This window comes from Arachis hypogaea, chromosome 13 (assembly GCF_003086295.3).
Source record: "Arachis hypogaea cultivar Tifrunner chromosome 13, arahy.Tifrunner.gnm2.J5K5, whole genome shotgun sequence".
NCBI lineage: Eukaryota > Viridiplantae > Streptophyta > Magnoliopsida > Fabales > Fabaceae > Arachis > Arachis hypogaea.
Window position 1 is genome coordinate 22,868,321 of NC_092048.1, and position 72,089 is coordinate 22,940,409.

At 33.9% G+C, this 72,089-nt stretch overlaps 5 protein-coding genes across 7 annotated transcripts in view; 3 read left to right on the top strand and 2 right to left on the bottom strand.

The window, feature by feature from the left end:
• The first annotated feature begins 15,445 nt into the window (after window positions 1-15,445).
• On the top strand, window positions 15,446-18,026 carry LOC112737687 (bifunctional protein FolD 4, chloroplastic). Its single transcript, XM_025787704.2, has 5 exons — window positions 15,446-15,768; window positions 16,313-16,638; window positions 16,865-17,101; window positions 17,233-17,400; window positions 17,531-18,026. The coding sequence occupies exons 1-5, from the start codon at window positions 15,546-15,548 to the stop codon at window positions 17,699-17,701; spliced, it is 1,125 nt and encodes a 374-aa protein (XP_025643489.1). The 5' UTR covers window positions 15,446-15,545; the 3' UTR covers window positions 17,702-18,026.
• Window positions 18,027-18,364: 338 nt separating this feature from the next.
• On the bottom strand, window positions 18,365-22,902 carry LOC112737688 (phosphomannomutase). 3 transcript variants are annotated; one of them, XM_025787705.3, is made up of 12 exons: window positions 22,520-22,902; window positions 22,066-22,159; window positions 20,865-20,909; window positions 20,680-20,746; window positions 20,298-20,374; window positions 20,038-20,073; window positions 19,887-19,942; window positions 19,702-19,801; window positions 19,511-19,606; window positions 19,334-19,423; window positions 18,863-18,914; window positions 18,365-18,747 (listed from the first exon to the last, which is right to left on the bottom strand). In XM_025787705.3, exons 2-12 carry the CDS (start codon window positions 22,132-22,134, stop codon window positions 18,692-18,694), a joined length of 744 nt encoding a protein of 247 aa, XP_025643490.1. In that variant the 5' UTR covers window positions 22,135-22,159; window positions 22,520-22,902; the 3' UTR covers window positions 18,365-18,691. The 3 variants fall into 3 exon arrangements, with proteins under 3 accessions (XP_025643490.1, XP_025643491.1, XP_072067554.1); XM_025787706.3 differs by having other exon boundaries at window positions 22,066-22,177; window positions 22,520-22,759; XM_072211453.1 differs by having other exon boundaries at window positions 22,066-22,399; window positions 22,520-22,759.
• An 18,145-nt stretch (window positions 22,903-41,047) lies between these two features.
• On the top strand, window positions 41,048-47,469 carry LOC112737690 (switch 2). The gene is made up of 8 exons (XM_025787707.3): window positions 41,048-41,636; window positions 42,329-42,435; window positions 43,352-44,267; window positions 44,527-44,774; window positions 45,471-45,597; window positions 45,670-45,945; window positions 46,044-46,287; window positions 46,856-47,469. The coding sequence occupies exons 1-8, from the start codon at window positions 41,178-41,180 to the stop codon at window positions 47,182-47,184; spliced, it is 2,706 nt and encodes a 901-aa protein (XP_025643492.1). The 5' UTR covers window positions 41,048-41,177; the 3' UTR covers window positions 47,185-47,469.
• A 228-nt stretch (window positions 47,470-47,697) lies between these two features.
• Window positions 47,698-51,444, bottom strand: LOC112737691 (uncharacterized). Its single transcript, XM_025787708.2, has 11 exons — window positions 51,104-51,444; window positions 50,959-51,018; window positions 50,695-50,862; window positions 50,298-50,361; window positions 49,648-49,853; window positions 49,314-49,418; window positions 49,163-49,196; window positions 48,919-49,025; window positions 48,574-48,615; window positions 48,177-48,251; window positions 47,698-48,055 (listed from the first exon to the last, which is right to left on the bottom strand). Exons 1-11 carry the CDS (start codon window positions 51,305-51,307, stop codon window positions 47,999-48,001), a joined length of 1,122 nt encoding a protein of 373 aa, XP_025643493.1. The 5' UTR covers window positions 51,308-51,444; the 3' UTR covers window positions 47,698-47,998.
• Window positions 51,445-70,400: 18,956 nt separating this feature from the next.
• The window catches only part of LOC112737692 (protein TPX2), a 4,830-nt gene continuing 3,141 nt past the window's right edge, over window positions 70,401-72,089 (top strand). Inside the window, exons 1-4 of the mRNA XM_025787709.3 lie at window positions 70,401-70,825; window positions 71,511-71,593; window positions 71,679-71,810; window positions 71,908-72,089. The exon at window positions 71,908-72,089 is cut by the window's right edge and continues 106 nt beyond it. Coding sequence (XP_025643494.1) covers window positions 70,633-70,825; window positions 71,511-71,593; window positions 71,679-71,810; window positions 71,908-72,089 — 590 coding nt within the window. The 5' untranslated portion in view covers window positions 70,401-70,632. The remainder of the gene's footprint in view (window positions 70,826-71,510; window positions 71,594-71,678; window positions 71,811-71,907) is intronic.

The following is a 72,089-nucleotide window of genomic DNA, read 5'->3' on the forward strand; positions in this document are numbered from 1 at the left end:
GCCTTGTCGGAACTCCATTAGCTCCTCCTCGCCCATCTGGTTTGGGGATTCCATTAAGTCGGAAACAACCCAAGCATATGGATCGTAGCTCGCGGCGGAGGTGGAAGTTCGTGAGACGACGCGAGGCATACCTACAGTGGGGTACCACTCCGTTAGTCTATGAGGTCGGGAGTCCGGAAAAAACCCAGAAACTGTATTCGTCCTATTCAACATCTAAGATCAAGCATGGCTAAAAGCTAAATCCAAACAAAGCCTACCCTGGAATGGTAACTGAAAGAGCTTGAAGATTGATGGTTTAGAAGTTATAATAAATACTCGTTGTAAGTATAGTTACTAAACCAAGCAATCAACCTTTCTTACAAACGTTTTGGTTGTCACAAGTAACAAACCCCTAAATAAATTGATAACCGAAGTATTCAAACCTCGGGTCGTCTTCTCAAGGAACTGCAGGGAAGTATGTTCTTATTATTGGTTATGGAGGTTGTAAATTGGGGTTTTGAGAATGAGGAGCGAGTGGTTTAATTAGCAATTAAAGTAAATGAAGAACAAGTAATTTAAATGGCAAGTAAAATAAAGAGATGACTGTAAATAAACTTTTGGCAAGGTATGAGAAATTAGAGGTCCTATCCTAGCTATCCTTATCAATGATGATGAAAATTGAATCTTAATTCCACTTTGTTAACCATTACTAAAGCAAAAGAAGGTCAAGGGATTAATTGATTTGATCTTCGGATCCTATTTATTTCCTAAGAAAAGATTGGCATTGTTGAAGTTCAATTTAATTAACAAAGATAACAATTATCAATCATGTTTGAGTTTGATAACTCTTGAGTTACTGAATTCTTAACCAAGACCAAAAAGGGAGAAAAGTAAATCTACTGGAATAAAAATGTCTTTAGATGGGAATAACAATAATGTAAATAAAAGAAAGCAATAATAAACTGAAATACCTCAAATAACATTAATTCAAAGAGTAATCTGTAACATAGAAGAATTCATAAATAAAATTGAGAAAATAATAAAAAAGAATATTGAACCTGATAAAGAGATAACCCTGAAAGCGCATAAAATCCTAATTCTAAATCCTAATCCTAAAGAGAGAGGAGAGAATCTCCCTCTCAAAACTAAATCTAAATAATGAAAACTAACTAAGTGGAGACTCTCTTTTGAATGGATGCATTCTCCCACTTCATAACCTCTGGTCTATGCCTTCTGGACTTAGATTTGGGCCAAAAAGGGCTTCAGAATTCGCTATGAGCGTTTTCTGTAATTTCTGGTGCGTGGCCTCTGTCACGCGGCCGCGTGGGTCACGCGGTCGCGTCATTCGGAGTTTTTTCTTGTCACGCAGTTGCGTCAGTCATGCGGCCGCGTCATATGTGTTCTGCTTAAGGCGCGCGGTCGCGTCAATCATGCGGCCGCGTCAATCCCTTTTCGCGCTGGCATGCGGCCGCGTCGCCCATGCGATCGCGTGGCTGCCAGTTTCTTCAAAAACTCTGTTTTGTGCTTTCCTTCCATTTTTGTATGTTTCCTTTCCATCCTTTAAGTCATTCATGCCTTAGAAGATCTGAAACTACTCAACACATGAATCACAACATCGAATGGAAATAAAGGGTAATCAAAATAATTATTTTTAAGCATAGGAAACATGTTTTTCACATACATCACATAATAAGGAAGGGAAAGTAAAATCATGCAATTAATATGAATATGTGGGTGAATGATTGAATAAATCACTCATATTAAGCACAAAATATATCATAAAATACGGGTTTATCAACCTCCCCACACTTAAACAATCGCATGTCCTCATGCTAAGTCTAAGAGTAATGTTAGGTTAAAGTGGTGGAATGCCATGCAATGCAATCTAATCTAAATGCAACTACCTAGATGCATCATGCAATTCTAATTTTTATTCACTTGTACATAAAGCTTACATGTAGTTGAATTAATTCACATTCTCAAGGAGTCATATATATATAGCCAAACCTTAGATAGTTGATAAAGTGCCTTTACAATTGAAATGGGAGAGAAAAACATTTTATAAACTTGCAAAACAATTAATAATTCGAGCAGAGATATATGTTAATGAGCTATTGAACCCTCACTGGATTTTGTGTTTACTCTCTATTCACTCAGTGTTTATTGGGTTAATCACTCTATTCTTCTTTTTATTCTTACTTTCTATAACTTTGTTCTTCATCTAACCAATCAACAATTATAGAATATAGACATACCAAAAATCATGAGGTCTTTAGTTAAGGTTGTAATGGGGCTAAGGTGAAGGTAAAGGTATATGTATAAGGCTAAGTGAGCTAATAAGTGAATCCTTAATTAGTCTAAGATCTCACCTAACATACATACTTTGTAAAGCAAAGTTTCTTTACCTATTTTCCCGTATTTTCCCACTTTTGATGTTACATGCTCATGTTTCAATGTTTATTATTTTTTTTTATCCCATGTGCATTACTTTATCTCACATTTGGGGAATTCTTTTGTGTCCCCTTTATTCAACCACTGAAAAATAACACTTTTTTTAATGCACATAGTAATTCAAATATTTTGATTTCACATGAGCATGCTTTCCAAAACTTTTATTTTGAATTATTTTATTCTTTTCAACTTTTCTACCTTTTTGTTTTTATCATCCATGTTCCCAATAGGTTCTCCCACATTTAAACCATACATACTTCCTATCTTAAGCTAACCAAGGATTCAACTTGGGATTTTTATTTTATTTTTCTGCTTAAGGCTAGTAATGTGGTTTATAGAATAAGAGGAGATGTAAAGGCTCAAGGGGGCTATTTTGGGATAAGTGAGCTAAAATCAAATAATGGCCTCAATCACTCTCTTGGTATGTATTTCTATTCTATAATTGGACATATAGATTAAAACAAAATAAAGAACACCAGAATAAATAAGAAGGGTAGAACACACATGAATAAAAATTATGGTTTGAATGTAACCATACAATTAAGCTCAAAACTCACAGGCTGTGTGTTCTCTAACTCAAAAATCATATATCAGTTATGTATGTCATGCAAGTAAAATTAAAAGTTCCCATTATTCTCAATGTAAAACTTAAGGTGGCTTTAAAGTTCTAGTGTTCCTTCTTAATGAAATGTTGTTAACTAACTAACATGTAATGCTATATACACAAGGTGTGTGGATTGTTTCTATTATGTTCAAGTTTCTAGTTTACTTCCTTTTTATATTTTCAATATAAACTAAGCTATCTTATGCTAAAAAGGGTAAACTATACTAATTAATCCACAATTTCTATACTAATAAGTTAGAATTGCAACTAAACTAAATGGCTAAAATATGAACAGAAAATACAAAATGCAGAAATAGAGTATAAATACATGAAATAGCAATGTATAAGTACTGGGAGAATAAAAATAAAAATAAAGAGAAAAATACAGAAAAATAGCAAAATAAAATGAAGGAGTCTGTAGTGGTTCACCAAAAAAATACGCTAGAGATGGCGACCTCCCCACACTTAAAATGAAGCATCGTCCCTGATGCTCACTCAAGCAGGGTGTGAAGGGGTGTCATCACTGGAAGGACGGGTAGCTGGAGTCTCTGTGGCGGTGGTATGAGGATCTGCCTGCTGCAGAGGAGGTGCTGACTGGATAGAGATCTCGGGGTCTACAGCCTGAATCTGAGGCGGAGCCTCCTGATGTGATGCGGCCTGCTCTATGCATGCCTGCACAGCCTCGCTCTGTGGATGGGTCTCTGCCTCGTGATCGTCCGCCTCCTCCTCAGATGCCTCGGATGGTGTGTCAGGCTCGGAGGAGATGTCGCCAGATCGTATCATCAGCTTCAGGTGCTCATAGCGTCGCTTGTTGCGACGCTCCATCTGGTCAAGCCGTCGAAACAGGCGGTGCACTAGATGATAGACGGGCTCTGGGGCAGGTGGAGGTGCAGTGGTGGTGGCAGGGGTAGCTGTAGAGGAAGAGGGGCCGGCAGATAGTGTGACTGTCTCAGCAGTAGCAGTGAGGAATGGAAGTCTGTAACCTAAAGCCAGAAAGTTCCTGCTGTGAGGGATAATCTTCTTGCATTCTGCATCAGGTGGCTTCTCATCAGCATCCTCCCAGAGCACGTCAGCTCGACGGCCTAACTGTGTAATCAGATAAGGAAAGGGAAGAGTGCCTCGGACGTGGACCCTGGCCATATAGTACCGGATAAAGCGTGGCAGGTACAGGTCCTTACCCTCCATCACACACCATAGGAGGGTGATCATAGCGGCTGGTATCTCAGTCTCGTGAGTACTCGGCATAATGAAGTTGCTAAGTATCTGATGTCATAGCCGAGCCTCATCATTCAAGTAAATCTGCTTGATTCCCTTTGGCATGGTAGTGTTCTGACCCATAATCCAAGGAACGGTCGGGTCAAGGGCTATCCTGGCCTTGACTGCATCCCAATCAAATTTCATGAAGCGCATATCTTCCTCAGCTTTTTGATAACCATCCAACTGATCAGATTTAGGCAGAAGCTTCAGAACATCTTCAATGGCCTCTTCAGTGACCAGAATCTCCTTCCCTCTTAGGTTCACTGCATCTAGGAAAGTCTTGAAGTAATTGCAGTAGAATTCCCTTACCCAAGATGCATTGACCTCAGTCAGGTTTCTTTCCAGGAAGAACCAGCCTCTTTGTTTGATATGATCAGACGTGTATTGCTGGAGTTCTTCTGGGATCTTCAAAGTCCTCTCCAGGTACAGGTTCCTGGAGGTTGCAAACACTGGATACTTCAGCTCATAGTATCGGTTTGCAAACTTTACTGGATCAGTAGCAGGGAGTAGCTGGTCGGTCTTCTCCTGCGGGGTAAAGTTTTTCTCCCGCCAGGAGTCATCGTGCATGATATCCATGATGGACATAGCGGATTCTCCTATTTTACGTTTGCCAGTAGTAGCCTTTGCTTTTCCTTTCTTTGGCTGGTAGACATCCTGAAAGACAGAAAATCAGGATATAATAAAAAAAACAGGGAAAACAAATAGGCAAATAATCAAAAGAAACACAAAGTGGCAAAGGAGCAATAGGATAAGGAAAATGAGTTAAGTAAATATGCATTAAGGATTGTATAGGAGTTAAAAGTCTGAAAAGAAGAATTCACAATCCAAAATGTAATAGAAGGCATGTTAATTAGGAAAAATTATCAGTATGCCATGGTTAGAAAGTTAAAGAGAAAGTGAAAAACCAAGAAGAGAGAGTATGAAAGGCTAGGTTGGTTAGAATTGAAAAAGAGTGTAAGAAGTTAAAATTAGTGAGTTAGTAAAAAGTGGGTTAATGTAAGTGGTATAATGATAAGTTTTTAAGTAACAAGCATTCACAATTAAAGGCTACAGGTAACTCATAACCAAACAAGGAAATTAGGTTGATGATGATTCAGATAGGTATAAAAATAGCAAAAATTAGAATCTAAAAATAAAAAATGCAGGTTATGAACCAGGAAATCAAAGAGAATGAGAAAGCTTGCCCTGACATTCATGAATTGGTTTGGTTAAATCTAAGGAAAGCGCAGTTAAAAATGTCAAAACCAAGACATGAATGGAAATATTTTACAAAAATTTGGGCAGCATTTCGGCTGAAATTGGAGTGTCCCGGAAAATAAACAGCACAGAATAGTTCATATGAATGAAACCAGATTGCAATTAAAGAGTATGAACAAGAAAGAACAATTGCAATAGCAGCATGAACTTGAAGAACAGCATATGAACATTACTAACATATAGCAACAGCAGAATTGCGAAAATTATAAAACAAGAAACACGAACAGCAAAATTAAACAGGCCTAAATCTACTAAACACATCCTAGGCTACCTAACAACCTAAAATCCACTACAACATGCATATCTAACTAGCCTAAATATGAACATAAACAGAAAAATATGAATTAACTACGAATTGATAGAAGGGTGGCGTTCGTCGGAACCTGGTAGGCGAATTAAGGAGAGTGGGGCAGAAAGGTGGCTGGGGGATGGTGGCGGTGGCGTCGGGCGCGGCGGAGGAGGGTGGCGGATGCGGCTGTGGCTGCTGTTCGGGGGCAGGGAGGGAAAGGTAGGGGTAATGGGGGTAGGGGGAATAAGGGAAGGAAGGGGGCGTGGGTGGCGCTGGGCGGTGACGGCGGCGCGGTGGTGGTGATCGCGGAGGAGGGCAGGGGCGGTAGAGGGAGGAAGAAGAAGGAAGAAGAAGGAAGAAGAAGAAAGAATGGGGGAAAGGAAGGGAGGTGGGTGGCGGCGGGGTCTGGGTGGTGGTGGTGTGATCGGAGAAGAAGAGAGGGAGGAGAGGGGTTGAGGGGCGCGAATGGTAGGGTTCGCGTGACTGGGGGGTTATAAATTTGAATCCACGCGATCGCGTGGGGCACGCGGTCGCGTGGCTGGAGTGAAATGGGGGTCGACGCGATCGCGTGAGTGGCGCGATTGCATAGGATAGCTAAAAGAGTGAATGACGCGATCGCCTGGGGCATGCGATCGCGTCGCTGGAAATTGTGCTAAACGCACGATTCCAGCGTCGTTTCAGCGCAACTCTCTGTCTCCTTTTTGTGGTGTTGTGTAATCGATGCGACGCGATCGCGTCAGGGACGCGATCGCGTGGGTGTTTTGTGCAAAACGCACAATGGCTGCACGATTTCAGCCTAACTTTCTGGACGTTTGATGTTTACGCCGATCTCCAGATCACGCGGCCGCGTGAATGACGCGGACGCGTGGGTAGTGTTTTTCGCAACTTGACGCGATCGCATGAATGATGAGGTCGCGTCGCACACCCTTTTTTTGTGCAAAATGCAATTATGCAGTATGCAGAATGCAATGATTAATATGAATGCGATGCAAAACTCCAGGTTCAATATAATAAAATGAAATAAAACTTGAAAACAAATAAAACTAAATAAAGAAAAAATTGAAAAAGGAATGATCATACCATGGTGGGTTGTCTCCCACCTAGCACTTTTAGTTAAAGTCCTTAAGTTGGACATTGGATGAGCTTCCTGTTATGGTGGCTTGTGCTTAAATTCATCCAGAAATCTCCACCAACGCTTGGAATGCCAATAGCCTTCGGGGTCCCAAACTAGGCATGTAAAGCTTCTGAGCAACTTCAAATAGATTCTCAGGCTCCCGGGGTGACGAATGTCAGAATAGATTCCAGGATCCCAAACTTGGCTTTTAAATCCGCCTTCGTCTTGATCTATACTTTTCCATCTGGGCGGTTTAGAAATTAGATTCTCACCAGGATAACCAAACATTTTCCGAGATCCATCCGATTGATCATGATGCCAATCCGTGCACTTCGAGTTGAAGCGTGGAACCTTATTAAACCTTGTGCACCAGCTCTGAGTACGAGCCATTTTCCGCTTACTCTTAAAGCCGCAGAGAGCTCTAAGCTGGCCATCTGTTTCAAGCAAACCATATTCAAGTGGAAAAACACAGTTAAAGGTTAAGGATTGTATCCACTTGAAACTTGTATTGGGTGGTAATGGCCTTGGGATAGGTGGTTCCAGTGGTTCTGTGAGGTCTACTCCCTTGTGCTCTTCTGTGAATTTCTCCACTTCTTTGCAAGATTCTTCAAATGTATCCATGTCCTGATCAAAGCCATCTATGTCTTCCTCATCACTTAAGTCATAGACTGGAGGTTGAGAGAAATCTACCTCCGTATCACCTTCGTATTCACTTGGGGAAGATTCTTCTATCTCAGAGAATTCACTCGTGGATGCAAGTTCATTACGTGGGGGTTGGGCAGTGTCCTCCTTAGCATCAATTGTAACGTCCTTGACAGAATTTTTCACAACTCTGGATTCCCATGGAAGTTTAGCATCTCCTAAGTCTTCAACCAACTCTTCTTCTTTAATAATGACAGCTTCCTCTACTTGTTCCAGGACAAAGCTCTGTCTTGTCTACTGAAATTTCTAGTATCTCCTTCATGCTACGCCTTTTATTAGATTGCCCACATGGGGCTCTAGGAGGCCCTTGAATGTTCGAACGTCTAGAAGATAATAGACTTACTGCTTGCTCCAGTTGATGAAGGATTGTTTGAAGTTGATCTACTGTTTCCTTGAGGCGAACCTCTGATTCTCGGGGTGATAGATTTGGATATGGTACATGGGGAAGTGGTGATGTTTGGGAGTAATTGGACTGGAATCGGGGTAGATGAGGATCATACGGTGGTGAATGGTGAAAAGGAGCTTGTGAGTGTGGTGGTTCGAGGTTGTGTTGAGAGGATGGCCTATAAGCATAGGGTGGGGCTTGTTGGTAACTACGAGGTTGTCCACCATGTCTATTTGCTTGGTATGCATTGTAGAATGGTCTTTGTCCATGATATCTTGGAGGGTGTTGCTGCCTTAAGGGTTGATCAGATCCTCTTGGCTCCATCCATCTTTGATTGCTCTGACCTTGATGCATGTTCATGTTATAACCTTCGTTCTTTTCAACAATATTAGAACCAAACTCAAAGCGAGAGGGGTGAGAATTCATAGTAGCTAATGGGAATAAAAAGGGAAAATAAAGACAAATAAACAAGTAAAAGAAAAATATTTACAATAACCAATAATAAGGCACACAATTGCAGTTCCCCGGCAACGGCGCCATTTTGAAAGAGCTTGAAGATTGATGGTTTAGAAGTTATAATAAATACTCGTTGTAAGTATAGTTACTAAACCAAGTAATCAACCTTTCTTACAAATGTTTTGGTTGTCACAAGTAACAAACCCCTAAATAAATTGATAACCGAAGTATTCAAACCTCGGGTCGTCTTCTCAAGGAACTGCAGGGAAGTATGTTCTTATTATTGGTTATGGAGGTTGTAAATTGGGGTTTTGAGAATGAGGAGCGAATGGTTTAATTAGCAATTAAAGTAAATGAAGAACAAGTAATTTAAATGGCAAGTAAAATAAAGAGATGACTGTAAATAAACTTTTGGCAAGGTATGAGAAATTAGAGGTCCTATCCTAGCTATCCTTATCAATGATGATGAAAATTGAATCTTAATTCCACTTTGTTAACCATTACTAAAGCAAAAGAAGGTCAAGGGATTAATTGATTTGATCTTCGGATCCTATTTATTCCCTAAGAAAAGATTGGGATTATTGAAGTTCAATTTAATTAACAAAGATAACAATTATCAATCATGTTTGAGTTTGATAACTCCTGAGTTACTGATTTCTTAACCAAGACCAAAAAGGGAGAAAAGTAAATCTACTGGAATAAAATGTCTTCAGATGGGAATAACAATAATGTAAATAAAAGAAAGCAATAATAAACTGAAATACCTCAAATAACATTAATTCAAAGAGTAATCTGTAACATAGAAGAATTCATAAATAAAATTGAGAAAATAATAAAAAGGAATATTGAACCTGATAAAGAGATAATCCTGAAAGTGCATAAAATCCTAATTCTAAATCCTAATCCTAAAGAGAGAGGAGAGAATCTCCCTCTCAAAACTAAATCTAAATCATGAAAACTAACTAAGTGGAGACTCTCTTTTGAATGGATGCATTCTCCCACTTCATAACCTCTGGTCTATGCCTTCTGGACTTGGATTTGGGCCAAAAAAAGCTTCAGAATTTGCTATGAGCGTTTTCTGCAATTTCTGGTGCGTAGCCTCTGTCACGCGGCCGCGTTGGTCACGCGGTCGCGTCATTCGGAGTTTTTTTCTTGTCACGCGGTCGCGTCAGTCATGCGGCCACGTCATATGTGTTCTGCTTAAGGCGCGCAGTCGCGTCAGTCATGTGGCCGCGTCAATCCCTTTTCGCGCTGGCATGCGGCCGCGTCGCCCATGCGATCGCGTGGCTGCCATTTTCTTCAAAAACTCTGTTTTGTGCTTTCCTTCCATTTTTGTATGTTTTCTTTCCATCCTTTAAGTCATTCCTGCCTTAGAAGATCTGAAACTACTCAATACACGAATCACGGCATCGAATGGAAATAAAGGGTAATCAAAATAATTATTTTTAAGCATAGAAAACATGTTTTTCACATACATCACATAATAAGGAAAGGAAAGTAAAACCATGCAATTAATATGAATAAGTAGGTGAATGATTGAATAAATCACTCAGATTAAGCACAAAGTATATCATAAAATACGGGTTTATCAGTAACCCCCTAACGCACCTACTCGACACTAAAAAGTCATCTATCATACAAAACCAAACAAACAGCATGCAAAACCAGGCAAACAGCAGGCACACAGAAGACCAAACAATAAACATGAAGCAAAGGACGAAAAGAATACTTACCTGAACTGATTATAAAGATTCGAAGGAAGAGGAGGAAGAGCGAATGCGCAAGAATGCAGAAATAACACTCTGGGAATTCAGAAGGAGAAGATGATGGAAATGGTTGAAGTAAGAATATGAGAAGAGAACGAAATGCAAAACTGTTTAAAACTACCACTCAAGAAGCGCGTAGGGCCTGGGGGCAAAATGGTCTTTGCGCACAGGGTTTTTCAACCCATTATGAGTATTTAATGCTCCACGCGAGGAACAAAGCGACAAACGGTCATCTCAGCAACAAACAGACACGCGTGCAAGAGGCACGTTCCCTCCACGGGCGGCCAACCTGGCGACAACACACGGAATAAGAGATAATGCGCCACCAACCACCTTCACGATCACTGCTGGCGCGTTGGGGGCACTGTTACGGCCTGGCCCACAGCACTAGTGGGCCAGCCCGACCCGAGCACCACCCGACCCGAACGGTCAGGAGCAAGGCGCTCAGTCGCCGACCCGGACACGCGTCCCTGACAGCTACACTACAGCTGTGAGAAGGAAGCTTCGAGGAAGGTGGGCCTGTCCTCGATGGGCCCACCTCTAACACGGTATATATGGGGAAGGTCCTACCCTTCCCCCAAGGTACGTTACATGCCACTTAACCCTTTTTCGCCTGCACACCTCACTGACTAGAGCGTCGGAGTGTCTTTGCAGGTGACACCCCCCTCCTCACGCGAAGTGCTCGAGACGTCGCCTACCCCAACCCGGTGATGTACGACCAGGCGAGACCTCCCCCTCTTCAACCAGGATACCAACCCGAACCGTCCGGTACCCGACCTACCGAACACATACTTAAATAAATAAATGTATGATTTATTTTATTAAAATTTTATAAAATATTTTAGAACATATTATTATTTAAAAAATAATAATGTAAAATTTGTGGTAGAAATAAAAGAATAATATTTTAATAATTATTTATTAAAAAAATTTCGTAAATCAACTAATCTAAATTAGAAAAATCCATCATCCAATTATCTACATAAATGCTTTAGATCGGAAAAAGTTTCATTTAGATAGATTGCACTTAAAATAAAATAAAAAAATTCATTATGCAATTATTTTAAGAGAAATAATTTTTTTATTTTAAACTCAACATGATTGAGTTACTATTTCAAGCATAGTAAATTTAATAAATATTGATTCATTTTGATATGTTTTCTTCGGAATCCGAAAAACTCAAACACTCGAGCTTACAAGTTACGAATTGGGGGTACTTACCACGGGAAGTCCATAAAACCGAAAATAAAAAATGAAGAGAAAATTTGACATTCAAGGAATGAAAACATTGACTCTTGATCCTAGAATCATAATATGCAAACTTTAATTAAAAAAAAATTCTCATTTTCAAACTCATAAATCGAGGTGGTAACCTACGATTGATACAAGTTATGGTTAGAATTCAGACTTCATAAGAAAAATAAGCAAAATAAAAAGCTCCACTTTAAAAGGATGAGACGCTTGGGTTGAGATCTGAAACTCAAAAAATCTTTAAAGACATACTGAGTTTGGGGGGTCTATTCTGAAATATTTTTATAAGCCCAATACTAAGAATCGGGGTTCAAGAGTATAAGAAGTTTCTAAGGAACAGGTTTGATGATTAAGTATTCTCTTGGATTCCAAAGAATATGTTACAAAGAGAACACTAAATCCTCATAACTCATTCTAATGCCTAATAACTCAATTTTATGAGGTTAATTGTTACATTATAACCATCATTTTACTATTAAAGGAGAATATTACAACATTGACTATATATAGGGCTAAAAGCACTATATGAAAAGAGACCACAATAAGACATCAAGCTTCTTATGATGAGAGTACCTCGTGAAAAAAGCAACCCACATAAGAGAAGCTTGTAACACTATAACCTCACAATATATGCACTATTTCAAATACGTGCACTAAGTTATGATCTCTAATTAACTTAGTTCTCTTGCGACCCATGCTAACTTAAGCGTCAGAGTGGGAATGATGAATTCAGGACATTAGGAATTCAGAATGAAGGATGGCGGCAATATTGTGTCTAGGGGTGGAAACAGGCCAAAGCTGTCATGTAGTTAATTGGCCTGCAGCATGCTATAGGCTTTTTTAAAGTACTAAATCTGGCCTGTTATTCAGCTTGGCCTAGCATGAAACTTGTTAAAAGGCCTGATAATTCTTTTTTATAAAAATAAAAATATTATTTAAAAAATTATTTTTTAATAAAAATATTTATATATAATATGTCATATTTAATATTTATAAGAATTTTTAAACTTTTAAAGTATTTAAAATATACAAAAGTATTTATAATAAAATATAATAAATTTAAAATATCTCATAATTTTATTAATAATAAAAATATTATTTATATATTTAATTATGTGTTAACAGGCTTGCCCTGACAGGCCAATAAGACTAATTAGTGAGTTTGAGTTTGGCCTATTAACGTATTAACTATTAAGACTTTTTCAAGAGTCTGAGCCTGTGCCTATTTTATAACAGGTTAGGCCAGGTCAAGCTAAACACAGGCCAGACGGCAGGTCCCTGACAGGCCGCTTGACTTTTTTCCACCCGTAATCGTATTTCCAACCTATCCTCTACGATTTTGTTCAGATAACTCCTAAACTCGAAAGAGTCCTGAACAATTTCATATAACAATAACAGCAACATAATTCATTAATTCTTTAAAAAAAAGTAACAGAGGATTAATCATAAAATTTAAATGATGTTCATAAAAAAATTACTTGAAGGGAGAGGATGTCGAATCGTTGAAAGGAGGATGGTGAACCGGAAGGAACGGAGGATGATGGGCACCACTGACGACAATGTGGACGACAATGTGGCTTCTTCCTGAGCACCACTGACGGCAAGGCGACGAGAACGCGAGGCGGTGAGACAGTGATGGGAGGTGACAAGGCGGCGAGGTGATGAGAACGAAAGGACCACTATCATTGAAGAAGCAACGGCGAGAACGCGACGAGCTAATGAAAGGGGAAGAACGCCACGAGGAAGGAAGAACAGAAGGAGATCAACGGCAACTCGGCAAGCAGTTTCTGGCTTTTCGATGGTGGCCAGAGAAGAATGAGTGGCAGATTGCCCGATTAGTAATGATGTCTCTGAGTGTGGGTGAGAGATTAGGGTGAAGCGCCATATGTGAGAGTGAGAATGTGAACATTAGGGTTAGGATGAATTGAAGTAACACACATATATTATTAATTGTGCGGATACATAGATCTGCGAATTAGATACACGGATGTAGACTAGATACCCATGCTCCAATCCTTTAAGGGTTCCGATCGAATTCAGTCTGCGAATCGAATTATATCCACAAATTACAGATCAGATACAGATATTTACTGCAGATCTACACTTCTGATCTGATCCTTGATCACCCATATTCTTTGCGGATTGAATTATATCCGCAATTTACAGATCAAATACAGATTTTACCACAAATCTACAGATACGATTCGATTCATGAACACTTCTATTCTTAGTATTATCATGTTAATCTTTTGATATTTTTGTCTAGATATTATTTCGGTTATGTATTTGTTTTTTTTTTTTTTTTTGGTTGGGTATTGCTTATGCATTTTGGTTATCCTTCGAATACATCAAACCAAATTTCCAGTGCAATTAATTTTAACGGATCTACAAAAAGGAAAAAAAAAAAGAAAATTGTAATCTAAACTATATTTATCTATCCCAAAAGAAAAAACTTTTCTCAAATATTATATTTCTTAATAATTTTAGTACAAAATACTATTTTAATAATTTTTTTGTGATTTATTATTTTAATAATTAATTTTTTAGAATAATTCTTTAAAGATTAAAATTCAGGTGTAGTTAATTTTATATAGAATTGATAACTTTGAATCGTTAAATAATTTGATAAATTTGACTAAATTGTCATTTAACGATTTTTAACTATTTATTTTATATGAAGTTAATTACACTGAGTTTCCAATTTTTTTCAAAATATTTTGTTGTATTAAAAAAAGTTAAAATACTTAACATTTTCTTTTACCAAATAGTTACTAGAATTTGTACACGTAAATTAATATAATTTATATTTATATTTTGTAAAATTTGCACACATAATTTTAGACCAACAATTAATAATAATAGTTTGTATTTAATTATTTATATTTACAAATATTTACATACAAAAATTATAAAATTTATCAAAATTTACACATATAAATTAATATAATTTGTACCTATATTTTTTAAAATTTACATACATAAATAATAATTTAGCGTTTATAATGAATAAATAATGGTTAAAATTATAAAACACTAAAGACCAGCTTCATACTTTATAATAAATAAATAAACATAGAGTAAAGTATCGTTTTTGTCCCCAATGTTTGGGGTAAGTTCCAAAGTTCTCCTTAACGTTTTAATCGTCTTATTTAAGTCCCTAACGTTTTAAAATTGACTCAATATTATCCTGCCGTTAAGGATCCGTTAACAGAATTGACGACGGAACAAAATTGAGACGATTTTGAAACGTTAGGGACTTAAATAGGACGAAAACGTTAGGGACAAAAATGATACATAAAAATAAATTTTAATTTAATTTTATCTTTCAATAATATTAATTTTTTATTGTAAATAGTATTCAATTATTTTTTAATTACATCTAAATAAATTACACTTAATCACATTACTTTTATTTTAAATAAATTTTTTTTATAATTTTAAAGAATTTTGATACATTAGAGACAAAAGGTATAATTTATATTTTATTGTATATATATTATTTTGCAAGTTTATAAACTAGTTATTCTACAAACATTTCATGATAACTAAAAATCTTTAAGAGTAAAATTATAAAAAAAATTAATTTATTTAAAATAAAAGTAATATGATTAAGTGTAATTTATTTAGATGTGATTAAAAAATAATTGAATACTATGTATACTAAAAAAATTATATTATTGAAGGATAAAATTAAAATTTTTTTTATGTATTATTTTTGTCTCCAACGTTTTCGTCCTATTTAAGTCCCTAACGTTTTAAAATCGTCTCAATTTTGCCCCGCTGTCAATTTTGTTAACAGATCCCTAATGATAGAACAACGAGTCAATTTTAAAAGACTTAAATAGGACCATTAAAACATTAAAGACAACTTTAGACTTATCTCAAAGAACGATACTTTACATAAAAAGGAAAAGTTAAAAAGAATAAAAAAATTGGAGAATCTATTCTCCAAGAAGTGAGAAAAGCAAAAAACGGAGGCAACATTTGATCACTAAACCTGTGTTGTGTTGTGTGTGAGGAATCAACTAATACTAATGGCTTCTGCTGCTGCTTCTTCATGTTCTTCCATTTCAATGATGTTCCTAACTCATTCCTGTGCTTCTACTTCTTCCACCGCCCACCGCCTGCTCCCACCGGGATGCCTCCGCCGCCGCCTCCACTGCCACCCCTTACAGAGGGGCCCCACCTATCTCCGGTGCCTCACTTTTCACTCTTCCGCAGCAGCTCCTTCACTGCCCCATGTTGTTTTTCCCCATGGTACAAACAAAGCTCTCAACTTTTCTGCTGCTTTTTGTCTATTTGAAACCTCCGTTCAGTTTTAGCTTGATGGGTCATTTGGAGTACCCTTCTTTTGTTATTTTGTAGCTATCTAGTGTAGTTATGGCATTAAAGTAAAAAAAAAAAAAAAAGCAGTCTCTTTTACATTCAACTTGAAATGGTGCTAGTGACTTTTTTTACATTCAATAGGGTTTAGGGTCTAGTTTTCTTTTTCTTTTTGGTGGGGGATTTGAGTTTCTGTTTGGTTGAGATTGCCAGTGTTTGTGTCTGCCTGTGTTGATTCAACATAGCCTGCTAGTGACATTGTAGAATTAAATGGATAAGCTTTGGAATTTAGCATGAATTTTACCTCAGTTACCTGCTGATTAGGTTCTAGATGATAATTTGTACAATGAAGAATTTGAAGCCTTATGTCTGATCAAGATATTAGACTTGGATTGGGCATGTGATTCTCTTACATGCAAGAAAGGTTTCGCTAAGTTATGTTCATATGTTTATTTTTTTAATATGATTATGTGTGCAGCATCCCTGACTACTGGGACTAATACTAAGGTGATTGATGGAAAAGCGGTATCAAAGCAGATCAGAGATGAGATAACAGCTGAAGTCTCCAGGATGAAAGAAGCTATTGGTGTGATTCCAGGGTTAGCCGTAATCCTTGTTGGAGATAGAAAGGACTCTGCTACTTACGTGCGTAACAAGAAGAAAGCTTGTGAATCTGTTGGAATCAATTCTTTGGAAGTACGTTTGGCTGAGGATTCCACAGAAGAAGAAGTATTGAAGCATATTTCAGGCTACAATGATGATCCTTCAGTTCATGGCATTCTTGTTCAGTTACCTTTACCTTCTGTATGCTTCTACATCTCTAACTTCATTTTATATTAAGGAAAAAGTATTCTAAATTATGCTAAGTTTCCTATATTTTCATGGAAATACATCAAGCTTTTCATACACGAAAGATCAATAACTTATAGCTGAGTTTACTGCAGATAAGAGTGACTTAATGACTAATAGATAAGAGTGACTTAATGACTTCCATTGGAAGCTTTAATAATTTTCCTTGGCCTTATGACAGCATATGAATGAGCAAAATGTCCTGAATGCTGTTAGAATTGAGAAAGATGTAGATGGCTTTCATCCATTAAATATTGGTCGTCTTGCCATGCGTGGTAGAGAACCACTATTTGTTCCCTGTACACCAAAGGGGTGCATAGAGCTACTTCACAGACACGGCATTTCTATTAAAGGAAAGAGGGCCGTTGTAATTGGTCGGAGCAATATCGTAGGAATGCCAGCTGCTCTCTTGCTGCAGGTAAACATCTCATTAGTCAAAACTTTAAAAAGTTATAAACAGTTCAAAATTTGTTTTATTTAAATATAACTGGCTCCTTTTTTTTTTTTTTTTATCCAACATGTGTGTGTGTGTGTGTATAATTTTCCTAGAGGGAAGATGCTACTGTCACTGTCGTCCATTCAAGAACCAATAATCCTGAAGAGATCATAAAGCAGGCAGATATTATCATTTCGGCTGTTGGGCAGCCAAACATGGTTAGGGGAAGCTGGATAAAAACTGGTGCAGTAATTATCGATGTCGGAATCAACCCAGTAGAGGTTAGTAGATTTAATTTAAGTCCTTTATCTTGGTTGTATTTTTATGAATAATGAAAAAAACAATTAAATGCATAAATTTTAAAATCAAGGTTATTTAACCAATCCATGTGTATTTGGGGGTTTGAGACAGGATCCGAATAGCCCTCGAGGTTATAGACTGGTTGGAGATGTTTGTTATGAAGAAGCCGTAGAAGTTGCCTCGGCTGTTACTCCTGTTCCTGGAGGAGTTGGTCCAATGACCATAGCAATGCTTCTCCAGAATACACTCATCTCTGCAAAGAGGATGCATAATTTTGAATAAACAAGTGAAACCATGTAATATCATTTTTTCCATCAATTTTTTGTTTAGAAGATTGTTGGATTTTGTCTTACCTTTATGATTTGGTTGTACATTGAAAAAAAAAAAGAGGGGGGGAATGAAAGAGTTTCTTAGGATGGTAGCATAAAAGATCCCCTTCCATGTAGTTGCATAATGTGATGCAATAAATTCATTACTCTTAAGAAACTTGGTTGAAATGTCAAATCTAGCGGTATAGGATACAAGTAGTGAAAAGAAAGCTCTTGTATTTATTCTGAGTCTTAATTTCATGAATAAATTATAACTCAAAATGAGACCAATTGCTCAAGTTTCTTGATTTGGTTCTCCTTCTACATGTTGGTTATATGCATGTGTAGCTTCCTTATCATTATTTAGATATAATTGAAATTTGGGACTAAAGAATGTGAGTACTGATGTTCAGCCAAACTATGAATTGGAAGTACATTTTGTTTGAGAAAATAATTTCAACTTTTATTTTTATTTTAAAGCTAATTGTAATTTTAATTTGTTTTTCTTTTTTCTCTTCAAATTGAGATGTATATAGAAAATGGATGGTGATATTACCACTTCTATATTTGATAATTTCATTGTATACATGATTTTTTTTTTGCATTATATATTTGCATGAATTTGTTAAAAAAAGAATTATCAAAACACGAATAATAAATATCCATTTCCCAAAAAATAAGAAGTAGAAACAAGAAACAAGCTTCTTTAGTTGTTTTGAACATAAAATAAGTTAAATCTAGTGGCAGCAACACTGTCATGTTATGAGTTGGCCGCATCACTCTAACAGATTGATTTGAAACAATTTAACTGAATGACATGCTTATTTATCAAATCCAATATATAAAAATGCCAACAAAATTACAAAATTGGGGAACCAAAATTACAATGATTTGCATCTTGTGATCACATGTATTTGATACTTCCTCAATAGTGGTTCTCAGTGGAAACACTGCTTCAGCAAATTCAATTTTTAAGGAAGAGAGCTGTGCACTGCTTCATGGTATCTTCAGGACTTGTAACTGAAAAGGAATGAATACATATGGTCTTATTTAAAATGAAATTGTTTCAGCATTCCATTGTAACCAAAACTCAGTCATTTTCATATGTTATGATTTAAGTTAGAAAGCAACTAACCTGTGTGGCCAAATGTCCTTTCTGATTCATAGATCTCATGGTCATTTCCACCCTGCTCAAAGAAAATTACAAAATAAGAATGTAGGAAATTAATTAATCTTCATCCTATGGTAACACCATAAAGTAGACATATAGCTTCAGTTTTGGGTTGCAACAGTTGGCAGTAAAAAATTTCAATAAATATATAAATTCTAAAAGCATTATCATTTTGGTAAATTATTTGAAATAGGTCCAAAATGGAGATAAAAAAAGTTCATGCAGTCTCCATAAACAGATAATTATTTGCTTGTTACAGAATTTTTTGCCCCAGCTCACTTTAAGGATTTTCACAGAGATGTAACATTGATAAATCATAGACAAAGGTTCGGTAGCGACTAGCGTTATAGAATTCAAAAATCTACAATGGTACAGAGTTACAGATGTGTGTTTGATACTCTACAGGTGTATTGCATAATAAACTTAAGGACTAACCTTGTAGGTTTTGTCACCAAAGAAGTGAATTTCGTTAAAATCTTCAAGGTATCTAAGGCAGTATGTTTTATCCCAACCTTGAGGGAAAACCTGAAGAGAAGATTCAAATTAAGATATATTCACTTATAACTTGACCATTAACACATTTGCCACATCAGCATGAAGATCATCACTTACATCAAAGCTTATCTGCCCTCCAATGGAAAATGTCAGATTAAAATGAGCAAACTTTTCACGAAGCACCTCAACCATTTTCGGACGAATGTTGTGAATCTGAGAACATGCGTTGCAAACTTTCAAAAGAAATATAGTATCAAATTATATAGACCGAAATTCTAATTAGCATTCACATGACCAAGATGTCTCACCTTGTCATACTTCTCAAATTCATCTCTTTCTTCTTGGCTGCAGTTTCGCCCGATTGGCGACACATTCAGCATTCCACTACGGAATTCTATGAATGTTCCCCTGAAAAGATTGTGACAAAACGTTATTTATAAGTTTCCTGCAATAAAAATGAAATGTATATGATTAACCTCTGAATATCGCTAACCTCTTAATAGGGATATCCAAGTCAGCAATGTAATGAAGTGTGAAATTAATAAATTCCTGCAACAAAATTATCCCCAAATGCAGTTAGGAGGTAATCAGCATGGTTGGCTCAGTCACAAACAATATGGCTTGAATGGAAATTCGGGCCTTACCTTGAGCTTTTCATCACCAAGGAATGATTTCAAGCTCTGTAAACAGGGAAATTTACAACTTGTCATGGTGTATTAGATCAAAACTTTACATTGCTGGATTAAGAGGAGAAAAAAAAAAGAGGGGGGGGGGGGTTTACAGGCCACAACATAATGGTACTAGTTTTGTTCTTTTGATAACAAAAGGGTCATCACAATTTTTTCAAGCTACATCTGATCATTGCAATTTGATTCTATCAAGGATCGAGGTTTATGAGGTGTACCTGGGTTCCAATGAGGTTTCCTTCCTTATGAGCCACAAGACCATTCTCAGAAAATACATAATCATAGTCATTGGTAACTGCAACAGTAAGGGGTATATTCAAAAGATAGATCCTTTTGATTTCATTATAATAGCTTATCAAAGATGCATGATTTGACAAAAGTAGAGAAAAAATAAAAACTGAATTCTCAGCTTATATCAGCAAACATGATTCCCAACTTCAACCAATTTCAAAGAAGACAACAAAACAAACATGAAAAAGAAACCACATAATAGAATTAATTAGCATTAAGCAATGAGAAGGAACACTACAATCAATTTTCTCAAAGTGGTTTCGCATAACAAAATTATAGCATCAGAAATCTGAGATGCTTGTAGCTAACCTGTGCTGCCAAGTTGCTCAGATATCTTTACAAGGTCAGAACCGCCCACAACTCCAACTGTTACAACCTGTAGTAGGAAAAAGGAAAGGACTTTTAAAGCAGGTTCTATGAATGGTCACGTATGGATTAAGAAAAGAAATGCATGTAAACTTTTTTTTCCCAAAAATAAAATCCGGCTCATTTACCTTCCTTAGATCTTGCATGAACACCAACATCTCTGGAGTCACCACCTTGAATTCGAGTAGGAAACAATAAATAAAGGTGATGCAAGACTAAACAATCATAATAAATCCAGATTTCTAGTTTTCTTCAGCATTATGGTGTTATAGCATGCTATAATTAGTAGGCTTTGGATTCAGTAGCCTCTCCAAAGAGAGGCTATTGGTAGCCTCTTCATAGTTATAAAATAACCCCATGCATATTTTTTCATATTTAAAAAGTACTCATGCTTTGTTTTTTATTTCTTTTCAGACCTTCACTGTTCAAATAAGAGGAAAAGAAAGTACTGCCGCATCTCATTGCTGCCTTATCCTTTGAAAGAACTGCAACACCATTAATAAATTTTGATCCACCTCCATCATGTCCAATATAAACATTGACAATGGTGGTGATTGATGGATGATCTTGGTGAACGATCTTTGGAGTGTTGATTGAGCAACATGGGCTCACTTCTTCCTCTTCCTCTTGTTTCTCTTTTGTCATTGTTATTCCTTCTCTTTGCTCTTTAATTATTGAAATATATGATAAGTATTGGTGTCTTTATTCATACGAGTATGCTCTTCACTTTTTGAATAATCTAGGTTTATTCAATCAATTCATTAATTTCAATACAAAATAAAAAAAAAATATGACTTCAATTTGTTAAAAGATTATCTAGTTTCATAAAGAGACCCAGAGTCAAATTCAACATTGATGACTAGTTTGTGCAGCATTTGTAGCTGTTGGAAGTGGGAATGTTTTTCTTTTTCTTGGTTGAGAGTGGGCTCAGTTGGAATACAGAACTTATTTTTATGGACTTCTCATGGAGATAAAAAGTATTCATACAACTTCATGCCAAACAAATGAAACTACTGAACAGTGTTGATGGAAGTTGCAATAGTGAAGGCAGAAATGGAAGTTGGGATAATGCGTGTTAAAAAAGAAATAAAAAAATAAAAAGGAATACTTTCAAATATTAAAAGATATGTATCGGGTATATTTTATAATTGAATTTGAAGAGGCTACTAGTAGCTTTCTTTGGAGAGGGAAACCGAATCCAAACCCTAATTAGTAACGTTAAACTACTTGTAGACAATAAATCTGACTCAGAACACATCAAATTGCTCCATTAATATATTTTTTTTATCTATACAATAGTAATGCCATTGGCTCAAGAAGAAGAAATACCTTCCTTGGGGCTGTAAGAGTCCCATCAACATCAAACAATGCAATCAAACCAGGTTTCCGGGCAGCCATTTATTCTTATTATTAGCACCAAAACCTGCATAGTGTTGAACCCCTTCATCAAGGTTTAAGCAAAGATATGGTCAAAAATGCAAATCAACAACTTTTCCCCCTCAAAGGCAACTGTTTGCTTCATCAAGCAATAAAGACACAAGAGTATATGAACATTGTCCAAAACTTTATTATATCCTCCAGCAGCTACATAATTGAACTTGTATGGTAAACGCTTATTCATCAATAGTGCAAGATAATTGCAATCTTACAAGTTTTGCAAATGCTGCTTCGTCAAATAAGGAATTTTGGAAGAAAAAGAGAAAGAGCCAGCTCAGAAATGCAGAATTCCATAAAATTTTTAAAATAAATAATAAAAGAAAAAAAAAAAAAAGAAAAACGCTACCTTGCACGCAACGCAGCAACAGCCAGCAGGAGTGAGAAGCTGGGAGCGTGCGATCTGAGCGAGAGAGAAGTGAGAAGTGAGAAGTGAGAAGAAGGAAATTAAGTTGAAGCAGATAGACCGTTACAATGGGTGGAAGCAAAGGAGTTGATGTAAAACGATTTGAGATCTGTGAATTGGACACAGGAAACTGCTTTCAGTGGGGCCTACAACAACACTAGAATGCAACCAAGGCGCGCGCGCAAAAACGTGTAGCGTACCGTACAATCTAGTTAAAGATGAAAACTGTGGTGTTTCTCAAAACTGGATCTCCCAAAGGTTTTTTTTTTTTTATTTCACACACATATTTTGATTATCTTTTGATTTGTGTCTTTGGTATTTTAAAATAAAACATTATTTTTGATATTTCAAATAAAAGATAAAACCTAAATTTTAAATATGTATTAAGTTAATTATTATTATTACTACGAACATTATTATTATTATTAAAACTGCAAGTTAGACGAATAGGATAGGTGATGCAGAGTAGGTTGCCAATTTACTATGATTGGATTAGATGGAAGCGAGTTGGATACCTACCAGTGCGGATAAGGCAATCAGATTAGGGTAATGCCAATTGAAAGTTTTATTTTAAGTTACTGATATTAAATTTTTTAATTTATTTTTTATATTAGAGAGTCCTTGATAGCAATTTGCTGGTGTAACTTGTAACTTGTAAGTCCTTTATGCCAAAGACAACCATGTATTTCGCAAAGATACAATTTTAATTTCTATTAATAATAAGTCGAAGGTCACTTTACTAGATAAGTAGTATATCCAATTTCTGAAAAAAAAAATGATCGATATAGAACTTATTTAATGTTTTTTCAAAATAAAATTTAGTAGATTTTTTAATTTTCAAGCATTTTGTGCACATCTGGTGGAGTAATTCGGAAGCATGAGGAGAGTGATGAGAAGTTACATTTGCACCTTAGCAAACAATGAATTCCTAATCAACAATGAATAACTTCTTGGCAATCTTCATTGCATTTTCTTGCTTCACACCACATGTCTCTTTAAATTTTGTCCTATTTCCATTATTACAACAATGAATAACTTTCAACTTTCCTTACTAGAAGCCAAAAAGGAAAGGGGGAAATTTTTTTCCTGAATTCCTAATCACTTTGAACCAAAATGGTGGCACTTAATTCATGTTAAGAGAGGAGGAGGCCCAGATAGGCCACCAATTGGAATAAATGGAAGATGGCATCATGGAATATGCTGTAATCCATCAATGGTAAGAAGGAAGTAATGTTTAACTTAAAATGCCCCTAACAAATCTTTAAAAGGGCTTGGATCCTAATTTCTATTGGATCTAGGAGTTAAGAGTGTGGGAATATAATTTAGGATAAAGTATTATTTTAGATCTCAATGTTTGGAGTGAATTTTATTTATTTATTTATTTTTATCTCAAAATATTTAAAATGACATCAATATTATTTTATTGTCAAATCTCTCACTAATAATTAATAGAATTAATGTATTGTTAATAATATTTTTGTTAAAGTTACGTTTGCTAAACTTTCTTCTCATATCTTTATCCTCTCAACAAATCTAAATTCCATTTTTTTACTCTCTTTTTATTTTCTTTTTACACTATTAATTTTCTAATGAACTTATTGAGAAGGTGAAGGTAGGAGAGACGAGTTGAACAAACTTAGCTTTATAAAAAATATTATTAATAATACGTACATTAATTTTATTAAGTGTTAGTGAATAATTTTACGGTGAAATAATATTAATATCATTTTAAATATTTTGAGATAAAAATTGGACGATTAAAATTTTAAAAATCAACATAAGATTCACCCCAAATATTACCCTATAATTTATTTAGTAAACTGAATAAGTGATATATAATAAGTTTTATAGTTAGTCTTCTATCTACTAAAAGAAGAATTCCGACAAAACTAGAAATGAATAATGGCTTTTTTATATATTTAAATATAGAAAAAACTTTAATTCCCAGAATACGCACTAAATGGAAACATTTCTGAAATACGCAGGGCCATCTCATCGGCGGCGTCCGCGAAATGGAGAAGCAAGTCAACTCGCGACCGGCGGCCGCGAATTGGAGCTGACAGGAGCAGCTTTTCCGTTTCGTGCATGGCAGGAACGAAATGACCCATTCCACCCCCGGCGCACACGAGTTGGACCATGTCAAGACCTGCGCCAGCGAAATGGGGGCAATTTGCTTCCGGTGGACACGAAATGGAACATGCTGCAAGCGGCGGACACGAAATGGAAGGCTTCGTGTGTGGCGCCCACGAAATGGGTGCAAGGTGGCAACATCAAAAAGCGTACCTCACATGCATTGGGTATGTTGGGTGGCAGGGGACACTTGGAAATAGAGCCAACACAATATTAAAGAGTGTGGGGAGGGGACCTCATGCACGGTTCAAAGGTAGTGGGGGTTTAAAAAAAAAAATTTGTTGAAGGGGTAAAAGAAAGCTGGGTGCAGGTGGGTTTGTGGTGGTGAGTTTGGAAAAAAAAATTTACTTAATATGAGTGGGGGTGGGGTTAATGCGGATGAGAACTTGAATCGGTTGGACGAACTTCATATAGCAGCACATTTATTCCATAAGGTTAGTTTACGTCGTTAAGCTCGGTGATGTTGTTAACGATTTTTAGAAATATTTTTTTCGATATTAAAAATTTGTTATAGTATTTTTAATTATTGTCTTTCTTGCTACCTTATGTTGCAGCCCACACGTGTTCTTACTCCTCATGGAACACTGGTTGATGTTTACATGATAGATTCTGCGGATCCAATCATGGAAACTAGGCAGCAGAGGCTCGAGCCATATCTTAGACGCACCAGATTTTACTATGCCTCTTTGATCAAGCGCTTTGAGTACGACAATCCACTTATTAGTGCGTTTGTCGAACGTTGGCGACCGGAGACACACACATTCCACCTCCCGTGGGGTGAGTGTACGATAACCCTAGAGGATGTTGCAATGCAGTTAAGTCTACCTGTTGACGGTCAGCCTGTGAGTGGTACTTTGAGGTCATGGAGCAAGTTTCACCAAAGAGATATTTGGGAATGGTGTCATGAACTGTTAGGTGAGGTTTCCGCCGGCCACATAGGAACAACAAAATTCAACATCAGGTTAAAGTGGCTCAGAACTCGTCTTCAGCAGATGCCGCTTGACTTAGAAGATAATGGCCTCATGCAGTATGCACGTTGTTACATACTTTACTTGTTGGGAGGTGATAGAAGAGAGATTTTATGCCAATTTGGAAAAATAGATAAAAGTAATTCCGTTGTGAGTATAGTCCAAACTGGCAATGGATCCTCTTAATCGAAATTCAATTCAAAAGATGTCACAATTCAATACAAAAATTACCGAGAGTATTTAGACTCTCGGGTCGTTCTCCCTAGGAACTAATGCCAATGAGTGCACATAATTTAGGTTGTGGAAGGCAAAGGGTTCTCAATGATAAAAAAGCAATAAAGAAATAAAGAGATAAAAGAACAAGACAAAATTGCAATTAATAAACTAACAAAGGAATAAAAGAACTATGTATATAATATAAACAAGTAAAACTATAAAGTGATTGAAAAGTGGTTTAAAACATAAATGAAACATTGACTTGGGATGAGTCATGGAATCCCTTCCTTGCCATAACCACAACTATGATAATTAACATGAGTTAATCTCGCCTAGTTAACCCCAAACATCGAGAAGTAAGTCAAGCAAGCATAATTGACCTTAATCCATAAGTTCTAACCAACTTACCAAACTAGTTGATAAAAGACTAGCTTTAATGGAAACAAGAATCAACTAACTTCCCAAGAATTATCACTAAATGTTGGACATTATGGCTCTAGTAATCCATAAACTCATTTTCCCCAAGTCAAGGGGTGAAAATTATCCCATAATCAAAATTGACATTTCATCAAACACATAGTGGGCATAAACATAAAACATAGCAAAATTGGTAAATTAATGAAAGTTATGAACCATAAATGACCAAAATCAATAAAGACAACTCAAGCAAACATATAAAAGCCATCAACATTAAATTAAACAACTAGGAATCCAAAATTGCAAGATTATGTAAATTGACAAAGAAAATTGAAATAGATAAAAATGTAGCACAAGTAATGTAATTAAAAGAGAAATTAAAGAAATACTTACAATACAATTGCTAGAATCTAAAATCAAACTTGAAGTATAAAATGCTACAAACCCTAATTAAAATCCTAAGAGAGAATTTCCTAATCTACACTACTCCTACTCCTACTATATGTTTTTCTTATTCTAAAATGGTTCTCCATTGCTATGTGTTGTTGCTCCCTTAATATAGCCTCTTGAACCAGCCTCAAGCCTTCAGAAATGGGCCAAAAGAAGCCCCAAATCGCGAGTGCACGTGCATTTTTAATGAAGGCATGCACTGGGACCTGTGCGGACACACAGACCTGTGCGTCTGTACACTTCGCCAAATTTCCACTTGTGCACACGCACAGAGGGTTGTGCGCACGCACACTTCGCGATGCTCTGGAGTCGCTCTGCTTGGCTTCTTGTGCGTACGCACGGGTAGCTATGCGCACGCACGCATGCTGATTCCTTCTGTGCGTACGCACGCATGGCTGAGCTCTCCTCCTTTGTTTTCTTGATACTTTCTCCCAAATGCATGCTCCTCTTCCATTCCCACTAAGCCATTCCTACCTTATTCATCTGAAATCACTCACAAATAACATCAAGGTATCGAATGGAAGGTAAATGGAATAAAATTAGTCAAAATAAGTGCAAAAGAGCATGTTCTCATAATCAAGCACAATTTAGGGAGAAAATACAAAAGCATGCTATTTTAGTGAATAAGTGTGAGTTTATGTAATGAAATCTATTCGAATCAAACCAAAATACATCGTCAAATATGGATTCATCAACTCCCCCACACTTAAACAATAGCATGTCCTCATGCTAAACACATACAAAGGAGAAGGATAAAAGGGAAACAACTTATTGAATGCACTATCTATATGCATGTATCTATGCTATATACTAGCTATATATATCTATCTATAATGTCCTATTGATTTGGTGCAAACAAACAAGAAAATTTCCAATCAAGTATATAAACATATAGGGCTAAGGAAAGAAGTAGCTCAATGCAAGAAAAATCTAGAGAATTGATTCAAGTTTCAAAATGAAGCAACTTGCAAGAATGCATGACAAGAGGTAGAGGAACATAGAATTGAGTAATTGAACCCTCACTAGGTGTATGTACACTCTAATCACTCAGTGTTTAGGGTCAATTCACTCAAGTCTCCTCTAATCATGCTTTCAAGGAATTGCTTTTCATCTAACAATCAACAAGTATTTGATGTATGTATGCAAGTATCATGAGGTCTTTAGAAGGTTGTAATGGGGTTGGGGTAAGGGTAGGATGAGTATATGGCTAAGTAGACTAAATGATTGAATCTTTGATTAGCTCAAGTACCCAACTCAACCTATATCAATCAACCCACAAAAAATGCATTCTAACCACCCATTACTTCTTTTCACACACATTCATGCCTTAGTTTCTATTCAAAACACATATGCATTTCTTATTCATCATTTTTTTCTCTTTTTTTCTTTGGGGTTACTTTTGTCCCATCTTATTACTATATTTTTCTTTCATTTTTTTTTCTATTTCTTTTTCTCTTTTCTTTTTTTAATGACAAATGCATATGGTTAAAGCAAATTGATACATGAATGTGCACCCATTTTTTTTTCCAAATTTTCAATGAATACTCACAACAACATTTTTCTCTACCAATGCTTTCCCAAAAATTTTCCCCACACTTAAATGACACACATTCTTCAACCTAAGCTAATCAAAAATACAATTCAAGGTAATTCATGGTTTTCTGCTTAGGGTTGTGATGTGCTAACAATTAGAACAAAGGGGATTAAAAAGCTCAAAAGGGGTTAACAAAGGTAGATGCAAGGGTAAGTCCATATGGGTGAGTGAGTTTAATTCAAAAATGGCTTCAATCATGCTAAATGCATTCAAGACATCAAACATCGGAAGTAAAGAATCAAGCAAAACCAAGATCACAATCATAGAAGTAGAAAAATCACACTATGAACAAAATTAGTGGTTAGAATGTGTAACCACTCAATATAGCTCAAAATCTCACAAGGTATTTGTTCTTTACTCTTCTATGTTTCATAAAAATCATTCAAGCAAGTTTGAAAATAGTTTTCAAATCAATGCAATAGAATGCCCTTGAAGCAAAATTTTTAGAAATCTTTGTTGTTTTTCGCCAAAACTTATTTCCTATATGTATGTATGTTGTGATGGATGCAAGTTTTCAAAATTTTCCTAGTTTTATTCCTAATTTTCAACAATAAAAAACTAACATGAACAATTAGGATAAAATTGAACTAGGTGCTATACTATTCACATCATCCAATCACAACTTCTATCTATAAATATATACCATGCAAATGCAACATATATATATTAACTAGAGTAAGGATGCAATAGTAAAGAAAATACTAACAAATATCTACAAGAAACATAATAAAAGTAAATAAAAATAAAGTGAAAAGTGTTCGGAAAAGAGAGTTTACGCCCCAAAATGACGAATCCTCCCCCACACTTAAGCTTTGCACGGTCCTCTGCGCACGAACACAATCTGGAGAGAATGTCTTTCAAGTTCCTCCACCTTTAGTTGGCGGATGTTGTGGTTCCGGGTTGCTGTATACATAAGTGAACAACAATTGAGGAAAAGATCATATGAGTGTGGTATGATAAAAGATAATGTGTGTATTCTAAGTGTGCGCACACTTTAGAACAGACACATTAGCCGGGTAAAGCGGTGTACACACAATCTAAAGAAATAGCATACGTTCCTCAATTAAATTGCCTAGGTTGCAAGTAAAGAATAAGCAAAACTTAAGGTACAAGCAACCCTAGGTAACCACAACAGTGAATTGAATCTATGAGAGATTGGTTATCGATATTGTGTAAGTGAAAGTGCAAGATTGATAAAATAGCACAACAAGCAATAACCAATGCAATGAGGAAAAGAAAACTACTTATTCATCATGAAACACAAAGAAAGAGTCACATGGTATATGTACTTATTACAAAAAGTGATACACTTGATAGCAATCAAGTGAAGTCACTCAAACAAATGCCAAGCATTAACAAGGAGCAAGTACCAGTCATGTGATAAATTTAACATGGAAACCATGATGAACAAGTAATTTCAAGTCAATTCACTTAAGTCCATATGCACTTATAAAAGTTTCACCTAACATGTAACAAAATGTAAATGTGTGCGTGCGCACCTAAGTGTACACACGGGTAGCTGTGCGCACAGACGCATGCTGATTCCTTCTGTGCGTATGCACGCATCCTTGTGCGCACGCACGTATGGCTGAGCTCTCCTCCTTTGTTTTCTTCATACTTTCTCCCAAATGCATGCTCCTCTTCCATTCCTACCAAGCCATTCCTACCTTATTCATCTGAAATCACTCACAAATAATATCAAGGTATCGAATGGAAGGTAAATGGAATAAAATTAGTCAAAATAAGTGCAAAAGAGCATGTTCTCATAATCAAGCACAATTTAGGGAGAAAATACAAAAGCATGCTATTTTAGTGAATAAGTGTGAGTTTATGTAATGAAATCCATTCGAATCAAACCAAGATACATCATCAAATATGGATTCATCAGGAGGCGTGCTTCTTCCAGACAAGGCCAACAACACGGTGCATGTTCAATATCTGCCGTTATTGGCTGACTTTGATGCCATCGGTACCTACAGTTGGAGTAGTGCCGTCCTCAGCTGGTTATACCGTGCTATATGCCTAGCAACAAATTACAGTGTTGAGGGTATGGCCGGGTGTCATACGTTACTCATGTCGTGGATATACTATAGATTACCTTTTTGGGCATCGAATGTGACGACGCTATACAGTTTTCCTTTAGCCACGAGGTATGTTATCAGTATTATGTCCTTTATGACTTCTATCAGTTATCCTTTGAGGCTGGATATTCATTTTTTTTAATTTTGTCGTTCCACAACAGGTGGGAAGGGAAAAAAGGACAGAATGACTATGCTGAGCAGCGCCTACTGAGGCACCGTCTGAGATTGGACAATTTGCAGGTGGATGAGGTTGGTGCTGACTGTTATTAATATCTTTCCAATAAAATACAAATGTGCATTGTGTGATGGGGTTGGTGTTTTTTGTAGTTTATATGGCAACCGTACATGGACCCCTGTATTCTGTCTAGAGTTCCGGTTGAATTTCTCGGCCACCCACATGGAGATTTTTATACCGCCATTGTGCCGCTAATATCTGCGCCTGTGCTTGCTGGCCCTTCACGACGAATAACTCATTCATGCGATGGTAGGTAGACTTCACAATTGCACACACCGGAAGATTTCTGGTGCCCTTGAGGACGAAGTTGATACACTCGGAAAGATTGGTCGTCATATGACCATATCGTCGGCCCTCGTCCAAGTGCTGCAGCCATTTAGGTGGCTCTAAGCCTCGGATCCAACCCATCATCTGAGGAGATGTCACAGGATCCTCGCTACTTATTAACTCAAGGTAGTACTGCACCTGCTCTTGCATCTTCGAATACGCGGAATTAACCAGGTGTCTTTTGGCCTCCTTACTCTTGAAACTTGTTGCGAAGTTGGAGGCAATATGTCGTACACAGTACACATTGTGGTTCCAGCCACATCCTTCGCGCTCCAATGCGGCCTTTATTGCCACATGCTTATCCGAGATCAGCAAAACTCCTGGCCGAGTTGCTACATGTCTCTCAAATTGGTGAGGAAGAAGTACCATGAATTTGTGTTCTCTCTTTCGACAAGTGCGAAAGCGACATGTAGAATGTTGTTATTTCCGTCCTGTGCTATACCCATGAGAAGGGTGCCTGCGTACTTACCATACAAGTGTGTACCGTCCACGGACACCAGGGGCTTACAGTGCCTAAAAGCTTGAACACATGAAGGGAACGACCAGAAAACTTGGTGAAGCATGACACTATCACGATCTAGAGTGTTCCTGACATAGTACGGCCACGTTTGGAGGTCAACAATTGTCCCTGTTGCAAAAATCTTTGGTTTGTCAAACAAGAAAACGAGCAAATTGACACTCAATAGAAAAGACCAAACGATGGTAAATTGTAACTAATACCTGGGACGAAAGCTTGCAGCGCATTGAAGTATCTACGCAGCTGGTCATACGAATCGTCTCAATCACCATAGATCCTTGCAATTGCCTTCTGCTTCGTGTGCCAAACCTTCTTGTAAGACACCTTGTACCCGTACACTGACTCAACCGATCCTTGCAACACCTTTACACAAATTGTCGCATCAGTATGCACCATGGGAAATATGTGCTAGCAGATCACATTGCTATAAAGTTGAGTGTGGTCTTGAGACATTGAACTTGCCAAACAAGTATGAGGCCCTTCGTATTTTCGAATTTCCTAAAATCTAGAAGACCTTGTTTTCGCAACCCGTACCATCCAATGGCATTGATCCCCGAACTGTTTGCATCGACAAACATACCGACTTTGGTCTGACTCTACCACCTTATATTCTGCATTCTTACGGATGTTGTAGTTTTTGACTGCCAGCATCGTTGTTTCCCGGTTAAGAAACTTCAACCCTATCTCCAGCTCCATCTCGACTGACACAGCATAGCTGCTCGGTCTATCCTCTGTGTTGCTCAAATGCATTGCTCCAAGATTTAAGGACAAGTAGTATGCTAGTATGCTGGAGGATATACCACCACCTACTGGTTCGACACGTGTTGGAGGAACAAAGTCGCCATGCAGAGGCTGCATTTCCCGTACGGCTTCTGCCTCATCATCGCTCTGCATTTTGTTCCGGCGTAACAAACGCGTTGAAGCTTGGACTACGGGTCCTACTGCTATCCCGACCCGGAACAAAATCAGCCGCTCCCAGATTTCTGACACCCTCTACATTATTGGAACTGGAAGAGCTTCCACCAATATCCTAAAGATTCAGACAAAGCTCCAATGAATAGATGTTTCCTATGCTGCGATGATAAGAAAACATCATCGACACATGCTGATCACATTTTATCTGCATTTTTTTATACACGAACGAGTTGGCCACCACAACAGGCATCCTGTAAGTCAGCTTCGTGATTTCTTTTTTCCCCACCATGCCGGTATGCATCAGAATCAGATTCTTCAGATCTTGCAACGATGTCTGTGGCGGAATCATTATCCATAGTGGATCGTCGCATACAAATGTAATACCTTCTGCCGTATGAGAAATTTCTGCATTAGGATATATAATCACATAAACGTTCTCCGAAGCCATACATAAAGCAACCCAATCTTAACAATGGAAGAATTTTTAGAGAGAAAGAAGCTTGTGAGGTTCAGAACAATTTCAGAGACTTAGAGAAGAATAGAGATAATGCCTTCTTCGGTGGAGGAAGCAGCGTTTATATAGCCACAATGAGGTCCCAATTCGTGTGCAGTACACATAAGGTGCCTCATCTCGCATGCACTAACAGTGAAATGGATCCAATTCGTGCCCGCCGCCCCAGAGTTTCCCATTTTGTGGATGTCAGCCACTAATTGGCTTCTCCTCCATTTCGCAGGCACCGTACTAGACATGGAAGCTGTCCGTGTCAGCTCCAATTCGTGGCCACCAGGAGTGAGTTGGCATGCTTCTCCATTTCGTGGGCGACGCCTATGAGATAGCCCTGCGTTTTTCATAAATGTTTTAATTTGGTGCGTATTCCGGGAATTAAAGTTTTTTCTATATTTAAATATATAAAAAAAGCCAATGAATAATAGGCTTTCGGCCAATGGATACTCAAAGATTTAGGGCTAGTGGATCTAAAAAAATTATAATTTAGTAAGTAAAGAAAAACATTGCACCACTTACAAAATCTTGTTTTGTTGTTCAACACTTGTTCCCAAAGGAAACTAAATTTATTTGCCACAATACTCTAACCTAATTATCTTTCTAAATTATTTAAAGAAATTGAAATCTCATGTTACATACTGAAAATAAGATTTCTCATGAATAAGTGCTTCATTGAACATGGTTCCTTTCAACCATAACAAATTTTGCTTGTTTTAATGAACCTGGCTTATTATCAACTCTCTTGAATTAAGTAAAATAGAACAAATGAACACCAAAAAGACTAATCAATCCTCATCAAACAATGCTGATACTAATTGAAGCCTTCTGATCAAAACAACGAAACTTTATTTCGGACGAAGAAGAGACCAAACTGTTATAAAAAGTAACTCATCCTAATTCCTATGTGTGGCTTATCTGTTATAAAAAGTAACACCACATCAGTTTTTGTGTCATAAAGTAAATAGGAATTCAGTATCTCTCTCTTCTCCATTAGGAAGAACTAACTTTAGTCCCTATTGTGATCCCACTTAATTAATTAATTAAAATACTTAAAATTAATGTAATTATTTTTTTAATAATATTATTTAAATTTATAAATTTAATAATAATTTATTATTAAAAAATATTAATATTAAAAAATTCATATATAACAATAATACATAATATATAATTCGGGATTACACTAATTTGTAAAATTACTTAATACAAAGAAAAATATAATTAAGCTCTATAGTTGACGACAAGCATTGTGAAATTGTCATACGTGTTCAATCAAGTCCTCTTTCAATTGTCTATGTTGCTGCCTATTTTGAAGTTGGGCATTTATTTGGAGAAATTGATGGTATGGAAGAGAGTGTTCTTCCCCCTTTCCTTTCTATTTCAGCGTGTAAGAGTGTTATGTGAGGAGAGAGAGTGTTAAAAATTAGGATTTTAGGTTTAGTTTAGTTGGGCCAAGGGCCCACTATGGGTCCGGTTGACCCGGTTTGGTTCGTTCGGTCCAATCTTGGTCCGATTTCTACAAAATTGGTATCGAAATTCTCGACTCAATCTCTTCTATCATATTAAACCATAAAAATCACATTTTTTGCTTTCTATAATAAATTCTCATTTATGGGTTAATTAGCCATTAATTAACCGAATTTTACATAGTACTCTGTTACATTCTCGATGAAATAGTAACCTTTTCTTCTTGATCTTCATTTGCTATCCGTAAAAAGTCATTCAATAATTATCTCTAAGCTATAGCTTCACAGATTGACATCCATAGTATCATCATTTTAAAAATTATATTTTATATTTTTTACGCAATACTCTTTCCTTCTTTTTTCTTTCAATTGCATTCTATAAATACAGCACTACAAGGATTTTTGCATTTACAAAAACATATGGTTAAGTTTATAAATGTTGTTGTCCTCTTCACCAGTTTCATTCATGTTACTTTTAATAAAATAGTTACATTTGTGTATCTCTAGAAGATTTATTTCCCCAAAAGGTATTTGCATTTTTCTTTTATTAAACTTTCATATCCAGCTTCAGTTCATTTATTGTTTTAGTTCTTACTTCAGTACTACCAGTCTGTGCTATTTATCTTGCTAGAATAATTCACATTTTCTCATATCGGATGGAGACCCAACAAAGCTCTCATAAATTGGTGGAAGAGAGTCGTATTTTTTACCTATATATCAACCCATTTTTGGTATTATATGCTCCCTCACAACAAGAACCTTTTCGTTATTGATTTTTATTTATTTAATATTTCTGGTTTGTTCCTAATGTTTAGTTGATTCCATACATATTCATACATAAATCTAATTTTATATTATGGTTACAGAACATCCATGAGCTTCCCAGCATATTTTACAAAGAGTACAAGAAATTCTTTGAGGATAGGGGTGAGCACGGGTCGGGTTGGTTCGGGTTTAAGGTTAAATTAGAACCGAACCAATTGAATTATAATTGGTTCGGTTTGGTTCATATTTATATTTTTTTTTGTGTACTCGAACCAAACCAAATTGATTGAAAACGGATTGGTTCGGTTCGGGTAATTAGATACCCGATGAAATATAAATTCATAAAAAAAAATAAAAAAATAAAATTTTTATCTTAAAAAATCTGTAAGTATAATAAACATGTAACATTAATAAAAATAATCCAAACATGTTAAACACCAAATACATTAAAAACTAAACACATTAAAATCCAAACATATTAAACACTAAAGATATTAAAATCCAAATATATTAAAAGGAATATATATTTTTTAAATTTTTATTTAATTAATATATAATCGGATCTACATGTTGGTTCGGGTTTCGCACCCCCAAAATTGTTACCCGAATCAATTGCTAGAGAGAGTCATTGGTTTGGTTCGGGTTGGACCCGATTATCCGTTGGTTCCAAAACCAATTTAATTGGTTCGGTTTGTGTTCGGACGGATAATCGGGTACCCGCAACCGTGCTCACCCCTAGGTATGGTGCAAAATCTTTCTCTCCCAGCTGAGGTTGTGATAAGCCATTTTCGACATCATCATACTCTAAGTTTTGAGCAAAATTTCCTGCATAAGTGTCTCTTTCATCCTCAACAATCATATTATGCAATATAATACAAGCTCTCATTATGTTGGCAAGCTTCTTCTTTTCCCAAAAGCGAGCTGGACCACGTATAATTACAAAGCGTGCTTGTAACACTCCGAATGCTTGCTCCACATCTTTTCTTTGCCCTTCTTGGTATTATGCAAATAACTTGCGTTTTTCCCCATGTGGCTTTGAGATTGATTTGACAAATGTGGCCCATTCAGGATAAATACCATTTGCTAAATAGTATCCCATAGTATAATTATTACCATTAATAGTATAATTTACCTCCAGAGCACGGTCATTTAGAATATCATCGAACAATAGAGAACGATCTAACACATTGATATCGGTATTTGAACAAAAAACTCCAAAGAATGCATGTCATATCCAAAGGTCTGAAGATGCTACAACCTCAAGTACTATGGTTGCAACCCACGATAACCACTCATGTACATACCTTTCCATGTCTTTGGACAATTTTTCCATTACCAATGCATGAAGTTAATGCTACCTAACATGCCAGGAAAGCCACGACCCTTCGCCAATTGTAGCATGCGTCGTACATCATTTGGATTTGGTTTTCACAAGTATTCATCCTCGAACACCGAAATGACACCTTCAACAAATTTTTTCAAGCATTCAATTGTAGTGCTCTCGCTTATGCGCACATAATCATCAACAGCATCAGCTGCTACGCCATATGCTAACATCCGTATTGCAGCGGTACATTTTTGGAGTGGTGACAAGCCTCTTCTTCCAGTTGCATCAACCCTCTGTTGGAAATACGGATAGACGTTTGAGAGAGCGTCTACTATCTGAAGAAACACATATCTTCTCATTCGAAATCTCCGTCGGAAAATGTCAGCATTATACACTGCTTCATCTGCAAAGTAATCTTGGAAAAGGCGATCATGTCCTACTTCTCGATCTCTGTTGATCCATCTACGAGGAGTTTGGATAGAGCTTCTATCGATATATTCTTCTTTTGAATCTTCGAATAAACACTCATCGATCCAATGATTCATGAGTGTGTTATCTTGCCGTCTTCTTTTGCCATACAAAGCCTCATTAAACATATCATCAAAATTTCTAGCCATATCTTGAAATGTAATTTTTAGTACTCTTTCGAGGTGAGAAACAAGAGTTGAAATGGAGTTGCAGAGTCATTGATAGTTGATATTTATAAGTGTGTCTGCAACAAGTATCTACTTTTCAACGGCTAGTTTTACAACAGCTACTTAACGGCTAGTTTTGCAACGGCTACTTAATGGCAAGTTTTTTCTTGTCTAAATTTAAAACAGCTAGTTTTGCAATGGTCACTTTCATGAACAATAACGACACAATAATATTGACTAATTTGAAAAGTTACATCAGAAATAAATAAAACAGATTACATCACATACCAGTAATACGCAATAAAAATAAGAACATACTACATAACTTTACAAATACAAGGAACTATTAAATAAACCACTTAGCGATTATTTTCTCACATGCAATCTCATGAAAAGCTTGTCGTTTTTTACTCATTGTAGACGTGTCAGCATTAAGTATTTGCATATCCATTTCCCCTTTCCTTAGCCATCCTTTTCATTTTTCTTTCTTTTGCATTTATCTCCATTTTTTTTAATATACATCTGAGTTTGTAATTCTTGTTCTTTCATTGCCGCTTGAATTTGTAACTCCTTCTCTTTGATTGCCATAATCTTTGTTCTATGTTTCCTCTTCTCTTCTCTTTCTTTTTCCCTATCTATTAGTTCCTTTTCTCTAACATTCTTAATATCTTTCATGAGGGATAGTTTTGTAACAACCGATGATTTCTTTTCGCTAAGATCTTCAGACATTTGTGCTTTTTCCTTACCTTTTTTCTTGCTCTTCTTTGATCCTTGTGGGCGAACGGGAGAGTCCACACCGGGTTTATCAGCCAACGGTATTTCTAGGTTTGATGAGGATGAGTATGCTCCAGTTGCACTAACTTCGGTTCTCTTTAAGCCTCCACTCTGTGTAGGTAGTTGGCTTCTCCATTTTTGCTCCAAACGAAGCATGTTCCAATGCCTCTCAAAAGTGAATTTTTGACCATAATTTGTGGAATAAAATTTATAGGCCAACTCCTTTATATCATCAGCGTTCGAACCACTCCTTATATTTCGACTAGCTTGATCGTAGCAACCAGCAAATTGTGCAACAGTTTTGTTGATCTTATACCATCGTTTCTTACATGCAACTACCCCCTTGTCATGTCGGAACAAAATTCTACACAATAGCTGTGAATTCGACTCCAAAATGTTTCTCCCTTTTGATCGGTACCAACTATAGGTCAATTGAAACATTTAACCATGCACTAATCAGCATCTTATCATCTTTTCAATGCCAGTGTTAAATACTATCTTGCCTCCGATCTTCAATATCATCATCATTGAGGTCGATAGCATCTAATCCACGAGGGTTGGCAAAATCTGAATTTTGCAAATTTGGACTAGATTGTATAGGAGTATGAGAGGATGGGTTAAAAGAGCCACCAACACCAGATGAGTTATGTCTTGATGCACTGAATTGAGTTGGAAACGGTAAGCAAGTTAGAGTAACATTTTCGATAGAGGGGTTAAATATGGCTGAAAATGAAAAATGCGGTGTTTGTGAATTTTGATTTTGTGGTTGGAATATAGGAAATTGATTATTATAAGGAGCTTGAAAATTGAAATTAGAAAGATTTTGTGGATTTGAATTTTGAAATGTATTTGGTAGTGTAAAGTTTTGATTTGGAACTTGAGAGTTTGAGATTTGAGATTGTTGGGTATTTGGAATTTGAGAAAAGTTTTGTAAGTAATTGAAAAAAGAGTTGAATTGATTTGGATCCATTTTTTCGAACAAAAAATAATATCAGCAGAACTTTGATTTCTTAAACTTGGAAGAAGATGAAGACGAGTAGAAGACAGTGTGAGAATAGAAGTGTATCTAAGTGGTATATATAGAGTAATAAAATATTAATTTATTAATAATAACGGTAACATACTATCGACTAGTTTTCAACGGCTAATTTTACAATAGCTAGTTTTGCAACAGCTAATTTTAGTAATGTGGTTAGCATTTTAAATTTTAAAAATAAAAATAACCAATCCAATAAAAAATTATTTTGTAAAGTGTAAAAATTAAATTTATTTTTAATGTAAATAAATTTAATTAATTATAAATAATTAATATAAATCATTAATTAAATAAAAATTTAGTTATTTAATCTAATTAATTATTATAATTATTAATAAATTAATTATGATTAAATTATTATTTAAATAATTAATATAAATTATTAAATAAATAAAAATATAATTATTTAATATAATTATTTAATTAATTAAAATTTTATATAATTATTTATTTTTATAATAACTTGTCATTTGGCAAGTTATTATTAGTTATCACAAGTCCTCATTTAGAGGGACTTTTGTCTCTTAAAAATCATGCGGAACCCTTCTTCTCTTTCCTCCAACGATTAGTTTCTATGTTTATCAGAAAAAGTGTTATTGAAACGCGAGCGTTGGGTTGGTTTCTATGTTTGTTTATCAGAAAAAATGTTAGTAGAACGGGAGCGTTGGAGTTGCTCTTACAACACTCTCTGGCACCTTCTTCAACACTAGGTTGCGTTTAATTTTAAGGATAGGATAAGTTAAAATATTGATAATAAAATATAAAGAATAAAAATACAAAAATTAGTATTTTTATATTTTATTTAGTGATAAATTAAAATAAATTATTAAAGTTTAATTTATTTTCATTTTTTTATTTAAAAAATTTAAAAAATATATAATAATAAAAAATATAATTATAAAAAATTAATAAAATAATAAAATAATAAAAAATAAGTTGTGTTTTTGATTAATTTCATGTTTTATCTGCCAAACACGATTTTATATCTCAGTGTCTCATGTCTATAAACAAACAGTCAAATACAGCCTAAGACTCATTCTTGTTAATATTATTATAAAGGTTTAATTACTCTGTTAGTCTCTATAGTTTCGCAAAATTTTCAATTAGATTCCTATACTTTTTTTTCTTTTAATTGGATTCCTGTACCAATTTTTTTTTTCAATTAGTCCCTCTTAGCAGTAATTGACTTAATTTTATAGGGACTCAACTAAAATTAAAAAATTAGTATAGGGACCCAAATAAAAGAAAAAAAAAGTGTAGAGATTCAATTAAAAAAAAATTTTGGTGCAAGGACTTAATTAAAAGGAAAAAAAGTACAAGACCTGATTAAAAATTTCACAAAATTATAGAGACCAACAGAGTAATTAAACCTATTATAAACTAGACTAAGACTTGCATAATACCTGAAAAGATAAATTAATTATGATATATGATATAAAGAGAAATATAATGAACCATCAAAATCTATTTTTTTTGTCATTATTTACTCATCTCTTTTAGTTTAGTAATTTAATAATATATTTTATCTCATATTTTTAAATACTGATGACTACCTGATAGTCAAAAATAATAAATTTTATTTATGAGTTGATTAGATAATATGTAAATTGATGTTAAATTTAAATATCTTTTGTTAAAAAAATTGTACAAAGTATTAATTTAGTTATTTGTATATATTTAATATAGTTATTCAAATAAAAAGTAATACGAAAAAAATTATGAATTAACCTAATTAATCAAGATATGTTAGAGTGACAGAGTGTACTTAATAGAAAGATGTATCAAATTTAAATATGAGAACGAGATTTTTAATAATGTGTGAGAGATTATAAAATAAAATAATAACAAACATGTATAAATAAATTAAATAACATAAAATTTGAATATTATTATTATTATTATTATTATGACATTTTTATTGTATATATTTATTGATAAGTAATAAATTTAATTGATTGATTAAAGAAGTTAAAGTTATAAATTTATTTTTCATAAAAATAATGAATTGATTATTATTTATTGCCATCTAATTGAAATTGCTTATATGAGATTATTAAATAAAAAATAATGTAACTTAATTACTTAAAATTATTGTACGAGAAGTTAATATTAATTTTTTATTAAATGTATCATTATCATAGATGAATTGAAATTTTGCAGGGGATTCAGGAGAAACGGAGAAAGAGACCCCTCCCTGCGGAACGCTGACATTTGCGCGCGTTGTTCAATCCAAACCTCATTCCATGTCACTGCACGCTTTCAAGGAAACTCTACTAAGACCTTGCACCACAACCCAACAACAACAATCTTCTTCTTCTTCTTCTTCTTCTTCTTCTTCTTCGCTATCAATTTCCCAAAGCCAAACACGCCCTTACTCCTTTCTTCACGATTCACACCTTCCCATCCCAAGAAAACTCCCAAAATCCACTCTTTCCCAGCAGCTCCGCCGCCTCCAAGAAGACGACGCCGACGACCACACAATTTCTTGGCCGCCGCTTCAGCTCCACAATTCGGTTAAGAAGCGAGAACCGGAGGAGAAAGAAGCTGATGATGGTGATGACGAGGATGGAGAAGAACAGGAGGAGCTGCAGGTGAAGAGGGGAAAATTCGGAATAGCGAAAATTTCACAGTTTCAGTTTGATCACACTGGACCGTTTGAGCCTCTTGTCCTTTCTTCAGGTGGAGAAGTTCCAGTCATTCAGGTTCCCCTTTACTTATAGCATTTTTAAGTTTTTATGCAATTAATTGAATGCATTAATTGACATTGTTTATTGGGGCTTTCTTATTTATTGGTATATTAGTTCCAAGTTCCAATCTTGCAAAGTGTGCTCTTGGAACACATTTAATGTACGCTCGAGTAACATTCACAATCAATAATTTACTGCTTTCATGTAATTTTTAAGCTTTAGAATAAAAATGTGTGATTGTAGATGTTATTGGAGCAAGTATTTCTTGGTTGAATTTGTGCATTGGCATTGGCATTGGCATTTATCAACCAGATACATACTAGTATTTCTAGGGTTTATCAACTTAGAATACTTACTAGCATTTATCAACTAGAATACGTACCAGAAGTAAAACAAATCAGTTGGATGTTTACGGTAAATAGATTGCATAATGGCAGGTTCAAGTGGGTCACCTAAAGATTACTAGGTTTTATATTTGTTTTTGGATAGTCTATTCTTTATTTTAGTTTAGCATGTTCCTGATTATGAACTTACATGTTTTTTGGCCAAAAAAGAAATGGTGTAGTGCTCATATATGTGACTGAGTGGTGCAATATTTAGAGGAATTGCAGATAAAAAATTTGAAACACTTTGATAAATGATATTAGGAGTGTAGAGATTTGAAACACAATTGAGATATTTACTGTGAGGTGCTGATCGGATTTCAGGTTCCAGCATCTATAAATTGTAGACTACTTGAGCATCAAAGAGAGGGAGTGAGATTTCTGTATGGTTTGTATAAAAACAATCATGGTGGTATCCTTGGAGATGACATGTAAGTTACATCTTATCACTTGCTCCTCGCACTCTTTTGCCTTTTTTATCTGGTTGCATTTCTTTCTTCTGGTTTTTTCCTCTACTACTCTATGTGGTTATTTCAGCACCATCAAATGCATTATATATTGAAAGGGGTGTGTGTGTGTGTGTGTTTGCAAAAATTCTGATTTTGAAAAATCTAACAGGTAGGGTTCTATTACAATTCAAATAATGATTTTTTTTCTTTTGGTTGTTTTGTCCAATCACATGCTCATAAAACAATGGTCATGCATGGATATTATTCAAATTTTAGTGCATGACTGCATGCAACACTGTTAATTGAGAACCCTGTGAAAAATTTCGTTTTTACTCATGGGCCTGTGTGAAGTACATGTTCATGACTTCTCCTTAGAATATAGATCACAAGAACTGGCAGCATCTTCAACATAAAATGATATCATGTTTTTAAATTTTATAAAGATAAGATTTGTGTTTTAAGTGTTTTTAATGAGATATTTCTGTTTAGTTTCTGGAGCCTTTTACAAAAGAAACAGGCTCAATAGTACAAATAGCTTCCGCAACTAATATATGAAAGGAAATAGTATGTTTTCCTCCCAAATCGTTGATTTCCTCTTATTATTTAACTAGGTAAACCAGCACATCTGTTTGTAATGGATTTGTTCAAAAATATTTTGGACAGCGTAGCAGTGCTCTTCATCTAATTCACTCATGTCTGCCCTCTTGTCTATATCTTCTGAGTTTTCTTGTTTAATTTATAATACCACATATATCATGATTCAGTCAACGTCCTTTGAATTTTAAATTTCTGGATCTTCTATTTTGTGTCTATATACTATTTATACTATTTATAGAGTGCCATACAACTATAATTACCGAGTTGAGGTTAATTTTGAGCGTATTAAAATTTCAAACAGGGGTCTTGGAAAGACCATTCAAGCAATAGCATTTCTTGCTGCTATCTTTGGTAAGGAAAGAGACTCTATGCTGGGTGAAAATGACGAAGAGAAGAGAGACCCTGTATTGATAATCTGTCCGACTTCTGTCATTCATAACTGGGAGAGTGAGTTCTCTAAATGGGCTAATTTCAGTGTTTCCATTTATCATGGTGCAAACCGGGATCTGATACATGAGAAACTAGAAGCAAATGGAGTGGAGATACTTATTACAAGTTTTGACACTTACAGAATTCACGGAAGTTCCTTGTCAGATTTCGAATGGGGCATTGTAATTGTTGACGAGGCTCACCGGCTTAAGAATGAGAAATCAAAACTCTATAAAGCATGTTTAGAAATTAAAACCCCTAGACGTTATGGTCTTACAGGGACCATAATGCAAAATAAGATAATGGAGTTGTTTAATCTCTTTGACTGGGTTGCACCTGGATCACTTGGGACACGGGAGCACTTTCGCGAGTTCTATGATGAACCCCTTAAACATGGTCAGAGGTCATCTGCTCCTGACAAGTTTGTCCAAATTGCTAATAAAAGAAAACAACACCTTGTGAATGTTCTTCATAAATATTTGTTGAGAAGGACAAAGGAAGAGACAATTGGACATCTTATGATGGGGAAGGAAGATAACATTGTGTTCTGTGCCATGAGTGATTTGCAAAGACGTGTTTACAAGAGAATGTTACAGCTTCCTGATATCCAATGCCTTATAAACAAGGACCTGCCTTGTAGTTGTGGTAGCCCACTTACACAAGTTGAATGTTGTAAGAGGACAGTACCAAATGGAATTACTTGGCCTTACCTTCACCGAGATAACCCTGATGGTTGTGATTCATGCCCTTTCTGCATTGTCCTTCCGTGCCTTGTCAAGCTTCAACAGGTTAAGCTTAATCTTTGAGATATCTTTGCCTATCTCTGTTTGTACTGTTGCTTGCATAAATTCTCTCAAAAGCTACTTATTCACACCGTTGGATGTCTTTCATCTTTATTTTTCATAGGAGTTTCTGCGTTCTAGGTTTTAATATTTATCATGGTTCAACTCAATAATACAGATTTACCTAGATGTCATGTTCATGATGCTTTGTTACTTTATTTAATTTGACTATTCATGTGTATTTTTTTTTTAAATCTTTTTTCAGATAAGCAATCACCTTGAGCTGATTAAGCCAAACCCCAAAGATGACCCTGAGAAGCAAGGCAAAGATGCAGAGTTTGCTGCTGCTGTCTTTGGCTCTGATATTGATTTGGTTGGCGGAAATATGCAGAGTGAGAGTTTCATGGATCTAAGTGATGTGAAACATTGTGGAAAAATGCGAGCACTTGAAAAGCTTCTGTACTCATGGATTTCACATGGTGACAAAGTTCTTTTGTTTAGCTATTCGGTGAGGTGAATACATAGTACACCCCTCAAGTTATGTTTGTTGTTTGATACTTTTTCTGCTGATTTAAGTTAGGATGGATATGGCACAACAGAGATTGAAATTTTAGGCAACTTGAAACATGCATTTTAAGTTTCCATTAATAGAGTAAAGCTAACAATTAGAATCCCCAGGATCAAAGAGGCTTGGAACTAAAGGGGCACAATAGAATAAGATAACCTAAGCTTTGGTAAGCTGCAGAATGCTCATTAAAAATACTGTAGTAGAATAGGATTCTCCTCTCCTCATTGAGGCATTTAGTACCAGCTGTCACAAGTATCTAACTTGTCACAAGTATCTAACTGTGACGATCATATGCTAGAATTACTCTTGTACCCTTCTAGAGCTTGCAGATCAAGCTGCAAAATCTCTACCTATGAATATGGTTGTACACACTAGTTGAATCATAATGGAAGTATCACATTTAGGTCAATCACTCTCTCTATCTGCAGAATTCTTTAGAATTCTCTTACACATTTTCAAACTTAAATTATAAATATAGATTGTACTATGTAGAGTGCTCCCTTGTATGTATTGTTCACGGGACTTATTAGCATGGCATTTGGAAAGCTTTGCATGAACATCATTTGCAGTAGAAAACTGGTGTTTGCATGTGCTTATGTTTTCCTATTGAATTGAACTTAATTATCTTTTCCACTTTCCAGGATGCTTGACATACTGGAGAAATTTCTCATACGGAAAGGCTACTGCTTCTCAAGACTTGATGGGTCTACTCCAACAAATTTGCGCCAGTCTTTAGTTGATGATTTCAACTCTAGTCCTAGCAAACAAGTATGTCTCAAACCCAATGATTGAGTGAGCAGTTTTCCGATTCAATTTGTGGACTCTTATTTATTATTTTAGGTATTTTTGATATCAACTCGTGCCGGTGGGCTTGGGTTAAACCTTGTCAGTGCAAACCGGGTTGTAATATTTGATCCCAACTGGAATCCTGCACAAGACTTACAGGCTCAGGACAGGTCCTTTCGTTTTGGGCAGAAGCGACATGTTCTGGTGTTCCGTCTTCTTGCAGCTGGTTCGCTTGAAGAACTTGTTTATTCTCGTCAGGTGTATAAGCAGCAGCTTTCAAACATTGCTGTCTCAGGAAAGATGGAAAAACGATATTTTGAAGGTGTCCAGGTATGAAATACATATGCATTTAAGTTTTGCATTTTTTTTCATTTGATTTTAGTATTTTTAAACTAGTTCTCATATATACCTCATTAATTTGCTTGCAGGACTGCAAAGAATTTCAAGGGGAGCTTTTTGGAATTTGCAATTTATTTCGCGATTTATCTGACAAGCTATTTACTAGTGAAATCATTAAACTGCATGAAATGGGAAAGGAACATCACAATACAATAGAACAGGAAAAAGAAAATCTTTTAGAAGAAACTGATTCTCTAAAATCGGCTTCTGACACTGAAATATGTGCTGGAACTGCAAGCAACGTAGCAAGTAAACCAGATTTTGAAGACCTTGGTAAGTTTAAAGATGCCTAAACTTATCTGAATTTCCATGTTTTTTCCCATTATAAAATCTATTGTCACCGAGAAAACAGTTAAGTGATAACATGCAACCAAAACTAGCGTAACTTTTGGATGTTTGGTGTTCTTTCATGGTTAATTTCTGCTTTCTACAATGAAAAGTGGCAATAACTTAACAAGACATAGGAAGAGTACTTAATTGTTGCAAAAGCTCTTGCTGTGTACATCCAATCATAGCAATTGTAGCCTTTGTGTCTGTTAATGTTTTGAATCTTTCGTCTAATTTGAAAATTGAGATCCTCAAGGTTCAAGGCATCCTTAAACGATATGTCAATTGACAATTTTAAGCTATTAATATTCCTGCTGATAAAATTTGCTCTTGTAAATTTCCTTCTAAAATTAGTATGGTAACCAAACATACCTAGAAGTGGAGTCATCACCCTCAGGCTTCAGGGCATCAAATCCTTGAAATGTGGGAATAAAGCTTCTATGGTTTATGGTTTTCTTAAAAAATTTAATAATGTTCCATGATAAATCTTGTAAAAAGAGCATATTTTTTTCAGGAATTGTGTATGCTCATCGAAATGAAGACATTGTCAACTGTGGACCTGTGATTCAGGGGAAGATAGATAGCAGGATCCCTTCAAAGAGTGATAGCTTAGTCAAGGCAAGCATCTCTTCAGTCAACCAAAGAAATAAACCAGATTGTGTACCTAAAAAACAGAAAGCTCCTTTGATTGATGAAAGGAAGAGAACCCAATATAGCTTGCTTGCACATTCTATGGGCATGGAAGAGCTTGCATTTAGCAAATGGTTACTATCAGCAACTCCTAAGGAGAGGGAGGAAGTGCTTCAAGACTTCAAGAAGAAAAAGAAGATGCCTAATGGTTAAAAGGAATGGTTCATGTAGATGGCAAAACAAATGGTTATGTTGCTACGATTACAATATAAAAAACATTACTGATTGTAACATTATGTACAGATGGCAAATATAGCATACCACCCTTTTTTTAGTAGTTTACCATTTTCACAAAGTGAATATGAAAAATGTATCTTGTTCCAAAGGTTGTAGCTTTTGTGTATGATGAACTTTAATTGTTACTTCAGGCTTAGGTTTCCTTTTCTCAAATTGAATATGCTATATTTAACTCGTACATTTGATGAATCTTCACATCGAGCTTTGCGACTGGAAGGTTGGTAAGATTCCCGTGAATTATTTTTAATTTGATAATGCCATATACTTCAAAGAGAGGAAATGGATTTTATTTATTTATTTTGACTTGGTCGAAATGAATAATACTTCACAACTATGAAGTGTGAATATCTTCCCTTTAATAATCGTTCCAAATAAATGAGGTTAAGACTTCGTAGTAATCACACCATAAAACAAAATACACAAAAAAAAGGCTATAAAATTCTGTTAATAATTAAAGTAGGAGAAACATCGCATTGTTCCTGTTAATATCTATGGACAGCTATTAAAATTCAATCATAAAGGTAAACTTTTTTAATCACAACCATTGCAACAAAAAAAAAGGTGGAAATTCCAGCTCCATTAGTTAACCCCACACTCCTCATATTGGTTTATCCCGCTCCAGTTTTTTACTCTAACAAGCATATCACATGCAATGATCACATATGCCACCAAAATTACATTGGCTAAAAAATAAGAAGAGCTTCTAGCAAGCTACTCATTCTATTTGTCACTATCTTCTCTGCATTTTGAATCTGGAAACTGGTTTTGAAGGCTGAGAACCAGAAACCTGTGATAGGCATCATATATTTTAATAAATAAAGATAACACAGCATGTGATTATTATTACAATATAAATTACAAAATCAATTCTTTTATTTACTGAAACAACATAAAATCAATAAATCTACCTGTGATGAAGTTGAACTTTGTCCATTTGAGGTTTTAATATTCTCAGTATGCTCTACGATGGAGCCTGTAAAAGCCTGTAGAATATACATATATTGGAGAAAGATAAAAGCAGCAAACCATTTAGTTATAGAGCAAAATGAGGTGAGGGTACATACTGTGAAGTACCGGGCACCTTTAGGAAAGGGATTCATTTGTTCTAGGAGTTACAATTATCCAGTTATGCCAAATTATATTTTAAATTGTATATAATTTTTTGCAATTGATCTACCTAGTGACATCTTTAATTCAATGACGAGAGAGTTAAAATTCATGATAAGTTATTTGATAATGTATGTGTATCCAAACTTACCTTTAGTGAAAGTGAATCCTAGCAATGTATATAAAGGGTAAACATACCTTGTGGCTATCAAATGATGGTTGTGAAGGTTGGTGTTGAACCTGCAAAGGAAAAAATAATAAATATTAAGGACCAGATCAATAAATAAATAAACAAATAAATCTTGTGCTCATAGGGTGGAAGAAATCAATGAAGATCACAGACTGAGCTGCAGAATAAAGGCCACAGATTAAGCAAAAAGGCCATGTCAGTAAATAATTCAGGACATAGTGAATAATGCTAACATTGCATGTTACTTAGGACTAGAGAATACACATGAATCGATTATGAATGACCAGGGAATCAATATAGCCCACAAGACAACATACAGATATGATAAGAATTTCATCACAAGACATACATACCTCACTTTTCAATGCAGTAGCTGCTTTAACTTGCTTCTCTTCATGGTGTATGAGAGGCTTCTCGATATGATCAACAAATTTCACCTTTTTAGCAGCATTCTTCCCCTCTGAATTCAAATCAACAAGAATTTTCCCAGAATGGAGGCAGCTAGCACGGATATTAATTTATGATACACATAACTAGCAAACATGTCTATGCCCATAAAATGAGAGAATTAAGAGGTTATTGAAATTGAAGACCAACCTCTAACATTTGATTGCAAATCCAGGCTTGCAAACTGCATTTTGAAAATCAGAATGCAAAACCATGCTCTTTTTTAGCTGAAAGTTATATATCATATATATATTAAACATATGTAAAGCTGAAATAAGGAAATAGGAAGATACTAACTTACATTCAACTGATCAGCTATATCAGGATTGCAATGCTTTTCTACAGACTTGGTTGCCATACTTTTATTGTTAGCCTGGTCCACTGGTGGTGCGCCTTTATGGAAGTCCTATTTGGACAGTAAGAAAATGAGTAATAAGTTATCAAAGTCCGATGTGTTAATATCCTCTAACTAATATTTATAAACCAGAATTCAACAAATTCTAATGTTTGGTTTTCTGTTAGGAAAACTCCTAAACCAAAGTTTGGGAATAAACTTATTTCTTGTAGCTTACGACATTCCAGATTATGATTTAGCAGTCACAAGGAAATTGAAACACTATTAATCAAGTTATTACTTCTGAATTGTGGGGTTCGTTATCAACAGGTCTTTGATATGATATATCATCAACGTCCTCTGTAGTTTGCTCATTTTCGCCATTGTCACCGCCACTTTCTGCAGCAAGCTCTTCTTTCTCGAGTTCATCCATTCTGGACAGCATTCGAGCATATTCATCATCAGGTTTAGCTTTTTCAAGATCAGGAGCATCTTGCTTCAGTAGACCTGAAAAAGGAAATTAGCATTTCATTCAAAGATACACCAACAACAACAATAAAAATAAGCCTTGCCCCACTAAATGGGTCGACTACTAGGAAGAAGTTTAAAAGTACAGTCATCGATTTCATGCTTTGTTTTTTAGTCTTGCATGTGAAACAAAGTATAATTGTATAAATAAAAGAAAGATAAACCCTTTTCAGGAAGCAACATTAAAAGGTAAAAGAAAACCACGAAAGTACCGGAATCAATGAAAAACTTATGATACAAAAGTATATTAAATAACCACGAAAATAAATTAAAAGGTGCTAGAGTTATCTGACTCTAGAGAAGGGTCAGTATGAATGACCTTTGCACCACGGCTCCAAATTTAAGAGTTTTGGTAGTATTGCAAGTCTGTCTCATCTAAAAATAATCTTAGACCTTGTAAAGCAGAAAAAGCCATGAACATACCTGATTTAGTTTCCCCTTTGTGAGAATCTTCTATATAGTCTTCCCTTATCTCCACAAGACCCTCCTGTGCCAAAATCAAATATCATCACAGCAAATCAATCAGTTAAGAAAACTTCATGAACACTTTCATATGCATGCATGATGAAAGCACAAGACGGATCAAGTCCCATTAAAAATGTATCACAAGAATATATTTGCTTTCAATGTCATATGCTAAGGAGTAATGTACATTACATTGCACCAGAGGTCCACATTTCCCAGCTTTAAAATATTGAAAACAAAATTAACAAATCAAATAAAAACAAATCCTTCAAAATAATAATAATAATAAAGAAAAAATATGCATCAACAGGTTCAACAATGCCTTTTAAGTCCAAACTATACATTAGAAACGCACCGCAGCTTCAGCAATTGTTTGACCGAAAAACATGGCCTCTGCTTGAAGGTCCTTGATCATGGCTTCCAGAGAATCAAGCTGTGACTCTAATCCCTTCCCTCTCCGTTTCAATATCTCAGCGGTCTGTTTGGAAGTTCTCTCTGCATAATATCCTTCTCCCAAAAGAACCTACGAATCAAAACAAAACAAAACCACTTCTCAAACATGGAAAGCAAAAATGTAAGAATTGAACAAGGCAACAACAGAACCAAGTACGTAAGATACCAGGAACTCATTGGTGTGAATCAACCGACCGGGAAAAAACGCTGCTTTCCCAAACGGAACCTGAAAACCCCAATTCCGAAAATTTGAAACTTTATCTACATCGACATCATAATATATATAAAAAGAGGAGAGAAAGGTCATTTACCATGATGTCGTGAGAGAGTTCTTCAGGGAGCTTGTGGACGAGGTTGATGAGGTTGTTGTTGTCGTCTGCGAAACCTAGCAAACGGTCGAGCTCAGCGCGCTTCTCGGCGATGGCGTATTGGACGCGGTTGGCGGCCTTCTGCGCCTCCTCGACGGGGAAGAGAGAGGCCAGTGACGTCACCGTTCCTCTCCTTGTCTCTTCCATTGCTGCGCCTTCTTTCACTTCACTGGGAGTGGGCACTCATGTTGATTTCAACTGAGGGAATAAAAAAAAAAAAAAGTAAAACGTAGTTATCGAACCGAGGCTAATTTTTTTGTATATTGAAAAGATGTTGGTGACTCAATTAGATTTTATGGTGTTTTTTAGAATTATAGGCGTATTGTTTTATTTTCACAATTTTAAAAAATATTATAAAATTTAATAATTAAGTATTACACTAATATTTTTTTAATATATAACAAAATAAAGTCATCAAATCGAAGCTAAATCTTAAATCTTAAATAAATGTGTCATTAGTTCATTCAGTAGATTAGTTTGTTATAACTAAATAAAAATATAAAATTATAAAAATAAAAATAAAATTAAAATAAAAAATTTAATAATTAATGTTTACATACAACTTATTTAACCAATAAATTCAAACAAATAATTTTAACCTAATTCACCTTTATATGTCATTATTTTTAACATATAAATCCAAACAAATAATTTTAACTTAATTCACCTTTATATGGCATTATTTTTAATATATATATATATATATATATATATATATATATATATATATATATATATATATATATATATATATATAACTGTTTTTTTTCATGTAGATTTTATTTTGTTTTTTAAATTTTTTTAACATTTTCTATGTCTCTAAGTTCTGTTTCATTTCTGCATTCTCTACGTTTCTTTTCTTTTTTTTTGTTCTCGTCATTCTTTACATTCTCTTTGTTCAAGTTTAATGCTCTTTTATGTGATTTGAATATTTGGATAGAAATATTTTAAATTAAGCTGTGAAATCTAGTTTAAACGGTATTTTGTTATCGAAAATAATAATTATAATTTCTAATTCATAATTACAGTTATAATTACACTAAATAAGCATGTTACCTGTGTTGTGTAACTTTTCAATGCCAACAATTTTGTTTCATAGAGTGCATGGAGAAAGTCGGGCACCCAGTCACCATGTTTAACATGCCTTCATCGTGTTAGAAAAATTGCTGAAAGAAAACTTTAGTTCAGAGTCCGTGAGGTCATTATTTTCATATCGAGGTATTTAAGAGATGACGTGTCTATTACATAATGGATAATGTCATTAAACAATGTAATGTTATCTTCAAAGATTAAACTTTTCAATATGCGAGGCATCTGGATTATGGGTATATAAAAAGAACAAAAATCGTTATTCGGTAAAATGAACTTAAGATTTTCAAGAATAGGGCAACCGGATTAAAACTTGTTGGGGTTCACATTAAACCCTGGATAATAACACGGAAAACAATCACGTTTCAAAATAAGGGGTTTAATTGATGGACAAGTGAGTATGGCTTCAGGCAAGTTGATTCCAGACACTAGATCAATGTCGAGATACAGTTCTTGAAGATGGGGACTAATGACGGCATTAAACCATGTTAATATAAGACTCTCTGAAATTTGACAGCAAGTGAAGCGAAACTTTTCAATGGGGGGTAATCTGCATTGCGTTGAGCTAGAATACCATTCACATACGAATCAAATCAATTTTTTCATTTTACCTATTTTTCAGAGGAGCAAAAGATTCTTTTTACATCTATGTCAAAGACTTGGAGATCCTTTTAAATATGGCGCCACTTGCGAGAGAGGATGCTGGTAGCTTATTTTGTTGGGAGGTATGAGAGAATGTCGCACAAAATAGAATCCAGTAAAAAACTGATCCTATTCATGTTCGTTGATGCTTTCGCTTTCTCTCCAGAGAGGGTTACACTCAGCTTTAGGATTTAAAGGAGGGGTTATGCTATTGTGATGAAGGTATTTTTTTCCATCACCTACTGAAGAGACGTGGCAATAGTGTAAGGACAACACGTGTGATGGATAGGGTCCTAAGGTATTTTTTTCATCACCTACTGAAGAGACATGGCAGTAGTGTAAGGACGACGCATGTGATGGATAGGGTCCTATAGTCCCAAACAACTTCTGCGAGCAGAATGTGTTTCTTTTATTATCCTGATTGCCAATTAAACTGGTGTAATAGCCTATTAACGAGAAGAGTTAATTTGATAGGTTTTTTGTTGGGCAACAGACAATTTTTTGTTAGAATTGGTGGGTTTGAATTTGATATAATATTGGATACAGTGAGAATTTTCTGGACGAAATTTTGAAAAAGTTGACAAAAAAACATGAAATTTTGAAAAAACCAATCGTACTAGCAAGTAGCAGCTAAGAAAAAATTAAGAAAGAAGATGTCCCAAAAAAAAACAAAAAAGAAGAAAGTACCTTTTTATCAATAATAATAATAATAATAATAAAAAGGCACATTTTCGGCTATACAACTATTCTGATGGAGAAAATACCTTTTTAGATTTTCAACTCTTTCCAATTTTCAACAAAAATTTTGAAAACCAAAATAATGACCGCCTAAGTATCTAACAAAAGAAACTTCATCAATTTATTTAAAAATTATAAATAAATAAATAAATATAATATATAATATATAATATAATACGATGATATTATATAATTGAATTATTTTAATTAATAACTGAGTTCAATTAAATTAGTCTAATAATTTATAAAAAACATAAAAATAATAATAATTAAATTATTTATAAAAATAATTTATTCACTTAATATTTTTTAATATATATGTGTGTTTGTGTCATTTAACTTCATTCACAATGAAAATTAAAGTAAATTATTTCTCCCAACGGAAAATGGAATTAAAATTAAAAATATTTCATCCTCACCATTTTTAACAAAATCAAGTGCACAATAGTGATTATAAATTCTTTTAATTTAATTTAATTAATGCATACTTTATCAATTATATATTAATGAAAACAATTTACGTAAGAAATTAAATATATTTTTATATTTTCGTTAGATATTTTTTTATCATTCTTAGTTCGTTTAATGAACACCTACTTACATTTTAATTGAAACAATTCTTTCTTTAAATCAATGTCATAATTTTTTAACTATTTAGAATCTTAAATCTTGTCCATTTTCAAATTTCGACCTTAAACACTAACTCCCTCCCCCCTTCACCTTCAAACTTCAATTCTAAAGTATAAATTCTAAATTCTCTCAACACTAATTTTTTTAAAGAATAAAGTATTGTTTTTGTCCTCAACATTTGGGGTAAATTCTATTTGTATTCCTAACATTTAAATCGTCCTATTTGTATCTCTAACGTTTGTAAAAGTGATTCAATTTTATCCTGCCATCAATTACACATCATAAGCGCTTTAGTTTGAGTTTTAAAAATCTCTTCTTGAAATTAGAATACAAATGTCTGGATAGAATCGATGATCTACTCCGAAAAATAGCTCATCAAATGTTGAAACTAATTCCTACAATATTTACATAATTCACTTTTCTAGAGACATAATTGAATCTAAACACAAATAGTGGATATAATATTAAAATCGAACACATCCAAGTGAGACCTAATTGAGAATGAATACATCCAAGTGAGAATAATTAAAAAATATAATCTGATTTGTTAGTATAATTGATAGTAGGATAACATTGAATCACTTTTATAAACGTTAAGGATACAAATAGGACGATTTAAACGTTAGAGACACAAATAAGATTTACCCCAAACGTCAGGGACAAAAACGATACTTTACTCTTCTTTAAATCTTGAATCCTAAATTCTAAACATTCAATTAGATTTATTAAACTCTTAACTTTAATAAATACCAAATCATAATCTAATAAACTCTAAACCCCATATATACCATAATTTATAAATTCTAAATCCTAAATTTTAATTCCCAAATCTTAAATCATATACAATAATCCTAACCTTAAACCTAAAATTCTAAGCTACAAAGTCCAAATTATATAAATTAATCCTAAATAATAAATTTTAAATAATATTCCTAAATTCTACACCAAAATAATAAAAAAATAAATTAAATATTAAATAAAAAACTAAAGATAATTACATATAAAATTCCCTCTATTAAACCTTTCAAATTATCAAAATTGTAGTTATTGGATGTAAAATAACATTCTAAATTTTATTTATAATTTTTCTTACTACATTAACAATATATATATATATATATATATATATATATATATATACTTCTGGAGAAGCATTTCAGGTGAGGCATTGTACTATATTGGAAGTCTAGTGCGCCATGCCTCTGAACCATTAAGATATAATATAAAATATATAAAGGAATGAGATTATGGGAGAGAGGAATGTTGTGAAAATGAGATAAATGGGTGCATGGTGGACCGTTAACCTGTTTTTTCATTGTCAAGTTCATAGGTATGGAAAAAGTCCATAATATCCACTACGGTGTGATGATGTGGACTAGCTTATGACTTATGTCATGTGCCTGTAGTTGGCTTACAATGAAATGGTGAGCCAAATTTTATTTGGTTGTAATTAAATTGTTAAATAAAAATATTTTTTAATAATTTTTTAAATATATTTAATAAAATTTTAACAATAAAAATTAAAAAACTTTAAAAATATTTTAATTTTAATATTATAAATAAATAAAAAATATTTTTATATTACCGTATCAAACAAAGAATAAAATATTTTTGCATAAAATATTTAAATATAAAATTATTTTTACCTTTTAAAAAAATCACTAAATTTTTTTTTCCTAAAAACACACAGAAAAAAATCTGTAATTTTGTCCATTTAAGCCAATTTTCGATTATATCTATTACAAATTTCATATTCATCTAATTCCCATTACTCTTGCATCTTTACTCAATTTATTATACACATATTGACAATTTATCAACTAATAACTATGATATACGGACACTGACACGGACATGAAACACTACACGACACGGGACACGCCGATACGCACATTTTAAAATCTTATAAGACACGGAGACACGTATACATATAAATATAAAGTATTTTTTTAAATAAATCGTAATGATATTTTAATATTTTATTGATATTAAAATATAAATTAATTTTTTAATAATTTTTAATGTCTTATTTTAATTATATCAAATATTTAAAATATCTTTTTATTTTAATAAATAATAATATATACTATATATAAATTTATTTTAAGAATATATGTTAAGAATAAGACTGGACACGCTGACACGTGATGGTATTTAGGTGTGTCTAAGTGTGTCCGAAGAAGAATTTTTTATTTTTTATTAAGACAGGATTGGACACAGCAGACACGCGTGTCGGACGAGTGTCGGTGAGTGTCGTGTCCAAAATGTGTCCGACATGTGAACACGAAAATTCAGCAAAGTGTCCGTACTTCATAGACTAATAATAACACTTTCAATTGATAAAATATTCAAAATTTGCATAACACAATAAAAAAAATAACATTGGCTTATATTAGAAAACATTAATTTTAAGACTTTAATTCGTTCATTTATTTTTTAGTAATACTTCAATTGGTTTTAAATAATTTTTTCTGTACAAAGTAGTTTTTAATAAAAAAAATAAATTAGTTTTTAATTTTTTAGAATACCAAACATATTAGGAGTTTTTATTTAAAAAAAAATATTTTTTAATTTGTGTTAAAAAGAACAAATTTATTATAGTCTTATGCATATTATTTGTTAATTTTGTGGGTAACTTTATTTAACAAACAGTCTTATTTTGTTGAGATATATTGATAAATTTAAAAAAAATATATTTCATAAGTAGTATTTTCTGCAAAATTAAAAATTAAAACAAAAAATTCATCTTTATTTCACAGAGTATACATGTAAAATCACATAAAAAAATTTTAATTATATTAAAATATTATTTTAAATTAAACATTTATTTTTTATACCCTTTAAAATATAAATATCAATAAAAAATATATATTTCTATTTGAATTTAAATAAAATATAAAAATAAAATATAATAAGTAACGCCTCACTTTTGGTATGATCATGACGTGCTAAAAGTTAGGGTGTTACATTATGGTACCATCTGTAACAGCCCAGACCACCCGCTAGCACGATATTGTCCGCTTTGGCACACAAGGCCTCACAGTTTTGTCTTTGACGATAGGGATGATGGCCAAAGCCCCACACTCACTGGTCAAAACGCGTCATGCTAGGGAGATGTATCCACACCCTTATAAGGCATGCTTCGTTCCCCTCTCCAACCGTTGTGAGACCTTACATAATAAAAAGCTAAATTTTGTGTTTTAATTCAAATTCATTAAAAATGATACTTTTTATAAGTTTATCAATTTAAAACAAATTCATAATGATTTTTTAAGTTTTATTATAAATCATCATTTAATTTATCATCATCCATGGAATCATTACCAAAATTTTTTATTTTAAATAGATACACCTAACATATAATCCTACATATGACATATAAATTTAAAGTTAAAATTTTTACAGTTTGAACTAATATATAATAATATCTAAATATTTGTTATACTATATTTATTTTACAAATTAAATAGTAATTTAACTAATGTTATGCTTTAATTATTTTCAAAATCATAATTGCATAAATTTAGTTAGTATTTTTACTTTATTTTATTATAATTATTTGTTATTCTAAACTCTTAAGTTTAAATTCCCGTGCCACCTTAAAAAATTATATATTATTAGATAAATTATTTTAAAATCAAAATGTGTAATTTAAAGTTATAAATTTATAAAAAAACATAATTTTATAAATAAATTTGATTAAAAAAATAGATTTTAATTTGTATTAGTTTTTATTTTTTATTTTATTTAAATACAAACGGAAATATTTTTTATTAAAATTTATGATTAGAATATCTTTTACTATATGATTTTACTTACATAACATGCAAAAATAAAAGTGATTTTTTTTGTTGTTTTATAATTTTGTAGTTTGTGTTTTTGAAATACTCATTTCTTTCTTAATTTGTTAGTATGTACAGTAAAATTAATAAATAATATAGATAATATAAATTACCTTTTTATAATACAAATTTAAAAATTAAGATTTTTATTTTAAAAAATAATCTGTTGTAAAATTTTATAAAGTATAAATTAATTCTCATTTAAAAAAAAATATATTATTGAGGAATTAAATTATTTATAATTTTAAAAACAAAAAAGATTTTATTTTATTAGAAATAATTTGCTATTTTTCTAATAGAATTTTTTTTATGATAATTTCAATAAAATATTATTCTTAATTTAGATATTTTAATACACAAAAACTTATAGAATTTAATTATTTTAACTATGTTCATCAATCTTAGCATTTAAAGGAAAAAAATATGATATTTAAATTACACTACTTGATATTTCATATATAAAATCATTTCGGGACTTCTACGTTAATCTTGGTATTTTTGTAAAAATATTAATATATTAATATAGAAGTTGGATTTTTTTTAATTTATTTTTTTTATAAGCAAACAATAAATTTTTGTTGGTAGAACTCTTTTAAAATCTCTTTTCTATTTACTTAGTCATCATTTTTAATAATAGAGTCTTTTTTTTTGGTTATTTCCTCTTATAACTAATTATTCATTCAGTGAGAAAATATATATATGAACCTATATATGAATATACATAAATATACAATGGTTAATTTAATAGCTAATTTTTAGTATATACAATAATATTTTTATCTAAATAATGCATAAAAAAATAAATAATAATGGTTCTTCTATTTTTGATAATGTCATTTCACATATAATTTTTTATATTGTATATTTGTATTTTTTTAAATGATATTATTAAAATAAAAATGTTCATATTCATTTTTTTATAGAAAATATAGTTATATATATGAATACTTAAATTTAATATTCAATAAGTCTGATAAAAAATAAGGTTCTCAACTTTTTTTATTTCAATTTAACTAAAATTCGCAAATTTTATTTTTCAAAGAAAAACTAAAGAAAAAAATTATTTTTCCTTTTCTATTCATAGTAGATTTGATGATGAAATAGATTTTTTTTTCTTTTAAAAAAAATGTGGTGATAAAATAGATGAATTTAAAATTTTTCTCTCTCTCCGTCTCGCATAGCAGCTGCCCCTTATTGTCCTTTTCATTCACTTTCCAAGGACAAACTGGTCATTTCCTGCATCACTCTAAGACAAAATAAAACTTGCAACATAACCGTACTTGGCATACTGATCTTTAGAAAAACACCCTGGAGTACTTGAAACGTTTCCTATACTTCTTTCAATAATTAAGAATAATGTTCACCAAAAACTTTTTTATTTTGTCCAACTAACATCTGCTTCCGAAATCCGAACAGCCAATGTCTCTATATGGGGAACAATTGAGCAGCTGAAGAAGAATAATTTCTTCATCACCGTAGCATTGGCCAATTATTTATGCATTTGCCCCATATCTTTATTATCTTTTTACTTATTGACATCAGAGACAGTGGTGGAGCTTAGTTCAGACAAGGGGTGGCTATGGTCCCCCCAAATTTTTTATAAAAAATTTAGTAGTATTTTTTTAAAAGATAAAAAATAGTTCAATTAATTTAAATATTTTACTATAACTTAAAGTATCTAATAAATTAAATAAACAACATTCTCTCTATCTTTAGGTTCAAATATAAAAAATTAGATATCTTTTATTTATTTAATTTAATATTATTTTATATTTTACTATTTATTTAATTTAATTTTTTATATGATAAAAAATAATAGAATATTCAATAAGTATTAATATTATTGTATTTGTATAAATTGATAAAAAAAATTCAATAAATATTATAAATGTTAATATTTGTCCTTCTAACTTCTTCTTTATATATTTTAGAGGATATATATTCAAATTTTTATATAAAATAATAATGAAAAATCAAAGAATTGATACATTTTTTAAGAGGAAGGCTAATATTTAAGAAGGAGAACATATAACTTTTACAATATCAACACATGTAGATAGTTCTTCTACTTTAATGAATTACGAAGAAAGTGAGATATAACCTTCAAAAGTTCAAAAAGTTATATCTGATGACTTTAACTTTAACTTTTTAGAACGAGATCTTGAAAAAGGGCTTTAAATTTGACAGTATCACCCAAACCAGAGAGATGAGGTTAGACGAGTTTATCTTAAATGAGGTCTATATAAAAAAATATTTTGACAATTATTTTTTATTTGGCCCCCAAAATTTTGTTTCAAGTTCCGCCACTGATCAGAGAACTTTCAATAATATAATAATAATAACTCCACACATATATAACTTGGCATAACTCAAAACCCATCGTACTCCAAACTGGCGGAGGCATCTTCTACCCCCATCGGAACACGACCATCCTCCTTTGGCGGTGGTTAATGACGAAAATAAATCGGCGGAGTTCTGACCAAATATCTCTCTGGTTAAAGCATTTGGTCTGCTTCGTCAACAATTGCGAAATTAATTTGCCTTTTCATTTGGATGGTGAGATTGCATATTTGTTGTTGTGTGAATACTGAATAATGTAACTGTTTCCCTTGTGTTTGTGGTTTGTGGATAATAAAAAAGGCAACGTTAAATTAAGTGTTTGATACCAAAGATTGAAAAAGTGAGGATATTTCATTTATGTTTGCCATATTGCAAGTGCACAATGTTGATCCTTCTTCATCCTCAAGGTGCAAAATTCCTTTCACTCTCTTTCCATCTAAATCCAAGAATCTCAAGAACAACAGGACATTTCATCATCATCTCACATTCAGCAAGTGTTTTACAGATTTTCAACAAGTAGAAATAAGGATTAATTGCATTCAATCAATTCAAGTAGTTCAAAATTTAATATCTGAAAGCAAACTCTTTGCAGATATTAGTTTTGCTTACATTAAAATCTTTTACTATATCAGCAATAAAGAAAGAAATTCGCAGAATTAATAACTGATAAATGATACAAAGAAAAAGAATTGTCTTTACTTAAAATTGTGTTACAAAAAATCAAAGTGCTATAAATATAAAATAATGAAATCAATAACATGTGAAAAAGAAAGAAATCAACTTTTAAACTAAAGTAAACTGCGTAATTGTAAAATATAGGATTTGTAAAGAAAATAAAAGCAAGATAGAAGAAAACCTATAAAAAAATAACTCAAGATAAAGTCTCACAAAGTTAATAAGATGTGAGAATTTGTGAAAGTGTATTTCCGACCACTTGTTCATCGCTCACTACTTTATTTATCGGTATCTTCTACTAAACATGCACTGTCATATGTTGATCTGACAATGAACTCAAAAATAACCGTTTTCACTAAGGCTAGTTATACGGTACGTACAGATTTATTTATACAGATCGAAGGATATGTTGACAAGTGGTAAGCCGTTGGGTTGAGGAAACAGGTTTGGTAGAGCTTTGCAGACTTGTCTGGTATGCTAGTTGGAGGGGGAAGCCGGCTAATGGAATCATTGAATAATGGCCTAATTTTTTTTTGTTTAGGGTTCAATGAAAGGGCCAATTTGAGAGATCGCCAATTGGATTGACGCACCTGGGCTGGGCCGATGCTGTTTGTGTTTTGTTTTTGGTCATGGTGGGTGGACTCGTTGAAGCTGTAGGGCCAAATACGTCTTCCAGGTTGCTCATGGGTGTGACCAAACACTGCAGTTATGGAGTCGCTTTGAACGGCATCAGGTCTTGGCATCGGAGGGGAAGATCAATCGGCGGAAAGAACCTGTGATGGTTGAGTGGAAGCAGCGACGGGAACAAGCACCTTTGGGTGGCGTCTTCATTGTGGGAGGCCTATCAGGCGGCGTTGGGCCGCGTGTGTTGGAGTTTAAGAAATCTCATACAAAAAACCGACCAACCTGAAGTATGTGCTTTGACTAATATCTTTTTCTTAATATCCAGCTTTAGTCTATTGGATATTACTTTATGATAATCTTATGGAGCAATCGTCAGAAACATAGAGTCATAAACTCCTACCATAGGAATTTGTTGCTTCTAGTGGTTATGCATGTACACTAGATGCCTAATACGTATGCAATTGGAGGACTTAAATGTGCCAGGTAGATTTCATTAGTTCAAAGAAATTGTATATATCATGCTGAGAAATTCTGAGAGACTAGTATTGTACCATTAATTGTTGAGATCTTATTCTGTGCTGTTGCCTATCTAGTGACTAGTGAGCAAAGACTCTGGTGTTATTGCTGTTGTTATGAATCTTACTCTGTTCAATTAGTAGATATCTCACGATTACACATGGATATGAAAAAACTTCACCATTATCTCTCCATCTGGCATTTATTTATTTATTTTAAGCAAGATATATAATTTCAGTAGTGCCTTATATAACTGATGTGTTGGATCTAACACACTTTTTTCTGCAGCAATTTCTGAAAGATATACTTAAAGATCTGTGTGTCTCCAATAACAAAGGAACTAATCAAGGCACTTATGAACTGAAGCCAGAATACAAAAAAGCCGGGGATTAAGCAACCTTATGTTATGCTTATCAATTTGTTAACTCTCTTCAACCAAATATAGGTTACTCATTTCCGTTTATCCATTCATTTTGGAGTTACAAAATGGAGCCAGTGTGCTTCTTGTTTGTGCAATTTTTTTAAACATGAATTGCCTTTCAGTAAACTATCATAAGGTTTGAGATTTGAGTATATCCTAATAAATGTTTTCTTCCTCTTTTTTATGAATTATGTTCTACAATATACAATCTTAACTCTGGTATAGAATATGCGATTCTTTGTCCACTAAAGCAACATTTACATTCTTTAGTTACATTATTTAGGTAGAAACACAGATGAAATTCTATTGCATTATGTCCTGACTCTGAGACTTAGCATTGCAATCTTTTCGGTAAGGACTGTACTTACTTATACAAGTTTTGGGGTCTAATCTTAATTATGAAGCTGTGTTAAAACTTAAGAGACCATTTTATTCCAAGCAACTCTACTTTCTCAGAACTGGATTGCGTGGTTATCTTAATTAAAATATAGATGTAAATTTTCTTTTAAACATTATAATTTTTCACGAATCAGTGGGATGAAATATTTTCCAAAAACCATGTAACATGGTACACGATTAATTTATTTTTCAAAAAACAGAATACCTAATATGCCAGGTTATCGGTAACAAAACAACCAAGGAGAGCAAAAACTTGGATGCATGAGAAAGTTACTATTGATATGGGTATAACAAATACAACGAATCTTTTTATTCTATATGTTGGTTAAGTACATATGTGAGTCAATTATATTTATCAGAAGAAAGAAAAATTTTTATGATTCACAAATATCACTGTCCAACGGAAAATGCACATAAAAATGTTACATAACTACACAAAAATGTTGTAACTAATGTACCCCCTCCGAAAAGGTCACTTGTAATAGTTTCATATTGACTGAACCGATCCCAATTTACCAAAGCTGATGAATTATACATTTTCTACAGCATCTCTCTTTTGTGACTCTCCAGCAATGCGCGCAGCAACCAACCTCTCTTCCAATGCTCGGGCTCCTCTTTCTCTGCATCAACAGGATCAGTTAGAAGGGAATGTTTAAGAAGAACTATTACTAAACAAGGTAAATATACGAATGATTTAGTTGAAGAAACCAATAAAACTGACAAAAGTGAAAAATAACTGATGAGGACCTGCTCCTGTTTAATATGTGCTTACAGGTAACTCTCCTTTGTTGAAATGTAGTATAAGGCAATAGCGGTGATGAATACACAATGGCTATCGATCGGGTACATGAATGACTTCGTGTATTCTATACAATGGCTATCCATGGCATGGCAGGAACACTACAGCGTTACACATAAAAAGAGAAAAAGAGAAAACAAATCTGAGTCAGACTAAGCAAGTATAAATGATCCCATAAGTCTATTACTACCAGCATTCAGTACTACGGTTAACCGATACAACTGGGAATTCCATTGATAGAAATTCAAAAGGAAGAAAGTCCGAAAGAAGTTAAATGTTCACGAAAAGTGGGCAACGAAGTCTGGTTGAAAGCGCTGTGACGAGGAAAGTAAAGTTCACAAAGACAGAGACGGATAAACCAGCTACTGATGATCCTAGGCGAGTTCGAAAACCAAAAACATCGAAAGGGAATTTATCAACAAATTTATGGATTCTAATCAATTCAACACAACCAATGCTCGAACCACATAGAGCAAGAAGCAATACACCATTTTGGATACAACATAATGCAACAGAGCAAAAACAATGAAATTCATACCTACGATGAGGCCCCAACTAGAACAGCAGCAGCTTCCAGTCCGGCCTCCGACGGAGCGGTTGACGGTAATACGCAACCAACGCGGGATAAGACACGACACCGCAACTTCAATTGTAGAGGGTTTCCAGTATTGACCTTCCGCCACATCAACCATTCAGCGGCTTTATCCCTCTCATAGAAACCTAGGTCTTCGTTTCTGGGGATCACATCTTCCTCAATTGATCACCCTCCATGGATGCAGGCCAACATCGCTTCTCCTTTTTTTTCTTTCCCATTCACAGAGTAAAAAAAAAATTTCTTCTTTGGATACCCAGTTTTTGTTGATGCCCAAAGCCCACCTCAACAGATTCAGCACTAGTGTTTGCACACGAATGCCCATAGCTAACAGCTCAGCAACACTTAACGTCAACCATGAGACAAGCCCTGCAAAAAAAAAAGAGCGATGTGTCAATCTTATGTTCATTTACACAGAAAATCTATAAATCTGTATGAACTTGAATCTATACCGTAGAACGACCCTTTCACTAAATACACACCTGATAACGGTTTTCTATGCCACATTCACCATCTTTGAAAATTAGCCTATCAGTTAGTCTAAACGATTAAGAATCGAATCTCCTTCAAATACTATACTATTGAGACCACATCAAATCATTTACAAATCGATGATATATAAACAATAGTGTTAAACTTGAATTCTTTTCCACTTTTTCTTTCATCAAATCTTTTCTCGATCTCCTCTAATTACAAAATCGTCTTCGAGTTATCGACTGTCAATATTTATCTCGTCAAATAACACCAAGGTTTAAAGAAAAGGAGGACTTAACAATAACAATAAAACGTTTAGGGTTAAGTACGATTTTGATCCCTATAATTTTGGTCAAAAATCAAAATCGTCCCTATGATTTTTTTTTTTTTCATCTGAAATTGTTCCTAACGTTGAATTTAGATTTAAAATCATCCTCAGATAAAAATACCCTTATATTCATTTCTCTCTCTTCTCATCATAGTCTTCTACTTCTCAAAAGTTTTCTTCTTCTCTCCCCACTTCCTCCATCACCCTTCATATTTTTCATATCTCCTCTAACTCTAACAACAATAGCCACATATAACTATTGTCCTTTTGAAACTCAAACAAATTAATCAAGTAAATTAACACGACAACAAAGAGAAGACTCAATTCAACAAATTAATATCCTTCCTATTGTTGAATTGTTCTTCTCACTCTGACATCTCTGCAGCGTCAAGAGTTTTGGATCATTGATACCGCTATCCTAGCTCCCAGCGTCGTCGTTTTGGTGTTTTATCATCTTGTTAATTAGGGTCCTTCAAATTCCAATAACTGACGAGTAATTGCTGAGTTCGAAATACATCGGCATGTTCCTCTTTGTGCTATCGAGGAGCATAGGATCGCCTGAGGGCGACTAGAGGGCCTTCGGATCTGAAGCACGACGAATTGGAGGTTTGGCTTGTGGTTCCCGAAGCGAGAGGAGGGCGGATGAGGTTGCTGACGAGGACGCCGACGGTGCCGACGAGAACATTGCGAAGCCATGTGTCGGTGTAGATCTCGACCCTGTACACGAACTTCTCGTTCCATGTTGGGTTCAGTCTTCCCTTTCTCTCTCATTGCTCTCCTTCACGGCGCCAATGATAGTGGACACTGATGCTGCACCCTCCCTATTTATTTTCTCTTTTCTTTCCATGCTTCTCTCCCCCTATTTTATCTTTTTCCCTGGAGGTGTGTGCATATGTGAGAGAGTGAAAAGATGAGCGAGAGAGTGTAAGGTAATTTTTGTTCAAAAATTAAATAAAGAAATGACAATTTTAAAATTAAATTGAATCTAAAGAACGAATTTAAATAAAAGAATCTTAGGGATGAATTTGATTTTTAGATTAAACCATAGAAATTAAAATCGTAGTTAATTCAAATGTTTATTTTTTCGCAGTCGAGGCCTTGGATCAATGGCAGCATCATCTGCCTCGCTGGGAGCTGCACCCGGGTTGGAATCTTCAGTGAGGAATATAGAACCCATGTTAATAGTAGTGTATTCATGTAGTATGTGTGAGTGTGTTGTGTGTGTATGTATGCATAGGTGTAATGTCTAGGATTGGGGGTTGTCCAATCCACTTGACAAAAAAAAAAAAAACGTTTATTTTCCGGTCAAAACTCTGCCGATGTGATTTTACTATCGCCCACTGTCCAAGGAGTTGATCGTGTTTTCATGGGGTAGAGAAGTCTCGGTTTGTGGTTGTATTTGAGGGATTGAAGTGTTACATTATCAGTTTATCATTATTATAACGTCGGGGTCATTATAAAATTGAGTTAATACTCAAAATCGTTCCTAAAAGATACTCTGATTTTTATTTTAGTCCTTGAAAGATAAAGTTAATCAAAATCGTCCCCAAAAGATACACGACTTGGTCACGTTAGTCCTTCCGTCAGTTGGACGATGACGTGTCACGTTAAGTGCCACGTGGCACATGATGACGTGGTGGGTGATGCCACGTGTCACGAGATGATTGGTTGACGTGTCAGATCAGTGACACATGGCACGTCACGTGTCAGGTCAGTGACACGTGGCCTGTCACGTGTCACTTAACATGTAAAAAAGTTAATTTTAATCAAAATAGTTTTTGAAAGTTCAGACATAAGTCATTTTCATCCCTAAAATTTTAAAAAATAATCAAATTAGTCCTTATATAATTTTTTTTAATTTTTTCTTGATAATATTAAATTTGAAATATTTTTTGATACTACTAATTTTAATAGAAATGTAATTGACAAACAAAAAAATTAGTAATGGTATCTTTTCTTCTCTCTCCTTTAAATCTTCTCAAAATCTCTCTTATTCTTTTCTATTCTAAAATCTTTTTCTTACATTATCACATTTTGCTAGAATATATATATATATATACTCAAAATTGAAATGTATATATTTATTAACCTAAACAAAGTTATATGCTCAAAATCAAAATTTATGTATTAAAAGAAAAATTATATAATCTATTTCAATCATATGAAACACACAAAATATTAAATATTTTTAACTATATGGAAGTACTAAAGAAAATATTAATCTGGTCATAATATATATTCGTTACCAGCGTTAATATCTTAGTTGTCAAATTATTTTGGTTTGAGTCAAATAGATCTATTAAGAAATCCAAATATTTTCTTTTTTTTTTTAAATATTTACAAGAAACAAATATAAAATAGCACAAACGAAATTATTAAACTAATTACGTGATTATCACATCTAAATTTATAAGTGATGTTATTCAAGGGTCGAAGGAGTGTCATTTTACTTTTTCTAAATAATGAATTTGAAAAGAAATTCAATTTTTCTTAGAAATTTCTAAATTTAATTAGTTTCAATTTATAATTGTGAAAGATTATATAATTTTTGTGTGTTTCATATGTTTGAGGTAGATTATATAATTTTTATTTTAATACATAAATTTTGATTTTGAGCATATAACTTTGTTTAGGTTAACAATACATACATAAATTTTGATTTTGAGTATATAACTTTGTTTAAGTTAACAATACATACATTTCAATTTTGAGTATATATATATTCTAGCAAAATGTGATAATGTAAGAAAAAGATTTTAGAATAGAAAAGAATAAGAGAGATTTTGAGAAGATTTAAAGGAGAAAGAAGAAAAGATACCATTACTAATTTTTTGTTTGTCAATTACATTTCTATTAAAATTAGTAGTATCAAAAAATAGGACAATTTACGCAAATAAAATAAATGAACAAAACCTTTACACAAATACAACATTGGCAATTTCCAGACGCAAATGCAACAAACGCAACTGTATATAATCCGCTACACCTTATAGCGGAACTCAATTGCACGTAATCCGCTACAGGCTATCGCGGATTACGTTGAGGGCTGCGTTACTCGTAAACCGCTACACCCTATAGCGGTTTATGCTCATATGGTGCGAGACTCATAATCCGCTACACCCTCTAGCGGATTATGAAGAGTGTGAAAAACCGGGTTGGCTTATGTTTAAAAAAATTACACTTTCTAAAACCGGGTTTGTTTTGCATAGATTAAAGGGCATTTTAAGCAATTTTAAGTCATTTTCTATGTAAAACAATTTAAAAAAATGACTTAAAAAATATTAGGAGTACTATAAAAGTTTGTAACATCTTAGTAATTTAGGTAAATATTGGTTATAACTATATATTTTATTAAAAAATTAATAATTGATTAAAAAAATTAATAATTTAAAAATTAAAAAATATATATTTTATTTCATGCATTAAAAAAAACTAACAAAATATTTAATTATGAGACTTCTTTAAAATATTAATGAGCTATCAATTCGAATTTCATACATACTCTTTTGCCCATTTTTAATAGCTCATGAATATTTTTTTAATACAAGGTCCGAAACTCTGGAAGCAGTGACTCACCTCCATTGATGAACGACGCTCCTCCTCCAAAAATTCTTTCTTTTTCACTTTACCCTTTTCACGCCTTTTAGTAACGTTCCATGTCTTTATCAGGAGTTAATATCTAGCACGTTTGCTTAGTTGGGGAATTCCCATTTTTCTTTTGCTGTAAGTCCAAAATGAGCCTATTATTTTATTGCACCAATAAAATTTATCTTTTGAGAAAAAAATTTATTTAAATTATACTATAAAAAAATATTTTATTCTATACAAAATAATAAAAAATGGCTTAAAAGATGTTAGAAGTACTATAAAAATTTGTAATGTTCTAATGACTTAGGATATTAAAGAAATACTCTACATAGCCAATAATAATTTAAAAATTAAGAAAAATATAGTTATAACCAGTATTTACCTAAATTACTAAGATGTTACAAACTTTTATAGTACTCATAACATTTTTTAAGTCATTTTTTAAAATTGTTTTGCATAGAAAATGGCTTAAAATGCCCTTTATTCTATGCAAAACAAACCCGATTTTAGAAAGTATAATTTTTTTAAACATAAGCCAACCCGGTTTTCTACACTCTTCATAATCCGCTAGAGGGTGTAGCGGATTATGAGTCTTGCACCATATGATCATAAACCGCTACAGGGTGTAGCGGTTTATGAGTAACGCAACTCTCAACGTAATCCGCGATAGCTTGTAGCGGATTACGTGCAATTGAGTTCCGCTACAGGGTGTAGCGGATTATATATAGTTGCGTTTGTTGCATTTGCGTCTGGAAATTGCCAATATTGTATTTGCGTAAAGATTTTGTTCATTTATTTTATATGTGTAAATTACTCCAAAAAATATTTCAAATTTAATATTATCAAGAAAAAATTAAAAAAAATTATATAAGGACTAATTTGATTATTTTTTAAAATTTTAGGGATGAAAATGACTTACCTCTGAACTTTCAAGAACTATTTTGATTAAAAATAACTTTTTTACATGGAAAGTGACACGTGACATGCCACGTGTCACTGACCTGACATGTCAACCAATCATCTCGTGACACGTAGCATCACCCACCACGTCATCATGCGCCACGTGGCACTTAACGTGACACGTCATCATCCAACTGACGGAAGGACTAACGTGACCAAGTCGTGTATCTTTCGGGGACGATTTTGATTAACTTTATCTTTCGAGGACCAAAATGGAGATCGGAATATCTTTCCGGGACGATTTTGAATATTAACTCTTATAAAATTAGTAAAAGTTTTGACACCAATAAATAAATACATAATAATAACATGAGTCAAATATATAAATATTTTAAATATTCAATTTGATTTCTATCTATTTTTTTTTAAACAATGAGACAATTTTTGTCTTTAAAAAAAGAATATTTCGACTTCTAACAAAATTATTTTAGGATTATACGAAATTCGTTTATTAGTAACAGATTGATTTTGTGGGATTTATTTTTATAATTTATGATGATTTTAAACCACCACAAATGGCACAAATTATTATTATTAATAACTTTATTTTTAAAAAGTTTCTTCTCTGGTATTTCGACCGTTAGAGAAAACTGACCGTTACATTCTTGCAACATTACACTTACACACTCCCTCTCCCTCCTTCTTCAGTAGCAAGCAGCAAAGCAAACACACGATCTCTCTGTTTTCATCTCATAATATCTACTTTAAAAATTATATCAAACTCAGCACCAATCGAACTCAACCAGAGACATAAACTTGGAGGAAAGAAAAACCCTCTTTCACCTCAATTCGAGGTTGTACTCAAATAATTGGACATGGCAGCGGCGGCGTCGGAGAAAACTGGAAGTAGTAACATCAGTGGTGGCGGCGGCTCCACGATGATCATGATCGATGAGACCTACGAGTTCTCGGCGCCGAGGTTCTTTGATTTCATCAATGGGGAAACCGAGGAGGACGAGCGCAGGGCTCAGCTATGGTTCGATACTGCACTCTCCTACGCACCTTCACGTAAGTTTCGTTCCTCTAATTTGTCGTTGGGTGAAAATTTGGGATTTTAGGGTTTAAGGTAATACACATAGGATCGAAGCAGGGCTTGTTTGCGTGAATGTTATGTTGAAGAATTGTGTGTTTTCAATGGGCTCGGATCTCTTATTTGATAGTTTCAACGTGAATTTTAGGGTTTATTGCGTAGGTTCTTTCTGGAAATATAGCAAGATTTTATTTTGGTCATTCTGCCAAGAAATTGTGGTAGTCACTGATTGATTGCTTTCTTTTGGATGGAGGGATTTGTTGAAATGAAAAAGAGAAGTTAGCTTTCCTTTATGATTGATACTAGTGATCCGGATAATTCGCTTTTTTGTGTCAAATTGTCTCGTTTGTCTTGCATCGTAGTGAGAATCCTTGCTGATATCTTATCAGTGGTTTCTCCTGTGGCTGCTATTCTGCAAATTCTTCAAGTAAATATTGGATAATTCGCCTAATAGGAATTTCAATTCTTTTTGCACCAATACCTTTTAGGTTGCGGGGGGTTATCCTCTTTAAACGTTACATATTGTTCTCTCTACAGAAAGGTTAAATGGATGGCTATCAGGATAAAAAGTTCAAACTATTGTTTAGTTTGTTTTCTAATTGGTGTTTATTATATGAAATCTTTACGTGATTGATCTTTACTTGGTTCTTCAAATTGTTGCAGCATTCATGCCAAAAATCAAGGTTGGTAGATCTATCACGGTAGATACCTTGTGTGATTTTAGTGAAGCTGACAAAATAGACACGGTACTCTTACTTCTACATTGATGATATAATGTTGTGCTTAAAATTTGATTGAATTATCATCACTGATCATATATTGTTTTACTAGACATCCGAAAATGTTGAGGAGACTTTTCAGGAAACAATTAAACAGCCACAGAGCATGACTACTGAAATAAAGGAAGATGATGCACCTTGCAGTGAAGTCAAAGAAGAAAACAACACAACTACTTCTCATGTGGTAATTATTACTGCAATCTGAGCATGCCTTTTGGAAAATTTGTTCCCTGATTATTGACTTAAGTTCTCATATAACAATTATGATCAATGAATATCAGGTTCCTGCTGATACGGAAAGAAGTGAAGATGTTTGCAAAGGGATTTCATCACCTGGAGATGGGTCTGCTGAAGTAGGAAAAGATGCTTGCACTCCCAAACCAACATTGCAGAAAAGATTGACAACCACCACCTCCAAGAAGCAAGAGACGGCTAGAATGATAGGCACCAGTAAAAAACCACA

Excerpts from the sequence above, each read along its gene's own strand:
- LOC112737687 (XM_025787704.2), top strand. The coding sequence starts at position 15,546 with ATGGCTTCTGCTGCTGCTTCTTCATGTTCTTCCATTTCAATGATGTTC. Across the intron at positions 17,102-17,232 it reads CAGCTGCTCTCTTGCTGCAG|AGGGAAGATGCTACTGTCAC; the intron begins GTAAACATCTCA and ends TAATTTTCCTAG. Across the intron at positions 17,401-17,530 it reads TCGGAATCAACCCAGTAGAG|GATCCGAATAGCCCTCGAGG; the intron begins GTTAGTAGATTT and ends GGTTTGAGACAG.
- LOC112737688 (XM_025787705.3), bottom strand. The coding sequence starts at position 22,134 with ATGGCTGCCCGGAAACCTGGTTTGATTGCATTGTTTGATGTTGATGGG. Across the intron at positions 20,375-20,679 it reads TGAGCAACTTGGCAGCACAG|TTACCAATGACTATGATTAT; the intron begins GTTAGCTACAAG and ends TTACTGTTGCAG. Across the intron at positions 19,802-19,886 it reads TTGGATATCCCTATTAAGAG|GGGAACATTCATAGAATTCC; the intron begins GTTAGCGATATT and ends CAATCTTTTCAG.
- LOC112737690 (XM_025787707.3), top strand. The coding sequence starts at position 41,178 with ATGTCACTGCACGCTTTCAAGGAAACTCTACTAAGACCTTGCACCACA. Across the intron at positions 42,436-43,351 it reads GGTATCCTTGGAGATGACAT|GGGTCTTGGAAAGACCATTC; the intron begins GTAAGTTACATC and ends AATTTCAAACAG. Across the intron at positions 44,268-44,526 it reads GCCTTGTCAAGCTTCAACAG|ATAAGCAATCACCTTGAGCT; the intron begins GTTAAGCTTAAT and ends ATCTTTTTTCAG.
- LOC112737691 (XM_025787708.2), bottom strand. The coding sequence starts at position 51,307 with ATGGAAGAGACAAGGAGAGGAACGGTGACGTCACTGGCCTCTCTCTTC. Across the intron at positions 51,019-51,103 it reads AACTCTCTCACGACATCATG|GTTCCGTTTGGGAAAGCAGC; the intron begins GTAAATGACCTT and ends TGGGGTTTTCAG. Across the intron at positions 50,863-50,958 it reads TTCACACCAATGAGTTCCTG|GTTCTTTTGGGAGAAGGATA; the intron begins GTATCTTACGTA and ends TTTGATTCGTAG.